This window comes from Suncus etruscus, chromosome 17 (assembly GCF_024139225.1).
Source record: "Suncus etruscus isolate mSunEtr1 chromosome 17, mSunEtr1.pri.cur, whole genome shotgun sequence".
Taxonomy (NCBI): domain Eukaryota; kingdom Metazoa; phylum Chordata; class Mammalia; order Eulipotyphla; family Soricidae; genus Suncus; species Suncus etruscus.
The window spans coordinates 33,326,406-33,398,494 of NC_064864.1; the positions used below are offsets into that span (position 1 = coordinate 33,326,406).

Genomic DNA, 72,089 nt, shown 5'->3' on the forward strand with positions numbered 1-72,089 from the left:
GTGCTTAGATTAGAAACTGCCTCTGGAAATGTGAGTCATAAAAAATTGGTAAACACAAATCATAATCCAAATGAGAGCTGGTCTTCTACTTTGCCCCATTAATCTAGTTCTCACTATTCTATACCTTCTTTTATCCATCCTGTATCTTTACTTTACTTTACCCAGTCCTGACAAATAGTAGAGTGTTAGATACCTTCATTGGAAGAAGGCATTTGAGTCTTCTGATGAATAATCTCTCTGTCCAAAACAAGAGGAAAAAGGACAGTTTCAGACTTTGTCCTGATGGAATTAAGTCCATGCTTCATTTTAGATGCATGTCAGTATGCACAAACAAGATTCTCCATTTAGAAAATGTAGTGCTAAAAGACCTTGTTTTGAAGACTAGATTACTGAAAATGGAACTTGTAAAACACAGATGGCCCCATACATAAAAGGTCTCTATTTGTGATTGTCACTGTTGTCAAAATGACTCCATGCCTTTTACTCATCTATTGCAAGATACTTTTTTGTTATACTGCTGTTAGATTCAGACTCCAGATACTTCTCTGAAATTGGGGTAGATCTTATGTACATGACACTACTTTCTTTAGTCTTCCTTTTGAAGCTCAAACCATTTCTTAGGTTTCCCTCCAAATTTATTGCCTTTGCCAGATTTGTGGCAATTCCATCATTACTTTCTTTTCTTTTTAACTTTATTGATTGATTGATTGATTGATTGGGCCACACTTAGCAGCACTCACCGGGTCCCTCTTTGGTTGCATGCAAGGCAAACGCCCTACCGCTGTACTATCTCTCCACCCCCCATCATTACTTTCAATATCTACCCCATGTCAGACAAACTTAAGGTCCAGCGATAGGATCAGGCAGCTCGCCTAGTTTACTCTTTAGCAGTGGGTCTGGATTTATACCTGGCTTTCTAGTAGATGCTTCATGAATATCTGTTGAATTAAATGTTCTCTTGTTACTAACTAGTCCCTAAGTTTACACATATATGTGTATTGCTAATAGGTAGATAAAGATAGAAACAGAGATATCTTGTAATAGAACTGTTGGTTTACAGTAAAGGATCACATTCCACTCTGAAAAGAGGAACCCAAGACTTGGGGTATGAAAACATCTTACAGAATTCCTGAGTATTGAAGTGATAGTGGGCCTACTTTGGGCAATTTGCGGCCTTAAGACCAAAGAAGCAGTGTAGGGGAAAAATAATTATCATCACAGGCACTGCTCATTCACTTTACTTTTTATTTGAAAAATTTACTTGGGAAATTCTATTAGATTCTCAGAGGCTTTCAATATCTATTAGAGAGTAAACATCCCACTGGATGGGCTCTTGCACCTGCCCCAGGCTATTTTCCATTGTGCTTCCAGTTCTAATCTCTTTAACTGATCACTGATCATTATCCTAGGAGATGATGTAAATTTTCCAGAAAATGATGCTATAGAAATTTTGCACTGGGGCCCGGAGAGATAGCACAGCGGCATTTGCCTTGCAAGCAGCCGATTCAGGACCAAAAGTGGTTGGTTCGAATCCCGGTGTCCCATAAGGTCCCCCATGCCTGCCAGGAGCTATTTCTGAGGAGACAGCCAGGAGGTAACCCCTGAGCACTGCCGGGTGTGGCCCAAAAACCAAAAAAAAAAAAAAAAAAAAAAAGAAATTTTGCACTGCCTATATTTAGTAGTTGATTTTCCTTTGGTTTACTGTGAAGTCTGGGCATATGTGCCCAGCTTCCTTTTAATGTGCACAGCTCAGAATATGAGACGTGAATGACTTCATTCATCTTGACAGAGCCAAGTAGGACCATGCTTCTTACTACTTGGAAGCATCTTTCTATGACGATTGCTTTTTGGACTCTCAAATAATGCTCAAATAGTCAAATCATCATTCCTGATGATTCTTGTTTTAATTGGGTCAGATGGTAATGGTGCCCAGTGATATAGGCAATGTGCTCCCATAACCTGTGCTCCAACACTTGAACTACCTCCTCAGCTATTTGGGGAGTCTTTTCAAAAGGTACAACTCTGAGCATAATTTTAAGTTATATGAATGTTGACAATTATACATACTCCTGAGCAACGGTCTACAATTATCAGTATTAGGGTTAAAAGAAAGGTGATCAATTAGGCAAATCCCATGAGAAACCCCTATTCAGTCAATGAGGACAGACTTCTTGTCTTTAAGAATATAATCTTTTCCACCCCTTTCTGTTGGTTAAACAATTGCCTACATAGTAGTAAGCCAGTAAATCTAGACTACAGCTGAGCTCAGGAGTTTTATTGGAGGCTGAATGACTAGTCTGAGAGAAATCTTAATATTGTGCTGGGTGGATGGAGCAACAAGTTTACTTCATTTAACTTTTCAGTGAGTATGGCAACTCTACATTTACTGTTCACCATGTGAGTTCTGTTGGATATTAAATCTTTACTAGTTATATTGACCACAAATATTTTATCTGATTCAGTTGGCTGTCTTTAAGTTTTAGCATGTTTCTTTTGTCATGTAGAAACTCTTTAATTTTCTATTGCCCCATTTGTTTATTTTTGGTTTTGTTGACTTTGCTAATGGAATCATATAATTGAAAATACCTTTGAGGTCCATATTTTGGAGAGTTATACTAATATTTTTCTCAATATACTTAATGGTTTCTGGTCTTGATTGACTTTAAACCAATTTTTATGTAAGGAGTAAAATATAAATCCAGTTTCAGTTTTTAAAAAATATAAAATAATGGTTTTTAGGAGGCAGGAAATGTGAGGGAATTGAGTAACATTTTCAGCTGCTTAAGATATAGTAGAAAAAAAGATGATTATGATTTCTGAAGAGCTTGTGAAAAAACAATTGATAATAATTAATAACTGTAATACAATATTTAGTAAATTGTAAATATACAAAATTAATACATAATAGCATTTTATTACATATTTTATCACCTGAAGATGAAAGATAAAAGGTAACTAAGTGAGGTAATAGATATATTTTTTAATATTTTATTGAAATCATGTTATTTACAAAGTTCTTCATAATTGGATTTTAGACATACAATGTTTCAGGGCCAATCCTGCCATCAATGACTACATCCCTTCACCAATGTTCTCAGAGTGCATCCAAGACCACCACTCTTGTCACATAGCCTGCCAGAGAAACAGGTCCTTTTAAGTTTTGACTTTTAATGTTTGGAAACGTTTCAAACATGGCTCTTGACAACTTGTTGTCAACTTGTTGTTGACTTTGGCTTAGATATTTAGTTTTGTTCTTTCTTAATACCACCAAAGCACCTGAGGCCTCTTGGCCTCTGTCCCCCATCCTTTCATGATACTAGAATCTTAATTTGGTTGTGGTAGTTACAATATCAAGCATTATATTGTATTAAAAAAAGTACATTTTTTAAGTTTTACCTCAATAAAGTTGAAAAGATAAAACAATTTTATTTGGAAAGTCAGGAAAAGAATAAAATTCTCAGGAATCCTTTTTAAAAAAGAAGTGTAAGACTTGCCCTTTGGAAACCACAAAGTATCATTGAAAGGAATTAAAGACAAATACATACTAGATACCCCTAATCATAAATTGGAGGAATTAATATTAAGTATACTGTCAAAACTAATACAAATATGAGCAAACAGATCCAACTTAATACAGTTAAAGTGATTATCATAATAATGTATTAGATAGATAAGCAAATTATGTAACAAAATTGCAAACACAAAATAGACCTATAGATTTGTGATCCATATGTTTTGATAAAGGCAATAAAATACAATTCTATTTAAGAATGATGACACAATTGCATATCCACGAGTAAGAAAAGAAGTAAGTTAGTGTCTATCTCACATCAAACACAAAATAATTCTTCAAATTAGATCATATTTCTAACTTTAAGCACCAAACATATAAAACTCTTAGAATTGTAAGAACACGTTTTCATAAATTTTGGCGAGGCGGCAGTTTCTAAAATTTGACTTCATTTCAAAAGAATATACAACAAAAGAAAATAAATTGGACTTCACTAAAATTTTCGGTATGTACTTAAAGAAGGGAAAAGGCAATTCAACAAAATGGTATAAAATATTTTAATAAGGATCTAGTATTTGAAAAATACAAACAAGCTTTTCAAGTCAAATTAGGAGTGGTAGATAGTCCAATGAAAATCAACTACAATTTTCAATAAAAATTTCTTGAAGAATATATACACAGTCACAATTACCTGAAAAGATGCCCAACATCATTAGTCATTAGTGAAATGAATATCAAACCATAATAAATAGATAATAACAATTGAAATGACAGACAAGTGATTGTAAGAATGCGGAGAAATAATACAGTTAATGAGACAGTTAATGAGGGTATAAATGCTATTCTCTTTGGTCAAAATTTGTCATTTTAACAAGGAGCCAAACACTGAGTTACTATTTATCCCACAATTTCACCTATAGAAATATATCTAAGAGAAAGGTATGCTCACCCTAAAACTTATATACCCTAAAACTTAAAATATGTTAGAGAGCATTACTCACAATATGAATATTGTGACATATTGTGACATGTCTATGTTCTAGAATATTATTCAACCATTTAAATAAATGGAATAAAAATACATATCCTGACTTTAATTAAACCCTAATAACATTATGCTAAATTAGAGGCCTCCAAGTTTATTTGGCCTATCACCCTCTTTTCGAAAAAAAAAAATCACTCAGCATCTACCCTAAAAATTTACTTTCTTTAAGTGAATACAAAAGGACTGCTCACAAATTATATCTAATGCTAGCATCATCCTTGTGGAGATTGTTATTGCCCACTTTAGAAAATACTGTAAAACAATAAAAATACCAGAAATTATATGATTTTGTTTATGTAAAATGTCCATAAATAAGAAATCTCTAAATATAGAAAAAAAGATTAATGATTTGCAAAGAGTATGTGGGATGGGTTGGAGAGTGACTGCTAATAGGTATCAGGTCTTTTTGATAAAAAGCAAAATATGTGTTGAACAGTACTAAAATACTTATGCACTCTCATTGGTAAATTTTGTTAGTTTATTTATATGTCTTAAAATATTTAAAATATAAAATAAATCCTTAGAACTTATGAAGAGATAGTCATATAGGATATCTCCAGTCACAAATCCTTCTGATTGGGATTTTCTATGATATTTTATAAGTTGGAAAGTGGTGACTGCACACTCCCAAGTCAGGCCTCTGAGTGTTGAATTGATGAAAGCTCCTTTCTCAGTTGGATGAGGACCAATACTGACCTTTACCCAGAGACAAGTTTTGGTGGTGTTTACACAGTGCTTTCTTTAGGGTTCTCTTAACTGTTACCCCTTTCTCCCATGTCCAAGAGGAAAAAAGCAGTCACAGGTGTAGGGCCTATTTGTAATCTAAAAAAAAAAATCCTTCCTCTTTATTCTTGAATTAGCCATTTAAAATCACAAAGGTGAAGAGAATTGGCTAGGTCATGTGTTAAGCTAGTAGAAGGCGATTTTAATGCCCCCAATCCTATGTTCTTTCTTTCAAATTGCTCAGTTCCACATTTACAAAATGCACTTGTTTTGACTGAAAAGGATAGGCAGGGCACATTTGGATGAGTCTTCCTACTCAGCAAAGAAGCAGGTCATTAAACATTTTTGTATGGTTAAGTGGGTAAGAGTGTGGCTGTAGAATGTCACAGGCTGAGAATTCCATGGAGACTCAGAGTGTTCATGTGCCTATGGAGGTAAAAGGTTCCTTTCTGGTCTGATCCACTGACACAGGTGACAAGGCTAGATTGTTTAATGAATTTCAATCCAGGTCTTTCACTTGTTTTAAAAAGAAAGTTTCTCATTCCCTGAGCTGCACAGCCACCAAGATCTCTAGAAACAGAGGTCTGATTTTACCATCCAAGAGAAAGCAGAAGTCTTCCACACACCACAAAATCAGCAAGGGGAGAGTAAATGATCATGCAAGGAATCTAGAGTTAATACCATGACAGTATACTTCAGGGGTGGAGAAACCCTATATTTCCTAGGCCAAGGGATTTCCCTCTACAATATCCCCAGTAGTTACTGTGCCTATGCAGGGGGATAAAGAAAAGGAGAAAAAAAAAGCACAAAACAATCATTTTTCCACATGCTTATTTATCGATTGATCTATTTTTTTTGACGTCTCTGTTTTGGTGTGGAGACTACGGTTGATGTCTCCAACATTACTTTATATTATTTTGTCTTGTTTTTTTCTTTCTTTTTGCACTCGAGCATGATTTGATTTCAGAACTGAGACTATTGTGTGGTGCCTGTTTTTATTGCTGTAGTGCTCACCGGTTATTTAATTTGATAATTTTTTTCCTGTATTGTTGTGGTATCTCAATTACCTTTTTCACATCCTCTCTCAAACTGAGGTTGGAAGCCTCTTCTAGAGGGACTCTGCCCATTTTCAGTGTATTTGATTTTAGACTTTTTTCCCTCTTATTTTGTACCCCAATCTATTGCTTTTCTTTCCTTTAAACAAAACCATATACCTCGATTTTTCTAGCTCTGCCTCTAAAATAGAGGGGGAATCAAGGGAGGGTTCCAGGACCAAACAGATATGTGATCACTAATAGTAATCCAGTCAAAGAGGGGTCCACCTACTCTAGCAGCCTGGGGGGTGATGGTGGGGTATATGGGTTGTAGAAAGGGAACTGGAATGGGGGGAGGACATAGTTGGTGATGGGTTTTCCCCTGATTCAATGTTAATATATACCTAAAATACTACAGTGAAAGATATATAAGCCATTATGGAAAAAATTTGTGTTTTTAATCAGAAACTTTCTCTGACTTACATGTATTATTATATCAATTATATGTTATGTTATGTCACTATATTATGTTATGTTAGTTTACCTCATTATTTTAATCAATTTTGTCTCTTGAATAAATTTTTACAATAAAAAAAATGCAAAAAAAAAAAAAAAAAAAGAAAGTTTCTCCCAGTCCTGAGAATGTTGGAGAATTTTACTTTGCTAACCTAGATCAGATAGAAATCATTTAAGCTAGTCTCTACCAAGGGCACTTTTTGTGTCTGTGTGTGTGTGCTTGTTTGTGTGTGCATGTATGTTTTGGTAAACACTTCTCAGTGCTTAGGAATTACTCACGAATTACTCCTGGTGGTGCTTGGAGGACCATATAGGATGCTGGGGATCAAACCCAGGTCAACTGAGTGCAAGACAAATGCTCTATTATAGCTCAAACCTCAACACATTCTTTTTTATTGGGGGAGAGCACATCTAATGGCATTCAGGGGTTACTTCTACTCTGTGCTCAGAAATTACTCCTGTTGACGGACCATATAGAATGCAGGGGATCAAACCCTGGTTGACTGAGTGAAAGGCAAGCACCCTACCCACTGTGCATTCTCTTCAGCCCCAAAACATTTTTATTTTTATTTCTTTTTAAAATTAATTTATTTATTAAAGCACCAATGTTACAAAATTGTTCATTGTTGGAGTTCAGTCATATAATGTACAACCATCCTTCACCAGTGCACCCTTACCACCACCAGTGTCTGCCATTTCCTCCTATCTCCCACCTCCTCAACTCTGCCTGTCTTTATTTTTTTTTTCCATATATTTAATTTTTATTGAATTTGTTAATGTTACAGAGTTCTTGCACTGTCAAACCATGCCTGAGAATTTAAAGAAAGAAATGGTACAATGGACAGCCTCATCATCCACCCATCATACAGTATATTAAAACTTGATTTCATGTGCATTTTGGTAATTTCACAATCTTTTAAAAAGTTTTAACAAGAGTTGTAATTTAAAATCTCCTGCAGGCTTTCATATTTCTAGTACACTATGCCATTAAATAAAACTTCCACATATTCATCTCAGTTCATTTCTCAGTAACATAACCTTCCCCCCCAAATTTTACTAGAAAATAAAATGGCATAATTTCTGGGGAAAATGTGGTTCAAGGTTCAAAAGATTACTTAAGATTTTTGGTTCCCAAATAAAGCCATCAGTTTAAATCAAGTCCCTTGTATTGTTTTGCTTTTTCTTTTTTCTTTCTTTTTTTCCATTAATCATCCCAACCTTTCACTGGCTGGTTCAGCTAGCTCCCCACCCAAATCATTCAGAAGACATTCTTTCTATCACCTCAAAACCAACAGAATTGCCAGAAAACAGTTGGCAGGTCCCGTCAGGAGATGCTGTGACCCTCCCAGAAGTTCCATTCCCATAGTAATACTTTAATAAAAACATAACTCCTTTAGGAAAAGGCTCATTTTAAAGGGTAATTTTACTCATTTGCTTCACTCTCATCAGTAGCTAGTCTGCAACTCCTGCATTTGGCAAAGACATTTTTAGAGAAATACAGACTCTGCATCGTGGTCGCACACCACTCTGAATATTTCTATTGCATCGAAGATACAAAACTAGGGCATTACCATCCTATCTTGAAGTTAAGAAACTTGGGTAATCATGAGCCACTTCTTTAAGACTATTCTTTTAGGATTATTTAAGCTGTAATTTTAAGTTGGATATTTTAAATTGTCATTATTAAAAACGGAAGTGTTTTTGATCACCCAATTTTCACCCCTGACTTCCCAAATGAGCAGCGTAAGACTCACCGAAAGGTGGGGTAACAACTAGACTGGGACAATCACTGCATCTATATAATGTTCAATACTTTAATGAACATTCCTATTTTAATGTTCATTAAAAAATGGGCACATGTGTATCTGGAATCTTGTCAAAGATCATGCAAGATCTGAAAAACTTAAAATGGGTTTTAGGTGAAATTCTGCTCCCATGGCTTTGAATTTATAAGGACAAGTGAGTGAATCCCTTGGCCTAAGTAGAAACCAGACTCTTCCCTACTGCAGTTTACTGCACAATTTAGACCTGATTCAAGGAGGCTTAGCAGCACCTGTCTTTAAAGCAAGCAGTTTCTCTCTCTGTCTCTCTGTTTCTCTCTCTGTCTCAGTCTCTCTCTCTCTCTCTCTCTCTCTCTCTCTCTCTCTCTCTCTCTCTCTCTCCCTCCCTCTTTTTCTTTACCTTTTTCTTTTGACACTGTGGTCTGCAATATTGCATTTGTCAATAGAGGAGTATGTTCCATGTCATTTTCTCTCCTTTCAGCTCTAAATCCTTGTAAAGAGTGATCAATTGTATCTTTGTCCTAATAAACCCTTCTTTAACTGCACTCACTGTTTTTTTTTGTGGTGATCTTTCTACCTCGGGCTGAACCTCCCGCCCCTTATTCCTATTGTCTCTGGATATTGTTATCATACTATCTCTTGTTTTTATTATATTCCACAAATGAGTGAAATTTTTGCATCTCTGGCTAAAATAATTTTCCTCTGGCTAATTTCAATCTGCATCATAATCACCATATCTATCCCTGTGTAAGAATTTCATGACTTCAATTTTCTTCTAACTGCTGCATAGAATTCCATTGTGTAGATATACTGAAGTTTCTTTAGCCACTTATTTGTTGTCAGGTGCCTGGGTTGTTTCCAGATTCTGGCATTTGTAAATAGTGCTGCGATGAACATAAAAATGCAGAAGGCATTTTTGTATTGTGTTTTGTGTTCCTAGGTTATGTTCCAAGTAGTAGTATTGCTGGATTATATGGAATCTCAATTTCTAGGTTTTGAGGGTTTTTTGTCCTTATTGTTTTCTAAAAAGGCTGGACTGGTCAATATTCCTACCAGAAGCCTCAACACTTTATTAACTAAATTTAAACACTGAAAAACACAGATGTCTCAGAGTCACATGCATATTGCAACCCTAGGCACTTTCAATGTGAACCTCATCTCTAAGACACATCTTGAGTGTTAACACACACTGTTAAAAGTGTTTGCTATTAAACAGAATCTAAAAATTCCAACACTACACTTGTAGGTTGGCTTTTCCATTCCCTTTCTACTGGATTGGGCTCCCTTCCACAGAGGCTGTGAGATTGTCTGTATCTGCACTTCAACTGCCTTTTCCACAGGATACATTAAAGGCCTGGTTCTAGCCACTTGAGCTTCTTTTGTGCACAGTGGGCCACTCAGTTTCACCATGAATGTTAAGAACTGGATGGATTTTCTGTAGACTCATGTCCTCTGTACTATCCACACCCCCCCCACAGATGTGAATTATAAGCCCTGAAGTGGACCCTGGACAGCATATGAAGAAACAGCTTTATTACTTCCACAATTGATGGTAATGAGAATGTGCTTGCTTGTATTTTCTCATTTGGTTTTAAAGAGAACTTGGTTATGGTAGTAAGAAGTCTTCTTTTATGGGATGTTTGGTGTATTTAGACATGAAACTGATTCCAGCCTCTGGTTGGCTGCTATTTATGTATTTTTGCAAGATAACTCACAGTTGTATGCAGAAAAGTAGTTTCTATTTAGACTTTGAAACATGTACTCTAAACTTGCTCTACAGAAATCTGGTGTTGGCTTACACTAGCTGAAAAGTAACATAATTGCGCTTTTTTCATATTGATTATTGAGATTTCTAATAAAGAATAAAATGTCTACCATTCCTTTCAATAATCCAAAGGACCTAGAATTACATTTTCCTTTTTTGTGGGAGAGTATATAGCTATCGGTGCTCAGGGGCAACTCCTAGTGTGTGTGTAGAGCATGGATTTCAGCTCATTTGATGCTATCGTACTGCCTCTTTACCCCCAATGGCTTATTTTATAATGACTCTGTATTGCAAACCTTTTAGCTAAAGGACATTTGATTCAAGTTTCTTTATCTAGTGTAAATTAACTATCACTTGCATATCCCCATGGCAAAAAGAAAACTGACCTTTATCTGTCCCCTTCCCTCTATTTTTAACAAACACATAACTCACCTATATTGCTATCAGACACTTAGGCACTTAGGTATAGTGGAGCCAACTGTGGGTGCTGAGTGAATAGTTGAGGCATAGCCTTTGTGGTCCTTGAATATAGCAGGCACTGCCTCCTGCACTGTAGCTTTCCCTGCTGAGGATTGCCATTATTTTCAGGATCTCCTGGTTTATGTCATCAACTAGGACTCTTGAATTAGTCCACGTGGTATGAATGCACGGAGTGCTCAAATGTTTCTGGAATGAGTTTCTCTGATGTGGCCTGGCTATTTGTACAGTGAACACAATGTGCCATTGTTTCCCTAAGTGGTTCTGTGACTCCTGCTGTTCTGCACCAGTCCCAGAGTATGTAAAGAATGTGGGTCACTGCTGGGTGCCACTCCCACCAGAGGGCCTGTACACTCACCCTCTCTCCCCGTCCAGAGTGATTTGAGTAGAGATTGGGACCCCTGTCATCCCTTAACACTGGCCTTAGAGAAATTACTTTATCTGAGTCTTCAGAGTTGAAATGTTGAGGCAAATATGGAGTGAATATGAGTCCTTTTTGATATCTAGGCCTTCTGCTAGGAGCAAAAGAAGATTAATAGCTTTCCAGGCGATCAGGTGAGGTGGAATTGATGATCTCTCCGGGAGAGTCCATTCTGCATTCAGTATGAACGACTTTGCTGACTGGAAGCAGTTTGAGGTTCTCTGGTGTCCCCATGAGGTCTCTGCCGAACCACTCAGAGTCCTCAGAGGCCCCATAACTGCAGAGATGAATATCTCTTGAAGAGCTGCTACAGAAATACTCAAGAGGACATTAGGAAATCTAGGCAGAACCATTAATCTATATAAACCCCTTTCAGAGAGTCCCTCAAGCTGGAACAAGCAGTTCAGAAGAAGCTAGCCCCTGAGAGGGAGGACAGGAAGAGTGGGGCCTGCTGGGGAGGGATGATAGGAGTGGTGTCAGAGGTGGTCTCCTCTGGCTCGCAGTTCTCATCATCCACGTCTTTGGCTAGGAAAGGGATGATCCTGACCGCACTGTCTCCAAAGTGTACCTGCTTTTTCTTGGCCAGCACTTCAACTGGCTCTAGAGACATTTCTGTCAAGGCATCTTGGTGTTGGAGGCCTCTGGGCTTGATGTTCCCCTTCAAGATGCTCTTTACATGGAAGAAGAGGGATCTGGGTCCCTCCTGGAGGGCATCATGGAAGGTATAGGTTTGCTCTGTGTCCCCAGATCCAGTGGTGCTCATAGCACTGCTAGAGGGATCTGTATACTCCTCTGGGGGTGCCAACCTGTTGGGTGCAGGTTTGTGTTTCTTCCGTTTGCTCAACAGGAAGTAGGCCAGGCCAGTGGTAATGAGCATGGAGCCTGGAAGAGATAAGGATAGTAAGGATGCTAGGTGTGTACTGGAGAGAAGCCAGAGGATATTCATGTTCATGGTCCTAAAAGGTCACTTTATTTCACTGGTATGGTTATACTCATTACCTACTTCAACACTACATACATAATTTGTCCTCTATACCCATATTAGACTCAGAGGGTAGGCATGATGCTGGTCCGAGGAACCCATTTGCCAGGCCCTATGCCTGATAGCAAATATTGATGCTGTTACTTCAGTCTCTTCTCAGCACAATAAGCCCCCCCTCTCAGATTAACTGTTGGGTCTTTTCTCTGGATCTGGAAAAGGGTAGAATTTTTACAGTTGTGGGGAGAGAGAGTGAGAGAGGGTATTAGCATAAAGGTAATAAAAAAATGAGGAAGAAGGACCATCAAGATTTAGCTTCTGTGGTTAAAAATTGCATGGAGGAGGGGGAGTGGAGAAAGATGATAAGGTCTGGGTGTCTTTGGTACCACAATTAAATATGCCTTCCAAACCACATTAAGGTACCACATGAAATGGTATCAGGTAGAGAGACACAGCTGTTTGGGAGAAAAGTGACCATCTCATACCCTCTGAAACTTGTATCAAAGTAAACTTGTATCTTCACCAGTTTCAGTAGTGCCAGAAATGTAGGGGATTCAGCCATTTCATTGGAGAGTTTGTCTGTGGTGGAGGCTGCCTTCCTCCTCTCCCTTTCAGAGCTCCTACCTGGGATAGTCACATGCCAGACCAGGACAGGATGAAGGAAGCAGGCCACTGAAAACAGCAAGTAGGCTAGGAACTTCTGGAAGCAGCCCAGCCATTGGGCCTTTTCCCTTGCTTTGTATGCCAGGGACCCTGGCTGACACCTGGTAGGGAGGGAGTGAAGTATTAGCAAGAAGCAAGATGCAACCTAGGAAAAGCCTCTGTGACAGGCTCAGTCATTGGAGACTGGCTGGGATTGTATTTTGCAGTGATTTTTGTTCTCTGCAGTAGTTTCTGGCTGAATATAGTCCCCCCCAAACACACACACACACACACACACACACACACACACACACACACACACACACACACACACACACACACTCACCCAGGACATTGCAAAGGCGACCAAATAAAGACTCATTGGAAATTTCACAGGGGAGGGAAGTGCATGGCATTGTAAACACTGAACTTCATTTTGTACAGTGCACAGAGAACCTGAATAGAGGGATGGAATCCAGGTGCTGGCAGCCCAGGTGGTTATCCAGATTTCTTTTGGAGTCTTCTAGCTTTTTTTTTTTTTTTTTTTTTTTTTTTTTAAATGGGATTATTTCTGGCTCGGAGCTCAGAATTCGCTCCTGGCAGGTTTGGGGGACCAGATGGGATGCTGGAATTTGAACCGATGTCCCTCCAGTTTTGGCCGCATGCAAAGCAAATGCCTTACTCCCTTCTGGCCCAGGAGTCTTCTAACTTAACCTAATTTGTATGGACAACTCATGGGCCTAACACTAAGTAGGTTTCTTCGGGGATATTATTGCCACCAGCTTTCAAAGGAGAAAGGTGATTGTATGTAGGCTCTTCTTCTTTATCTCAATGAGTTCTAGAGCAGAATTCTATTAACAACATCTCTCCCAGGCTAGCTTGAGGGGAGTGGGGTGGTTGGTGCAAGGGCATTGCTGACCTTCCAACATTGCTGTCACAGTTCTTTGGTGCCCTCTAGTGGTGATTGACTTTAGAGCCGCTCCTAGCCGGGCATGTTCTGTTTGTGATTTACCACTGACTCCTTCCTCCTTGCCCCAGAAAACTTAGAAAGATCCCTGGAAAGATCCCTAATATTCAGCAAAAAACTTGGACTCTTTCTGTCTTAGTGATCGTGAGAGGAAGGACAACTTTCCAGGTACCGTTGCAGTTGGATTTGGGACTTAGATTTTCTGCTAGCCATAGAAAAACCCAAACTATGTAAGTTCTAAGAACTGTGTTTCAGGAACAGTCCTTGACCTCATTGATAGCTTGGCTACAGGAAGACATGGATGTTGTGGCCTTGACTGATCCTTGGGTTTTGTCAGGGAGTGGATCGAGTTGATTTCTCTCTAGCCCTTTTCTGTTTGCTCCAATCCAGGCCATCATGGTGTCCATCACAATATTAAGAATAGTGACTCTGCAGACCAGACTTTTTAGGGGAATTTGGGTAGAGCAGGCTCTGAAGGAATGTGCTAGTTTATGCTTCTGGTAGAAGAAGGGTTAAGGGGGCCACTGTGCCCTAAACCTGAGCCCTTTCCAGAACTACACTTTCTGCACTGGGGGGGGGGGAGGGGTGGGTTGCACATACACAGCTATTCTGGGTATGGGACATTGCTATGACTGTGACCTCACAAGTGACAACTTCTGGGAGGGTCTTGGACTGAGGTTATGGAGTAAACACTCTGACGGTTACTTACTGGAAGCACAAAGCCAGCAGCTGAGCAACAAAGAAGGATCCTTCACACATGGAGACAGCGGTTCCTGTGAACCTGTGGCAGGCACAAAAGAGCAAGGCCTTTACTTGCCAATCTTTTCTCCTTCCCATGGCTATCATCTCATAGCATACCAAGCCTCCTGGGCAGTAGCTACAGCTACCACTGACCTAGATTTTGCTGATCTTATTCTATCACCCAACCTCTATTCCCCCAAAATTGCTTGATGCTAGAACCTATATTGACTGGGCCTTGGTCTTGGAAAGGATGCTACCTGGAGCCTGAAGGTAGGTATGGAGGGAGCTGAAAGTAAGTAGAGACTAACCTTACCTTAAAGACACTGGGAACAAAATTTTGTCATGTTCTGTCATCAGGATGGACACCCTCTATTTGTTTTCCAAACAGTAATGAGGGTTGTAGTCTCTATACAGCCTTTATGTCACCATCACTATATCAGTCTCTTTCTATCGTCTCGAACCCTCACTTCCTATTGAGAATCTACTGGATAGTTTCTAGATTCTAGGTTCTAGGATAGCCCAGTTCTAGCATCAATATTAGATTATAAGACAGCCCACAATTCCATATTAGAAAAATTGGGAATGAAATATAATGTCTCATTGGTGAAGAGGCATGTTAACTCATAAAATTAAATTTTCCTGCATGATTTTTAAAATCATAGATGAACTTGAATTTACTTATCTATCTGACCATGAGGTAACATAGGATTTTTTACTACCTTCTTGGAAGGACTGCCCCTTCATATTTTTCTATCTTTCTATTTTTGTTTTCTCTATGCTGTATATGTAACCAGAGCTGCCAGATTGTGAATTGTCATGGGAAATTCCCTCTCTCATTAGTCCATGTAGCCATACCCACTATTGAAAAGCTTGTTAAGTCATGCCTCAGCACACTGAATAACAGTGTTTAAGCCACACTAGAAAGGGTGGCCAAAGTCCTCTTTTTCCTTATAGCCATGGATATTAGATGTTGCCCCTGGTACTTATCAGTTTTATAACTACAAGTGAGAGATTTGACCTTTTGTGACTCAGTTTCTTCCTTAGTAGATTGAGGGCAATTATAGTGCTCCCAACATAAAATGACTGTAAGGAGATTAAATAAATTGGCTTTTATAAAGCTGTTTGAATGGACATTTTACATGCATTATATACATTTTAGGTGTGTTTCTTCGTGTTATTATTTGACATTCAATCTCTATTTTCTCCTATTCTCTTTGTGCTTACCAGTATTTACCTGGTCATAATGAGGACTGGGTCATAATGAGGAGGATTGTTTGGATGTTTGGATGGACCTTGTAATGTGAAGGCTTTGAGTAGAAGGATGGATGGGTGAGTGTTAATCCCACTGTGGATCAGAATAGAATAGAGTGGACTCTGGGTAGAGAGAATAAAATAGTTCACAGTAACTATATAAGGACATTAATCAAAATTAAAAAATATATCTTGGGCCCGGAAAGATAACACAGCGGCATTTGCCTTGCAAGCAGCCGATCCAGGACCAAAGGTGGTTGGTTTGAATCCTGGTGTCACATATGGTCCCCCGTGCCTGCCAGTAGCTATTTCTGAGCAGACAGCCAGGAGTAACCCCTGAAGCAAGGCCAAAAAATATATATCTTACAGGAATGGAAGACAGAGTGACCAGATGTGTTGTAGCCTAGGTGGAAAGCAAACCTAATGTGCTCATAGGATAACATTTTCCAATTCTTACATGAAACTGAAACTCATGGGTGAACTAGAAAAACATGTGGAATGGTGAACGCTGGTCATAAGTTTGGATTCCACAAGTACTTAAATCCAGAGACCATATCTGAGTTAATAAGATTTAGCAGGCATTCACTCTTAGCCAGTGATATTGAGGACTTTGGGCATACTGTATTTCCTGTGCTGCTAAGAATTGGCTGATAAGATGCTGGAATCATAGAGCCTGTAGGAATTCTCTTCTTCCTATAGTCACTGTATCAATAATTTTCCCTCACTGGTCCCTTGGTGAAAGAGTTTTCAGTTGACAGCGAGGAAAGACAGGCTATCAGAAATAAATAGACCTGAGCTGATCTGGGCCCTCTTGTTCATGGACTTGGTGATGTGGCTTGAGTTATTCATTCTTGAATATTCTTATCTATAAAATGAAGACACAGTAGAGCTTGAGTTCAAAGACATAATATAAATAGAAATTGGATATGTGGAAGGGCTGACCCCCCTCTATTTAAACTAAGAGGGCACAGTATTGTTTTTCTGCATAAGTGAATGAGTACACACGTGTGTATATAATGATGATGGAGTGGTGAGTGGATGGGTTGATGGGTGGATAGGTGAATTAATGAAAGAATAGCTTTCTGATTTATGGGATGATCTGACATTCCTATCCAAATCACAGAGTACCTTAGAAGAACCCCCACCCATCCCTGCCCTGAGATAGAATAGAACTAGTATGGAAAATGGGGTACCACTCTGGGTCAATTTCACCAATGGAAATAACATTTAGACATATACTCACAGCAGATAGAAAGCCAGGCTTTTGAACTGTCCTTGAAAGAATGTTTCAGCACCCACGCCGATCAACACTAGGAGGAGAGGAGAGGGGAAGTGGTCCAAGATGTTCCAGTCATAGCATTGCCCTTTAGAGGACTCCTAGTTTATACAGTAAGCTTTGTTTATTTGTCTGTTTACTTATTTGTACCATAACTGGCAATTACCAGGGTTTATTACTGGCTATCACTTAGGAATTACTCCTGGCAATGCTCAGGGGACTGTATGGGATGCTGGGAATTGAATCCAAGTCTTCCACCTACAAAGCAAGTACCTTACCACTGTACTCTCTCCATACACTCCCCCTATCCCATTTAAGCCTTTAAGATATCCAGGCCAGACTATTCTGAATTACACAATGAGTTGTGGCTTGGGGAAGGAGTAGTGCAAGAGAAAAGAAAACTTCCTGTATGGTTTCTGTTACCAGATAGGCTTTAACCAAACCCTGGAACTCAGTGCACTTTTATTTTAGACAACAGTCATTCCTTCATCTATCTCAGTGCCCTTAGAGAGACCTCCCATTGCAGCCCAACTACCTCTATGCTCAAATAGTCCTTCATATGTTATGGTTTCAACTCCTCAGTATTTTATAGGCCAAATCCATGTGTACTGTGTGCCAGCCATCAGTGCTTTACAATTATCACTTGTCTATGTCCATTTTCACTCCAGATGAGTATTTTTGCATTGCTATGAATTTATCTTCATGCTGGTTGATGAGGGAATCATACACATGTGGCTCACATTTTTGGATCCAGTGCTGGGATTCTTCTGTCAGAGGTACTGCTTAAACTCATCTTTCCTCTGTTTTTTTCTTGGCCTATAGTGTGTGTTCAGAACCTGACCTTTCATTTGGTAAGCATTTTGTCTTGGCCTTATCTTTGCAGACTTGCTGTCTCCCAGTTCAATCCTCATGGGGAATCCCTTGCTTTTAAATGACTTTATTCAACTAGTCACACCTCTGACCCATATCATCACTGATGGAAACATCCACAGAGCACTGAAGTTTCCCATAATTTCCCTTCTGGACCACATTGGCCCACTAATCAAACCTTTTTCTCAGCCTCATTAATGACATTCTGAGGACCCTCAATTTGATATTATGTCATCTCTCTGGCATAGATGACACATACTATTATTTGCTGAATTGTGGCTTCAAATAATTTCCTTTTGCAAAAGTCAGAGATAGTGGGATTGGTGTGTGGTCCTGAGCTGCTCAGGGGACTGTTTCTTCCTTGGCAGAGACCTTGGGAGAAATTTCTATTCCTTCTGTCCCAAACCATTGTCCAAACAGCAGAAATGTTACCTCTTAAGAAGCAGGGCAGACTCCTCAAACCAGTATCCCAAACCTTCTTTTATGTAAAGTTCGGGAAGTACTTCATGGAGTGCTTTGATCTCAGAAAGGGAATGAGGCACCTGCATTTCCTCAGTGCTCCAGAGCTCTGGGGTGTTCCTTTGTTTTCAGTTGTGATTCTTATCAGTGGAGGACACTAAATTTCAGTCTTCTCTCAGTGAGAGCCTTTGTGTGTCATCCAGTTCTTTCCAACTTGTGGGGCACTTAATAATCTACGCACAATGGTCACAATTCCTGATTCTTCCTAGAATATTTATGGAACAGAAATTTGTCTCCCCTAGTTTCTAAAGAGGAAAACGAGGCTCTACAGCACTGTTTAAACTTCCCAGTATACATGCTAGAAGGTTAAGGGCCCAAGGACTAAGCTTCAGACTTCTGGTCCAGATGGCGTATGGTTTCCTATCAGTGTGTATGATGTTATGTGTGTATGCATGTGTGCATATGTGATGTGATATGTGAGATATGTGTGAGTTCAGCTGAAAGACTACCATTTATTTAGTTTGCCACATGCAAACCCAGTCTTGGTCTCAGCACTTGCTCTCAGTCACCACAGCAGTCCTATGTGAAAGTATTATTGTTATTCTAGTTTATAGTCACAGAAAATTTAATCTTTTTTCTTTTTTTTTTTTTTTTTGTTGGTTTTTGGTCACACCCGGCAGCGCTCAGGGGTTACTCCTGGCTCTTCGCTCAGAAATCGTTCCTGGCAGGCTGGGGGTGGGGTGGGGCTGGGGGATATAGGAGGCCGGGATTTGAACCACCAACCTTCTGCACCCAAGGCAAACACCTTACCTCCACGCTATCTCTCTGGCCCCCAGAAATTTTAATCTTTACTGGTTAGTCAAGCATGGATGTCTGTGTCAAAGACTGGATTTCAATTTCACACTTTGATAGCTGAATTTCAATTTCACACTTTGATAGCTGACTCACTCTATATTTCTGAGGCTCAATATCCTCATTGAAGATCTTGGTGATGAAGATTTATAAACGATTATTTTTCTAAACATAACAGAGTTGCTCCATGAAACCATTACCTCATTTTGGTTTGGAACTTAATTCACATCAACTAGTCTCTACAGATTTGGATGGATTATTTGTGATGACAAGGAGATGGTAGAAAAGGGTCTTGGGAACTCATCCTCTTTCATTATGAGAGTTATTTAGCACCTTTTCCTTTAAAATTGTATTATTACTATTGTTATTATTATAATTATAGTTAAAGGTAATGTATTGGCATTTATGGCTTTAGTGAATACAGTTAACTTACCTTACCTTATTACCACCAGAGTGCCCAAAATTCATCACATGCCTCTTTGTCAACTCTCATTCATATTTTCAGAGGCATTCACAGTCTTGTCTCAGTAGGGCTTCTTAAATATACTCCACTTGTAACTCCATTTTGCTGGAGATACTTTCATGCAACTCCATGTTGGCATATGTGTGATATGAAACTGCCGACCAATTTTTTATTACTTCTGTTTCAAAAGTGAAGTCTAATTTCTCTCTCTTTGAATATGGGCTGGCCTTAGTGACTCACTTGTCTAACAGCTTGTTCTAGAAATAAAGTCTGTAAAATTGTGTGGCTAATTTATGGGGAACTTTTACTCAATCCTCAAAAGTACTTTTCTACCACATAGGAACTTGAGGTCTCCAAGTATGAGGAAGCCCAAGCCTGGGACAGAGAAGTAGGAGTTTATCTTGGACATTCAAAACTCAGAATGTATAAAGTGGAGACAGAGATAAGTGCACCTAACAGTTGTAGTTTATCATCAGACATATGACTGAAGACAAGTCATCCTGTCTATACTATTTACAATTCTTTGTGGTTTTTTTTGTTTGTTTGTTTTTGGGTCACACCTGGCAGTGCTCAGGGGTAACTCCTGGTTCTACACTTAGAAATCACGCCTGGCAGGCTCGGGGGACCATATGGGATGCCGGGATTTGAACCACCGACCTTCTGCATGCAAGGCAAACGCCTTACCTCCATACTATCTCTCCAGGTCCTATTTACAATTCTTAATATCACTAGGAGAGATTTGTTATCTTCACTGGTCCTGTTTGAAATGTTGAGCCATGCAGTTTTGAATAAAGTGTTTATAGTTCACCAAATTTTGTGTAGTTATGCAATCTCAAATAATTAAAAAATTCAGCTCATTCTACCATGAGTTTTTTGGCTCCTATATCCTGTGTCTATTGTAGTCTGTATTTGACCTTTTCCTGTGAATATGACCAAAGAATCCATGATTTGCTGGTCCTCTCACTGGGTCTTTAAGTCATAAATTTGATTCCAAGTTCCTAAGCCCTTCAGAACCTTCCTCTCTGCATATAAATATGTGCATAATTTTGGAGATGCAGTGTCAAGTACTGGAGATTGTGCTCGGGGAAATATTTTTGACATAGAAACATACTGGTGGTCTAAGAATTTAATGGTGAGCGCATAAGGTCCTGTCTCTCATTTTTTTTTAAAGTTTCATTGTACAAATATTGCTCAGGGAACATGTGAAGAAAGAAACAATAGAGATTCACATAATATAGGAGAATTTATATGGCATTTACAGGAAACACAAGTGTTGCTGAACAGTTCTGGTAACTAGGTGTGCTAGGAAGGCTCTCTAGTTTGTGACATAAAATCAGACCTCCAAAACTGATTGTACTGAGATTCTTTAGTTACTTCAATGTTTTTCCATAGGATGATCTCTAGCACTGAGCATTTCATATGCCAGGAAGTGAATATGAAGTGCCACTCTAATCTAGTTACCTCTGTAATAATCTAACAGAATTACATGACAAACTCACTATAACACAGCTCTATTGTTCTGTATGACTGCACCAAATAACCTTCAGGGTTTGTAGGTTATTATTCACAAAGATTGTAGAGAATTCTGATCTATTCATTATGTCTGATTTCTTCTAGTATTTGTCCTTCTTGTATGAACTGAAGTCAACTTCAGCACAGTATTTTTATTCTAGCTCCATGGCTAAACTGTGTGTTCTAGTTCAGGCTTAGCCTGATTCAGAGATTTTGCATTAAAATATATGGTTCAGAGTTGGGCCAGGCAGCTACCTTTGGAGCATCTCTAGTTCCATCTTCTGAGTGAGTGTGTGTAAGTTCTGATGGTGTGATATAGCAGAAAGGACATGAGGCTTTACCAGTTAAGCAAAGTCCTCCCTTATGGGGGGGGGGCACACCTGAGATACTCAGGGATTTTTCCTGCCTCTATTCATAGGGATCACTCCTGGCAGTACTGTGAGGATCATATGGGTGGTGGGGATCAAACCAAGTTCAGCCACATTCAAAGCAAGTAACTCACACTTTATTACCTCTCCAGCCTGCAAATCCTTCTCAAGCAAATAATAACTCTTTTGTCTGCTTCCTGATCTAGAAAACAGCATTAATAAAAACTTCTATGAATGTCCAGTCTTAGTAAATTATAGAGTGTGGTGCAAACATAGATGATGGCTAGTAGAAATATTAGGAGAAGAAGGATATTCTCTACAATACTCTCAAGGGAGATAAAGAATTTGTGCTAATTTTTTCTTACCATTCACACATTTTTTGTGGCTACAGAGTTCTTTTTTATGCACCTATGTTGCTCATTAGTTTTCCTGGCTCAGGTCCTTTCTGTTGGTTTAGTGGGAAATAAATAGTTCAAAATCTCATCAACTTCAATGTATTTTTTGTATATTACTCAGCACACTCAGAGGGACTCAGAGGGATTAGGCCAGTGTGCTTCTGAGAACAGGGCCTGCCAATGGTGTTGATTGTTGAGATCTCTATCCTCTGATGATTTTACCTTGGAACACATCTCAAGTAGGAGTGTCCTAGGTTTTGATTCTATCTCTGCATTGATTTTTGACATGTATCCTGAATCCAGCAAGTAAAGAGTTGGTGTCAGAAAAATACTTCACAGATAATTATTTGAGATCACATGAAATCTGAATTTTTATGACAGGAAGTAATCTTGGCTCTAGGTATCTGGGGATCCTGATGAGAATGTCATTGTCATTGCTAATGAGGACAATCTCAGATTTCACCATGTTGTACCTATCATTCCTTTTTATCCTTGAGAAATCCTACAAATTTCAGAGTCTACAAGACCTCTCCTAAAAGACCTATTAAGTTGATGTCTATACCAGTGGTGCAGAAGTGGTCACAATATATAGAAATGAAAAATCTAAAACAGCATTTCCAAGAACCTGGTAATGTTGGAAACAGTTGCTAAAATCCATTGAGATTCTAGTGTAACAGTCACAGTTTTATTTCCTCAAGAGAAGTTATTGCAGACTTGAAGCATGACAGAGGGGTTTTTTATCTGTATTGAGAGCTGTTGAGCCAGTGTATTATACAAGTCTGAATTCAGGCATGAGTAAATACCAAGAGTTTATGGTAGAAAATTCTAGATACTTATTTAGAAGGGATTTTATGGTGCAATGCAACACTTTTTAACCTAAAATACCTCACATGTTCATTTGGGGAGAAACTTTTGAAGATAAGAACACACTACTTCTGTTAGATCCTGTAAACATGCCAGGAACAAAAGTCAGAGCTGAGATGTCAAATCAAACTTTTGAAGTTTCTGTGATAATTCTTAATTACATTCTCCAAAAGTCTTTAGGCATTTTGTTGCAGAACTTACATCAAATAATATGTTCCTGTACCCCATGAATCTGGGGTCACCTATGTGACTGGCTTTGATGTCATCAGGAGTCTTGGAACCAAATATGCTAAGGAAAATAAATATGCTTAGGAAAAAATCTGCCCTTATTAATATACAACACTACTAGATTGCAGGAACAAGAGGGATACAGACAGGAACCAAGACTAGTCTAGACAAACTAACAGCTCCAAGATTTGTGCATACATAGCTAACATTAATAGAGATCTCTTGCTGACTTCTTTAAATATGAGAACAAGAATTTATTACTATATCAGCATGAATTTTGTCTTGGCCTCATCTTTGCAGACTTGCTGTCTACCTGTTTAATTCTCATGGGAACTCCCCTGCTTTTATGATTTTACTCAACCAGTCACACCTCTGCCTCATATCATCACTGACGGAAACATCCATAGAACACTGAGGTTCCTCATAGTTTCCTTCTGGACTACTAATCAGACCTTTTTTTATCAATCTCATTAATGGCATTTTAAGGACCCTTAATTTAGAATTATTTTATCTCTCTGGCATAAATGACACATACTGGTATATGGGTCTATGCTGAATTGTGGCTTGGAACCAAATATGCTAAATATACTTAAGAAATAATCTACCCTTCTAGGGGTTCTACCATATTATGGACAGACAACACTACTCAGTTGCAGCAACTAAGGGTTGACAGTTGTTATCTAGTATTATTTTGACAACAGATAACTGAAACATTCCCTTTGAAGAAGCTTTACTAAGGTATATTTGATAAAAAAAATTGTGAATTTACCAGCCTGCTCAGCATAAAGCTGGCCATCTCAGAAGGAGAGGGTGGGCCAAGCCCCCACCCTGTTGAAGCCACGCTTACTGTCTCCATCACCGAGAATCATCTTTCCCCAACAGCCTGTCTCATAACTGACCCTCTAAAATTCTCTGTAAGAACGCTGATCTGACCATACCTCAGGTACACAGGTTGTTAAACTGATATTACCAGGGATTTTTTTTTTAATGAGTATGGGCACCCTACCCTATATCTTCCTTCTTCCAGGAAAGTCTGGAAGCTGCAATCATACCCAAAAATGCAGTTGTCAAGTTCAAACCATACCTTCTTCCATGAAACCCTGTAGCTGAATAAATGCTCTAAAATTCTTAGTATCATAGCTTTACAATTCTGGGTAATTTCCATGTTTTTGATGTTGTCATTCCTAAAATAACACCACACTTTAACAGACTGCTTACTAAAACTTCTGCCATTATATTAATGACTTTATTGGTGATAAATAATTTTCACAAATGAGCTTTCTAATTTATATATTCCTTCCTTCCTTCCTTCCTTCCTTCCTTCCTTCCTTCCTTCCTTCCTTCCTTCCTTCCTTCCTTCCTTCCTTCCTTCCTTCCTTCCTTCCTTCCTTCCTTCCTTCCTTCCATTTTCTCCCATTTCACCTTTTTCCTTTCATTTTTTTTAACAACTTTGCTTTCACTTAACTGGAAACAAATGTATTATAATCAACTATGTATTTTGATAGGTATAAACATATATACAGGATACAGTTACACAATAAAGGTAGAAAACTTCTATTATAACAAGAGTTTCTTTATGTCTTTATACTCCTACACTTACACCTTTTTATTAACCTCCAAGAAATTATAGATATATTTTCAGTCGATAGAGCTTACTTTGCTTTTTTAGGAAGATTATGCATATAGAATCATATAGCATATATTTTTAACTTTACTTTCATTTAATAAAATTAGTTTGAGATTCACCCATTTTACAACATATATATCAATATTTTATGTTGTTCTATTGGTAAGCAGCATAGACTTTCTTGAGTTTATAAATAATCTATTTATAAGTGATTATGTTGCTTTATATATTATCTATTACAAATACTCTATGAACATTCATGCACAATTTTTATATGGACCACTGCACTCTTCTTGTAAATAAATATTTAGACTGTATAATAATGTGATTACAAATATAATGCATTATTATTAATATTAATAATAATGCAAAATAGTGCTAAGATGGACCTAGAGACAATATTTAGCTATACTCTGGTAGTCAGTGGCCATGCCTAAGTATTCAGGTTTACTGGTGCCATGAACTCTCATGCTAGCATAGATTGAGGGCCTCTAAGATCACTCCCAGTGATGCTGTGATACCTCCAGAGCTACATAATATTATGTTTAGTAGGGTACATGATGCTGGGGATTGAACCTGTGAAGAGTGACTGCTTACATACTAACTGGTATACTACCAACTGTCCCCTGTATTTTAAGCTTTGTATTAAAAATTGAATTTTAAATCTATTCATAGTTGTTTTATTTTTTTTTGGTTTTTCGGCCACACCCAGTGATGCTCAGGGGTTACTCCTGGCTATGCACTCAGAAATTGCTCCTGGATTGGGGATCGTATGGACTCCAGGGGATCGAACTGTGTGGTATGTCTTAGCTAGTGTGCACACAAGGCAGATGCCTTACTGCTTGTGCCACAGCTCTGGCCCCCTTAGTTGGGTTTTATCATAAAATGTTTCAAGATCAATCTTACCACCAGTGTCAACCTTGCTTGAACAGTGTTCCCAGAGTTCATCCTATGACACAATCCCCTGCCCCAGTCTGCCATAATGACAGGCACCTTTTTAAGTTTGGTTGTTAAAGTTTGGATCTCATGATTTCATTGTTGTTGACTCTGGCTTGGATATTCAGCTGTTTTACCACCAATGCACCTGAGACCCCTTGACTCCTGGCCCCTTCATTTCATATTCAATTTCTTTCCTTTTTCTTATTATATTCAGGGGCCCAAGAGTGTTCTCAATAAACCTCATTTAAACCATTGCATTTCTTCATGAAGTTATTTTAAATACCACATATAAATGACATCATCATGTATTTACCCCTCTATGGCTTACTTCATTTAACAAAATATCCAATTTCAGCAAACTGCATAATTGCATATTTCTTAAAGCTATGGAGTATTCCATTGTATATATGTACCACATTTTCATGATGCACTCTTTTGTTGTTGGACATAATTCCAACTCTTAGCTATTGTGCTGAATAGTGATGTGTATACATCTTTTTGGATGAGTATTTTTGTGTTCTGGGGATATTCAAAAGCAGAATTGCTAGATTATACAGCAGTTAGATTTTGAGTTTACTGAGAATCCACCATATTGTTTTAGATAGGAATTGGATCATGAAGCATTTCCACCAGCAGTGGATGAGAATTCCTTTTAAACTACATCCCCACCAACACTAAGGATAAATGCCACCTTCACTGGTGTAAAACTTTATATCGTTGTTGTCTAGATTTGGTTTACCTAATGATAAATGATGATGAGCACTTTTTCATGTGTTTATTGGCCATCTATTTGTATCCTTCAGAAGTGTCTTTTCATTTTCTTTCTGCATTTTTTAGCTTTGTGAGTAGTTTGTATATCTTAGATATCGATCCTTTATCTGATGTGTTGAGTGAAAACATTTTCTCCCTCTAAGTTAGCTGTCTTTTAGTTTTAGCTCATATTTCTTTTGCCATACAGAAACTTTTTAGTTTAATGTTATTGCTAAACTTTTAGTCCCATTTATTCAGATTTGACTGTATAGTCCTTACCATTAATGCAACTTATCATTGAAGATGCCTTTGAGGACAAAGTCTTTTTTCCTTTTGTTGATATGGTGTACAAAGTCTTGTAGTGTTCTGCCTATGTTTACATCAATGTACTTTATGGATTCAGCTCTAATCTCAAGATCTTTGTTCCCCTTTGAATTGACTTTTGTGTAAAATATGAGATATGGATCTAGCTTTAATTTCTTACAAGTGGTTATTCAATCGTACCAAAACTCTTTGGTGAAGAGTCTGTCTTCATTTTATTTCAGGTTCTCAGTTTCTGTTTCAAAGATCAATTGACCATATGCTTAGGGGTTTGTCACTGTATATTCTATTTTGACTCATTGGTCTGAAGGTCTGTCTTTGTTCCAATAGCATGCTATTTTGATCACTATGGCTTTGTAGTACAGCTTCATTTAAGTAAGGGGATGCCTCCAAGTTTCTTGTTTCTCAGTTTGGTTTTTGTTATTCTGGGCCCATTATGTTTGCACATAAACTTTTTTATGTAAAAAGTGTTTGTTTCACTTAAATTCATAAAAAAATACTTTCTGGAAAGTTGACAGATATAATTTCCTTTTATTAATTGTTAAACCATAAACAAAAGACCCCAAATGCTAAGATTTTTATCTGCAAAGCTTTTTTAATTGTATAGGAAGTAAAATTACTGTTACTAACTCCATGTAACTGGTAGCCATGGGTGGATGCCCTTAGTCATAATTTGCCACATTACAGAAAGAATATTACACAAAACCTAACAAAGCATATGACAATTTGATTAGGATCAAATCTCAAAGTCTATTTGTGGATTTTCAAGAGGGTAAGTCTATTCCCTGTACCATCCATTTTTACCCTTCAAATTCTGAGGCAGAGCAGGATGATTTTAGTAATGTGGTTTTGTTGGAAGTATAAAAAATGAAAAGGGGAGAAGAAACAAAAAACCTAGAATGAATTGTCTGGGTGTTATAAATATGAATTTAGAAGAAGAGGGAAAAAGTAACAAAGCAATACAAGAGAAAAAGAGAGAGAAAAAAGAAAACCAACGAAGCTGTAACAACAAAAATACAAAAAAAGCAAAGAACAAAAACCGAAACCCGCAACTATGAAAGACAAGCAAAAAAAAAAAAAAAAAAAAAAGTCAAAAGAACAAGAAAAAACCCACAAATACTCATGCACACAAAACCCCAAAAACAAACCAGCAACTACTTAAAAAGGTTTGTGTTACTTCTTCTCTCTCTCTCTCTTTTTTTTTTTTTTTGTTTCTTTTTGGACCACATCCTGCAGCGCTCAGGGATTACTCCTGTCTCTGCACTCAGAAATCGTTCCTGGCTCGGGCGACCATATGGGATACTGGAGATCAAACCTGCATCTGTCCTGGATCAGTTGCATGCAAGGCAAAATGACCTACCACTGTGCTACCACTCTGGCCCCATCTTTCCCACTTTCTTTTTCCTTTTGCTTTTCGTCCTCATCTTCATCCTTATCCTTATCCTCATCCTCATCTTCTCTGATCAACTTTTCCATCCTGGCCCAAATCTTTTTTCTCCCCATCGACTTCATCTTCATTCTCTTCCCCTTCTACATCTTCGTCTTCATCATCAAACTCTTCCTCCTCACCATTCTCATCTTCATCACTCTCATCTTCTTCCTCTTCATCCTCTTCCTCTTCATCTGTACCATCCAACTCTGTATTTGAATCAGGAGCTTCTCTATCATCTCCTTCATAACTATTCAGTTCAATTGGGGAAAGAACTTGAAGACTTTCTTGGCAGTCATTCAAGTTAGTAACTTCATTGTTAAACGGATCCAGGCTTCTCAGATACTCCAAATTTTTCTTAGAATTTGAAGTGTCCCAGCCTTTTCTGTTTTACACTAGTATAATTATTTTCCTTCCTTTTACTCTGAGCTTGTGTCTATACTGAGATTTTAAGTGTGTTTCCTGTAAGCAACAATTGGTTGGGTCAATTTGTTTCCTGATCATCCACTGGCATCCAAAGAAACTATGACAGAATGGGCTGTCATGCCATTATGTGTATAGTGTCAACGCTGTTGCAATTGTTTATTTGGTTTATATAAGTGATCTTTCAGTAGTTTATTTAGAGTTGGGTTGGTTATTCAGACCATATGGGAGATCTGGTATGATCCTCATTTTCTTTTCTTTATGCTTAAGGTGTTTCTTCTTCCACCTCTCTTTTTGATTTTCGTCAATTTTGATTACTGTATGTCTTGGTGTTGTTCTGTTTGGGTCTATTTTATTTGACACACATTTTGTCTCTGGGATTTGTGCAACTATCTCTTTCCAAAAGGTGGGGAATTTATCTACTAATATATTTCCTATAATTTGGATATTATTTCCCTTACTTTTATTCATTAAGTACCTTACATTTTCTTCCACCCTTTTGTCTCTCTTTTCTTTTTGACTCTTTATTTTTTCAATGCTGTCTTGTTAATTTTCCTTCGAGTTTGTCTCTATAGTATTCTGCCCTTGTGATTCTACTAAAATATCTTGCTAAAGTGTTCTTTAGTTCCTTCAATTCCATTTGTATAGAATCTCTCATCTTCTGAAAGAGTTCTTCTTTGAGTTGGTTGGATTGCTCATCTATTGATTGCTTAATCTTGCTGGCTACTGCTGCCTTGATTTCTGTTGCTAAAACATTAAGTGTTGATTTTAGGTCCTTATTTACCAGGCTCAGGCGTTTGAATGAGGTTGGAAGTTTTCTCCTTAGGCCTAGGTTTCCTCCTTATCTGCAACTGTAATTGACCTCTGATGTTCCCCCATTGTTCTTCACATTTCGGGGGCTAAGGTCAAGTATTAGGTTCTCTATTACTTAAAAATCTGATCTATGGGGCCAGAGCAGTGGTGCGAGCAGTAGGGTGTTTGCCTTGCAAGCACTAACCTAGGACGAACTGCAGTTTGATTCCCAGGCATCCCATAAGGTCCCCCAAGCCAGGAATGATTTCTGAGTGCATAGCCAGGAGTAGTCCCTGAGAGTCACTGGGTGTGGCCCAAAAAACAAAACAAAACAAAAAAGAATCTGATCTATTGTATTGATTATACTAAAGGAAGCTACTAATATACTAAAGGAGGTTACTAATATTTTCAGATTATTTCTCTAACCATACAGGGTTATTTCAGTATGCTAAAAATATAAAAAAACAGACAGAAAAACCTAACAACCTGACAACTAATTACTTGCTTTTGTCTACTGAATTTTGAGGATGTATATTGTCTGAGAGAAAGAAATGTTATGGTTCACCTGCCTGGAAATAAAAGATATAAATTGAAATGGTCAGATGAATGTGTTAGTGTCTGCACTGATTTAGGATGAGACAGACTTCAGGAAGGGTGATTGTCTTGGCCTAGGGCTTGGGGAAAAGTATCTGGGGGTTGCTTTGGGGACTTGGGAGGATACAGATTCACCTCCACCTTTATGCTTTGTAATTTTTCTTTGTTTGAGGATTATATCTTACCGTGCAGAATCAGGGGTTACTCCTGATTCTGTTCTTAGAAATCACTCCTTGTGGGTTTGGGGAACTATATGGGATACTAGAGATCAACCTTGGTCAGTTGCATACAGGGCAAAATTTCTACCTCCTGTACTATTGTGTCATATCCTAAGCTTTTTATTTTTATTTATTTATTTATTTATTTATTTATTTATTTATTTATTTATTTATTTATTTTTGGTTTTTGGGCCACACTGGTGATGATCAGGGGTCCTGGCTATGTGCTCAGAAAATGCTCCTGGCTCGAGGTACAATATAAGATGCCAGGAATTGAATCGAGGTTCGTCCTGGGTCAGCTGCATGCAAGGCAAAGACCCTACTGCTGTGCTATCGCTTGGGCCCTTAAGCTTTTTTTTTTTTTTTTTTTGATTTTTGGGCCACACCCGGTAACGCTCAGGGGTTACTCCTGGCTATGTGCTCAGAAGTTGCTCCTGGCTTGGGGGACCATATGGGACACCGGGGGATCGAACCGCGGTCTGTCCAAGGCTAGCGCAGGCAAGGCAGGCACCTTACCTTTAGCGCCACCGCCCGGCCCCGGCCCTTAAGCTTTTTATTTTTAAGAAAATGTCAAAACATTTCAAAACTGAATATAATATTTAATTATTTTATTAAATCACTGTGAGGTACAGAATTAAAATATTGTTGATAGTCGAGTTTAAGTCATAGAATGTTCCAACACCAATCTCTTCTTTTAATCATTATATGTATACAAGTTCTTACACTCCAATACTTGATTTAGGTATATGTAATTTTAGATATTCTGATAGGCATTTAGGCACCATAGTTTTTATTTGCATTTCTCTATATTAAAGACTAATGAGGTGGGACATTTTATTTACTATTTTCTTTTTCTTATTTTATTGAAACCATTGTGATTTACGAAGTCCTTCATAGTTGGGTTTGAGAAATACAATGAGTCAGGGCCAATCCTGCCACCAGTGTTAACCTCACTCCACCAAAGCTCCCAGAGTATATCCCATACTACCATCTTTTGCCCCCCACCCCCACTCCCAAGCCTGCCAATATAACAGGTCCATTTAAAGTTTAAATTTAGATTGTTAAGAGTTTGGGTCTCTTGAGTCCACTGTTGTTGACTGTGGCTTGGATATTAAGTTCTGCAGAGATTGAAAGAAATTGTGGGGTAGTAAGACAAGGAATGATTGGTTGTAACAGAGAGAATGGGCCATGTTGGTTTAGAGCTGTGGTAAAGTTATATAGCCAGGAGATGAATTGATAGTACAGAGGGTAGGGTGTTTGACTTGCATGTGGCCATCCTGGATTCTATCCTGGGCATCTCATATGGTCCCTGAGCTGTCCAGGAGTGATTCCTGAATGTAGAGCCAGGAAATAATCCTGAGAACTTTTGAGTGTGGCTCAGAAATTAAAAAAAAAAAAAAAAAAGCTACATAGCCAAACCACAAAACCAGAGTCAACAACACTGAAAACATTCGATCCAACTTACAATCATGAAACTTGAAAAAAGTGCCTGTTAAGGTAGCAGATTGATAAATGGTTGTGAGAGAAGTTGGGGACACTGGTGTAGGAACTGCTTTGGAACACTTCATGTCTAAAACTCAATTACAAATAACTTTGTAACATAGTGCTTTAATTAAAAATTAAAAAATGTAAAAATACTTTTAACATAACATTTAAATGATGGAGGCATGTAAACGTTCAATTTTTATTACTCATATTTAGCATTTTGTCTAAAACAGCTCTGTTTAAGCCATTATTGAGGATTTACCTGCTAATATAAAAGTTTTACATACTTTTTAAATATTTAAAAGTTTTGAGTTTTAAAATTAAGTTTATAATTAATTGTGAGTATCTGTTAATATATAACAAGGTAGAAATGAAAATTATGTATTTTACTATAAATGGATATTTAATAATTAAGTGACATTTGACAAAAAATTTATCTTTGTAGAACAAAGACACTATGTTTCCTTTGTTTTTTGATGAAAGCAGTTAGTTGTTTGTTTCCATATTTTTTGGTCTGTTTCTGGAATACTTTATCTTTCAATATCATAATTGTCTTTGTCAAAATATACTGTTTGGATTTCTGTGATTTGATTATTTTTTTGTTTAGTTTTGGTGTTGGACCATACCTGGAGGTTCTCAGGGATTACTAGTGGCTCTGAGTTAATGGTCAACTCCCAGTGGTGATTGAGATTGAATATTTGGTATTGAACATGGAATTGAACATGGAACAGGCTTGTGCATGACAAAGGCCTAACTTGCTGTATTATCACTCTACCCCTATAATTAGACTTTTATAGTTAAACTTAAAATGAAATAGCATTAATTATTTAACTTTATTCTCTGCCTATAATGTATTTTGGCTAGATTTGAAACTTTATTTCTTACGCTAATTTTAGAAATAACCTTTCGTTTGTAGAAAAACTTTGCTAAGATTTTGACTAGAATTGCATTCAAACTATAAATTTTAAAGAGAATTAATATTTTAAAATGATCGAATCTTTTGACTGTGAATAAGAAAGATATTTATCTTCATTAATTTATGTCTTAAATTTTTATTTTACCTTAAGCAGTATTTTCCGGTAGCAAGTATATAGGCTATTTTTCCAGTTTGTCAAATTTATGCCAAATATTTAATATTTTTTCCATGTGTCATTTACTAGCACACAGACATATAGTTGGTTACTAATATTGGTTTTGTTTTCTTCAGTTTTGCTAAATACTTTATCACTTTTACAATTTTCTAGTATATTGTATCATGTATTTTATCCATGATCATGGCATCCTTTTCAAGGTTTTATTTCTCTTTGCAAATACATTTCATTATATTTTTCTCTTGTCTTCTACTAGTTAAGATATTTAAGTACACAGTTGATCAAAAATGGTGAGAGATATGTTTAGTCTTTTGCTTTTAAGTATCTATATTTTTATGTAGATGCCCTTTTTTAGGCTGAAAAAGATTCTATTATTGTTTTGATGTTATTCTTTCTTATAAGAGAATATTTACCTGTGTCAAGTGTTTCCCAATATCTGTTGAAGTCATAACATGACTTCCTTATTTGTTAAGACTCATGAGGAAATCTCAGAAGGGCTTCCTCTTCTCAACATCAGTCACCTGTATTTGAATTCATTTTTTTTATAATAAACCTTTTCATATTGTTGTACAGAACTGAGGACAATTAGTCAGCTTATGAACATTAAAAGAAAGTTCCTTTCTTTGATTTTATCTTTACATGCAGGGTGAAACACAAATAGGTTAATGAACTGGTTTTGATGACTCAAGTTCAAAATGTGAAGGAAAAAAGTGTCAGAATCTTCATAGATTATTTTCTCCCTCCCTCCCACGCTTAAGGGTACTTTGCTGCCTTGTAATTTAATCCCGATCTTCCTTCTTTCTCTGATTTGTAAGAAGACACAGTTCCTGCACATTCCTCTAACATGATGCTGTATTGTGAGAATCTATATTCCAAGTAGTTTGATGTTTTAGTGAAGACTAATGACATTGGTGGTGGGAATGTTGCACCGGTGAAGGGAGTGTTCTTTACATAACTGAAACTCAACTACAATCATATTTGTAATCAAGCAGTTGAAATAAAGATATTAATATAAAAATAAATAAATATAAAGGTAAATAAAATGCTTTTAAATCAATAAAAAAAGAAAAGCAGAACAAAACTCCCTCCTAAAAAGACCAGTGACGGTCCCATAAAGTCAACTCTCACCAACCCCTGAAAAGAGCCTCAATGGGTAACCATGTAGGAGAGGTGACACCGAGATGAGGGAGATGTGTGCTTATCAGAATTGCACAGCTAGCCTCCAGAAAGCAGAGCCCACATACTGCTTTCACACTAAACCACTAAGCACTGCATGTACACAAACATCACCTGATGATCTTATGACCAAGAAGGAAGTTCACTGCCCTTTATTTAAATTGCCTGCTCGTGGGTAATTCTTTGAACCTAACTGACTGAGCACATGTTTAAGTATCCTGTCCCTACAACAATAACTGAGTAGTCTCCCCAAAATTGTTCTCAGAAGGTTTGATTCTCTCACTCTGTGCACCCCTTATCTGTCTTCCTGCCCCACTTGAGCCAGTGTCTTCTTGGGCTTTGTCCTGAACTCAACCAGGCCTCAAGAACACTGGGAACAGACTAATAACTTAGAGGGTAGATACAAGTATTGTCCTTATTTTATAGATGAGAAAACTGACTTTACAGTAGTTTGGAAGAATGACAAACATATGATAACATACCAGTAGGTGGAAGAGAAGGCAGCAAGACACATACAACCTCTCAAACACAGTGCTGCAGTGCTGCAGTATTTGGCACTGGGTGTGTGTTTATTTACTATCTTGTATTTTTGAACAGACAACAGGCTTTATTGGGCAGATACTGTAACAACCTAATCTATGTTGTCTTTATTGCACCAAATGAAAACTAAGCAATTGTTTAACAAACAAATGAATCCTAAGTAAAGTTCCAGATTTCATTTTCTAAATCAAAGTATGAGGACAAACTCACACACACAAAAATAAATTCAAAAAAAAAAAAACTTTAAGCCAAATTATATTAACTTTCGGTGATAGGAGTGTGGGATGGATTTGGAATTTGCATTTGCTCACAAAGACAATCAATAAAGAAAGGAAAATAATTTGCTTTCATGTGGAGGATTTTAAAATAATGTGGTACTGTTTATGCAATAAACTCACCTATGAATGTGTTGGCGTGCATAAAGCTTGAATGATAGGGAGTGGTCATCATGAAGAAGGGTAGAAATCAGTATGGGGCCCTTGAAATGTTTTTTTTTTTTCCAGCAGCATTAGTTGTGTGGGTTTTTCCTCTTATGGGTTGAATGGAATTAAGGTCAAACTGCATACTCTTTAAAAAGTAATGAGAACATTTGAGCTAAAATGCTCTTTTGGTCTTTGTCTATATAAATAAATCAAGTATACATTTGGAAAGGAGTGTGGCAAAGAATAGGGTTGTGGGGAAAGTGGAAGGTTGGCCCTTTATGTAGAGAAGACATTAATGGGTTAAAAATTTGAAACATTTCCTGGCACCATAAAAAGATCTCAGAGTTCGATAATGAACATGACGGTAGCCTGTAGTTGATCCCATGACAGTATGCTTCAAAGGTTGAGATACCCTGTATCTCTTAGGCCTTTCTAATTTCCCCAATTAATGTGCCTATGCAAAAAATAAACAAAAAACCAACTTGCCACACCAGTCCCTCTTATTTTATTTTAATTTTTTTCTTTCTTCTTTTAAATTTAAACTCATAGCTTCTACACAAGGGCTCATTCCCATTGTTTTGTTGTTGTTGTTATTGTTTGTTTTTGGGGGTCTCATCTGGAGGCACTTGGGTGTTATTCCTGGCTCTGTGTTCAGAAATTGCTCCTAGCAGGCACAGGGGACCATATGGGATGCTGTTCTGGATCAGCTGCATGCAAGGCAAATGCCTTACTGCAGTGCTCTCTCTCTCTCTCTCTCTCTCTCTCTCTCTGGCCCTTTTTCCCCAAAATAACCATAAAATATAAATCAGCTTATTCTGCCTCATAAATTGAGAAAAAATAGTAGATGATACCAGGGGCAAGCAATCTCATAAACATTGAGTGGAAATAAAAAATGATCAGTCGTAAATACCCAACCCAAAGTCAAGAACAATAGAATCAAAATACCTAATCTACAACAAGCTATACACAAAAGGGACTTATTACACTAGCAGTCCAGGAGGCTAAGGGTGGAGACAGAGGAAGTATGCTGGGGACAGGGGAGGAGGGAGTTCAACATGTACCTTAAATATAATTGTGAAAGACTTGTAATCACATTGGTCACAATAGAAATTATATATAAAAATAAAATAAAAACCTAAACCCCCCCCCCAAAAAAAGCCTCTGAATCATTTCAGATTAAACCCCAAATGATTGATTGATTGTGAGAAAGAACATGTTATTTGGCCAAACAGGACTTGTTCAAAATGGCTTTGTCACAATTCAAGTTCATTTTCTTGTTGGCTCTTTTATACCATTCACTTTGTAATTGTTTATCAAAAGTTCCTAAAAGTCAGAGAGAAATCACTGACCTGTGACGGGCATGTTGGAGCTCAACACAACTGGCTGTATGAAGTCTAACAAACTATCTAAACATTTTGAGTATTATTTTTTTTTTTGAGTAGTAAAATAGAATTAGGCACCAAATCAACACTCGCTGACATTAGTACTAGGGCTGTAGTAAGATGAGTTGATAGCACATTGCCAGTCATGTGCCTCTGAACTCCAACAGAACATCATACTGTGTAAGTTCCCTCTGGAAATACATGCAAACTTGTCCTTCCAGGTGAGTTCCTGGAGTAGGTTTTTCTAAAGATTGCCATGATGATATACATGATAATCATGTGTGACAATCATTCAGAGAAAGAGAATAAGTAATTGGATCAAATAAGTTGCTTACATTTAGGATATGGTTTGTCATTTGTGTTTGAGCTTCAGTGAACTGTATGCATCTCACCATGATCCCACCTATTTAGACCTATCAGTATTGACTGATGTTTGAGGCATAACATAGACTGAAGGAATGACCCTATTATACCCTCTTGTTTTGCCCTGGAATGGCTGAGGCATAGAAAACATACCCTTTAGCTGAATCAGATTAAGAACACAAAAGCAGAGTCTCAGGAGGATGTTGTCATCAATTAGAATATGTCATTTTAACTTGCTTTTTGTGGGACTTTGAGCAAAGAAATTTACCTCACCAAGTCTCAGTTTTCTGGCATACAGTGAGGCTTAGGGTGAACATGATGGTGCTTCAAAGATATCTATAAGGGTGTTATTTTTAGAATATGTAGCACAGAGCTTGATTCACATTAGGTACTATTTACTATTCATTATCAGATATTACACCAGAGCAGAGGCTGAGAGTGGAAAAAGACTTCATGAGTTGCAGTGAGAAGACTTTGGTTGCAGCCCCTTTACACTGAGGACATTTGAAAAGCTTCCCCAAAGCAGCGGGATACATCTTCTTAGCATTTCCCTTTCTGGGAGCTTTCAGGCACATCTCTATGCAAAGATACAGATGGGAATACCAGGCTTTCCTGGCAATGGTCATGTTTCAGGTCAACGTGTCTCTCTTCTCTCCACACTATCACCCAGAATCTAGAAAACTGTCAAGTCCCTCATCAACACCTTCCTGGTAGCTTGGGGCAGTGGTTGAGTAGTAGGGGAGGAAATGATAGCAATTCCCTCAGACATAAATATATGCAGTAGTTCAAGGAAAAGTAAATCTTGCTTTCTAAGAAAAAGGCTAGGGATCAATTCCATTTTGTAGAGGAGGGTATCTGGCAACTGGATAAAGCTTTAATGTTCCATCCAGTGTTCTCACCATTCATTGTTGCTCTGTCCCATTGCCCAGACTCATACAACAATTGCTATTGCAATGCAGACTAAATCCTATGACCACCAAAAAGGTGTAAATATGCCATGAGCAGGTTGCATGGGCATAAGGAAGTATTTTTCTACCTCTACTGATTTCTCTCATGAATAGTCATTCCCTGAATGTCCTACAAAGACAGAGACAGTGCAGGGAGTGGCATGAAGGAAGTCAAACTAACACTTTTTAGCCAATGGATGGTCTGGGAAATTCTTTACTTTTTCTCAGTCTTTACTTGTCTATCTGTAAAATGGACCAATAGGGTATTTTGTGGGCTCAAAATCTGTGTCTAAAAAGAAGATACCAGGAAATAAAAGCTGATGTTAAAACAAAATGCTGTACTGAGGCCAAGCCAGTGTAGGTTTTGTCATGTCAGGAGTTGTCCCATTAAATCAATAGTAACTAGAAACATAGCCTGAACTCATGAAGAGCAATGGTACATGTGAATAGCAGTCTGCTAGCATGATAGGATTCATTCACAACTTCATCTACTGAGCAAAGAGAATAGCTGCTGCTTGCTATAGACAAAGTCACTTATTATTTTGGTAGTGTTCTCTGTGACTTGGGGCCTTAAACTCCTTGACAATTGCATTGTGTTTCTGTGTCACTATTTGCTAAGACTGCTGCATGAGGATCTGCCAGGTTGCTACAGCTAGCACTCAGAGTGACCTTGTGTCACACACTTTTCCTAAGACTTGAAAAATGCACATTCTTTTCCACAGGGGACCAGAGACCACCTTTGGTTTCAGCGTTTCTACAGATCGACAGCTTTTGTCTTAAGTCTTCCTTTCCAGCAACTATGTCCCTGTAAAACAAGGCCTTTACTTAAAAACACAAGTTTAAAAAGAGAGGCTTCAGAGAATAAAAAATGTTCAATTTATACACTCTGGAAATAGACCACAAGTTCAATGATGCTGGAAGAAACTTGAGATTTTTTTCCCCGAGTACTAAAGCCCTTTCTCTTGCTTCCTACTTGTTCCCAGAAATCCAGAGAGCTCAAACAAGATTAATGGAAAGACTGGCAACTTTTTGCCTATGTGCAACCTGAATTCTAATAAAACCAAATGGGTGTCTATCTTGAGTATTGCTAGCAACCCTCTGCATAGAGATAAGGGTTAAGGGAGTGGTGTGTGAGTGCATATGTATGGAAAAAGCATGTGTTAGTGTGCATGTGCACAAGAGTGTGTGTCTTCAGACATTTTTACTGGCTGAGATAAATCAGACTTTTAAACTCTTAGTGAACTAGAGAGATAAGATAGTTTAAACAGGTTCCTATCAGGAGTTGCAGGTCTGGGTAGAATATGGTCGTTAGAATCAAAACCACGATATCTGAAAGCTGAAAGGGTCCTGTTTTCTATATTTGGAAACTAAGTCCAAAGTAGGGCATGACAAGATCAATGATGGAACATTGATCTTGAACTCCTGGCATTATCACCCTTTCCCCATGATGGGATGTTCAAGTGGTTGGTTTTATACATGATAAGGTAGTTCTGACAAGCTAAATTTGGTCTGTGAATTGGTCTTTATTCCAGGCTCTTAAACAGAGCAATTCTAGATCCCTTTTGATACTTGTTTGACACAATTCTCAGAGCAGGGTGATCTTTGTCTAGAATTCTTCTCTTTTCTAAAGTCAAAAGACCATCCTGGAAATCACTTTACTTTACAGTGTGATCTTGAGCAAGATCGCCATCACAATTAGGATTTGACTTAGGGGTTCTATCTTGTAAGAGGAAAGCTTCTCCACATCTTTCTGTGCTCATTCAGAAACTAGTTGAGTGAAGGGTCTACTGGACAGCCTAGTAGTAGTTTTGGCTGACAGCCTGGAGATGATGTAGATTTCTCCAGCTCTAAAATATGTAACAGACTTCTCTTTAAAAATTTATGTCTTCAGTTTCCCTTAGCAATGTCCATTACAACAAATTTTAACCTTCTGGTGCATATGGTTATCTCTCCTAATTAGAATAGAAAATATAGACCTATAGGGGCCAGGGGACTCTCCCAATATTGACAAGGGACAAGGCTGGAGTAGGAACTAGTACTATCTGAGTCCAAGCTTGGGGGAGTGTATTTACCATTTGATAAAATTCACATGTAATTTTTTTTGTCTGATGGCATGAAAGACATTAGTAATACACTGTCTTATCATCCTCAAGGGATTGTCTAAAAGGGCTAAAAGCTTAGAATAAATTCTTGTTATCACTTTTCTCACATAGATCTTGGTTATATTAGGGCCTTCCCGAGAAAATTGGAATCTGATCTGGAAAGGTAAGCAGGCAGAATTCAGCTGTGCCCATCTCCTCTGATGATCTGTCTATTCTTAACAATTTATGTTGATCTGAGGTCATGTGAGTGTGAGGAACCGTCTACAGGGTTCCCAAATTCTTGTCTCTGATGCCTTAAGAAAAACCTGGATAATAATCCAGTCTTATCTGCAGCTCAGCTTGCTTCATGTACTGACAATTCTGTCTCTGAAAAAGGATGTGACTTGAGTAAAAAGAACGATGAGTTCTATTAACCTTTTCTGTAATTGTGGAGGGAGGCATCTGCTTCTTCCATTTATGAGGCCTTAACACTTCCTATAGTTCCATTATCCACCTCACAGCAGACTTCAGGAAGTGAGACAGACCCTCTTCACAGATGGGATCTTCATATCCTTTCCTGGTCACATATATGAATAGATTGGTGCCAAAGTAGAAACTCAACACCAAGCACAATGTCTCTCACTCTAGGATCACCCCCACTATACCTCATGAGAATGTTCCTCAGTAAGAAGGAAAATAAAGAGCAGATATGGCCAGATTTGCCCACCACCCGTGGCCTGCTGCCACCCCCCACCAACCATCACTCTTGCTATGTTTAGTATGTGGGAGACAGTATGGAATATGCTATCTTACCTGCAGCAGTGCATATGCCCAGGAGCCGGCAGGTATACTCCAGTCCAGTCCAGAACATCTGCAGATTCATAATGCCAGGGCCAGAACAAGGTCTCAGGAGGCAACAGAGTCTTCTGCTCCAAAAGCTCCCAGATGCCGTGTGCACAGGAGGCTGCAGCTGCCAACTCCTGATTCCTCTTCCCTAGGGCTCTGAATTCTTAAATCAGACCTGGCCAATACATCCTGGTCAAGGTGTGAATAGGTATTACTCTTACTTTCCCTGCTCAGCTGCCCATGCCCTTGTGTGGCATTCAGCTTAATCATTACCTTGGAAGAATGCCCCCGCTGCTCTGCAACCCAGGCCAGCCTAGAGCTGCTGCTTGCTGAGATCAGAATGATCAGGGCTGGGTTGGACACAGCCTGGAGCTGGCAATTAACCATTTCTGGTTGGGAGGAGGGAGGTATTCAGCTTGCCCATGGCCCTTCCTTTAGTTCCATGAATGTCACACCTGGCCCCAGACCTGCAGTGCCCAGAGATAAAAGTTTTCTGGACCATGTTTGTGTGCCTGGGGCAAAGGGATATAACTTTCAATCACTAAAGAAATAACATTAGAAGTTAATTTTCTGCTTTTTTTCTTTTGCATCAAGGTGGATTGGAAAGCTTTTAGTCTGTGGTGTATTTGGACTAAGACAGATATACTTAGCTCAGGACCATGCCACACACACACACACAGACCACTTTTTAATCTTTCAACTGCATCCCTGACATTTGATGTGGGTAATTACTATGACTTCTTAAAAGGGGAGTTTCTATAGCAATAATTAACTGGGTGACCTTGAACAAAGTATTTATGAGCTTTAGTAACTTTTACAGAAAACATACAGGGTTGATTGTTCTTTAAGCCTACTCTGAGAGCTGTACTAAGCCCAGTTTCTAGAACTAAACAGTTAAGGAGTTTACTAATTCCCAATTTACTAACTTATAGAAGAGATTGGATGGCTTCATGTTTTTGTTTTTCTTTTCCAAAATCTTTTACTTTTATACTTAGAATAAACAACCCAATACATTATGAATAAATATCCAAATTAAATTCTGGGAATAATAGAAAATTCAGTCAAATTTACTTTATTTGTAAATATTTACTTTCTTTGTTGAGAATGCATGTACTTCATATTAAATAGATACTTTGCTACTTATTGATCTAAATTATTAGTCATTTATTAATAAAAATTTATTGTTATTTATTTTATTATTTAATAGTTTCATAGATTCTTCTTTCTAAATTACCTTAGTGCTCATGTGAGCTTTAAGATCACTTTTAAAAGTGACATTTAATGCACCAGCAATATAATACAGCACCATTTCTTTTTTGCAAAGGCATACTAAAAAAGGGGAAATTTTACATATAGAAACAAGCTCTTATCTACTAGGGATAAGAACTCATACATTTTACAATACAGGGAGCCTCCCAACTTGAACATATGTCATATGGTCCTAACTTAGACTCCATGAGATTGGACAGCGACTGTTCAACCTCGAACCCTAGATCTCAGACATAGATCTGCCACAGTTCTCTGTAACAGCTCCAGGAACCAAACTCCCTCTGGGAAATTCTTAATACTGTTCGGACACTTTTGATGTTATATCCTGACAATGAGGATTGTCTAAGAGTAGGTTGTCTTACCTCAATACTTAACAATAAGATAAAATCAGAAGACATGACATCCTTTGATCTGTGCAAAAGCCAAGATCGCTAACTACAGAAGACTGACTGTGACAACCATGACTGAATGGAACTTATCCTGGGACCAATAAAAAGATCCTAGTTTAGGCTTGGCCTATGACCTATACAACAACCAAGATCTCTAATCCTAAATGTAGCCTGGCTGAGACAACTGCAACTGAGCAGAACTTCTGGAAACATAATGAAAGACTCTATCCTAGGCTTCATACCAAGATCGGTGCAAAAACCAAGACCGATTAAAATTACAGTGTTAGAATAGAACTTCTAGAAACATAAAGAAAGATTTCACTCTAGTCGCCATCTAATGACCTGTGCAAATACCATGATCTCTAGTTACTGAGGCCTGATTTTATCATCCAGGACTGAGCAGAAAGTTTCCAGACAGCACAAAAGGACCTAGGAAAGAGAAAAAGAGCATGTATGGAGCCTATAGTTATTTCCATGATAGTATGCTTCAAGGGCTGAGAAACTCTTTATCTCTTAGACCAAGGAAATTTTCTTTTTAATTTCCCCAATATTTACTGTGCCTATGCAAAAAAAGAACACATTAATTTTTGTTATTGTTGTTGTTGTTTTTCTTTTGTGTGTGTGCTTTGTTTCGTTTTTATTTCAAGACTGTGGATATTGTTTGGTTGTTGTCTTTATTGCTGTGGTGCTTTTCAGGTTCTTTGGTTGATATTTTTTGTATACTTTTTATGTTTTTCTTCTTTTTCCCCTTTTTATTAAATTAATACTTACAGCCTCTAGAAGGACTCCTCCCATTTCTTTCTTGTTTGATTTTTATCCTCTTTTCTTTCTTTTTTCTTCCTCTCCAAACAGAACTACATAACTTGATCCATCTTGTTCTGCCTCACAAATTGAGGGGGGAAACAATGAAGGGTACCAAGACCAAACAGGTATATGAACACTGAGTAGAAATAAAAGATTATCATACTTAAATACCAAACCCAAAGTCAACGATAGAAGAATCGAAACCCAATCTACAACAAACTAGACACTTATACTAGCAGGGCGGGTCAAAGGAGGGGGATATGGGATGCATGCTGGAACAGGGGTGGAGAGAGGACAGCATTGGTGGTGGGAATGCCCCTGATTCAATGTTGCTATATGCCTAAAATATTACTATGAAAGACTTGTAATTTACTTAGGTCAAAATAAAAAGTATTTAATTTAAAAAGTGACATTTAAATTTGACATTTATTTATTGGGGGTAAATAATTGAGTTCACTACCAGATTTCAGATGTCTGGGAGTCTCTTCATAATTTCAATCAACTCAGTTTTTGATATCATTGTTAACTGGTTTCTGGAACACCAAGAGGTCTAAGGAATGTGTCCACTTACCAGATTTTTCCTTTCTGCAAGGAGCTCCATGGATATTATCCCAAAATGTTTTACTGTATTTCTTTTTTTATTATTGTAAGAATTTATTCAAGAGACAAAATTGATTAACATAATGAGGTAAACTAACATAACATAATATAGTGACATAACATAACATATAATATAATTGATATAATAATAATACATGTAAGTCAAAGAAAGTTTCTGATTAAAAACACAATTTTTTTCCATAATGGCTTACATATCTTTCACTGTAGTATTTTAGGTATATATTAACATTGAATCAGGGGAATACCCATCACCAACTACATCCTCCCCCCATTCCAGTTCCCTTTCTACAGCCCATATATCCCACCATCACCCCCTCCCCCCAGGCTGCTAGAGTAGGTGGACCCCTCTTTGACTGGCTTACTATTAGTGATCACATATCTGTTTGGTCCTGGAACCCTCCCTTGTTTCCCCCTGTATTTAAGAGGCAAAGCTAGAAAAATCGAGGTATGTGGTTTTGTTTGAAGGAAAGAAGAGCAATAGTTTGGGATACAAAATAAGAGGAAAAAAACAAGTCAAAAGTCAAATACGCACATGGATGTACACAGAATCTATTATGCTGAGTGAAATAAGTCAGAGAGAGAGAGAGAGAGAGAGAGAGAGAGAGAGAGAGAGAGAGAGAGAAACGCAGAATGGTCTCACTCATCTATGGGTTTTAAGAAAAATGAAAGACATTCTTGCAATAATAATTTTCAGACACAAAAGAGAAAAGAGCTGGAAGTTCCAGCTTACCTCAGGAAGCTCACCACAAAGAGTGATGAGTTTAGTTAGAGAAATAACTACATTTTGAACTGTCCTAATAATGAGAATGTATGAGGGAAATGGAGAGCCTGTTTAGAGTACAGGCGGGGGTTGGGTGGGGAGGAGGGAGACTTGGGACATTGGTGATGGGAATGTTGCACTGGTGATGGGTGGTGTTCTTTACATGACTGAAACCCAAACACAATCATGTATGTAATCAAGGTGTTTAAATAAAAAAAAAAAGTCAAATACACTGAAAATGAGCAGAGGCCCTCTAGAGGCTTCCAAACACAGTTTGAGAGAGGACGTGAAAAAGGTATTTGAGATACCACAACAATGCAGAAAAACATATCGAATTAAATAACCGGTGAGCATTACAGCAATAAAGACAGGCACCACACAATAGTCTCAGTTCTGAAATCAAATCATGCTCGAGTGAAAAAAGAAAGAGAAAGACAAGACAAAATAATATAAAATAATATTGGAGATATCAACTGTAGTCTCCACACCAAAACAAAGATGTCAAAAAAAAATCGATCAATCGATAAATAAACATGTGGAAAAATGATTGTTTTGTGCTTTTTTTTTTCTCCTTTTCTTTATCCCCCTGCATAGGCACAGTAATTACTGGGGATATTGTAGAGGGAATTCCCTTGACCTAGGAGATAAGGGTTTCTCCACCCCTGAAGTATACTGTTATGGAATTAACTTTAGACTCCTTGCATGATCATTTACTCTCCCCTTGCTGCTTTAGTGGTGTGTGGAAGACTTCTGCTTTGTCTTGGATGGTAAAATAAGACCTCTGTTTCTAGAGATCTTGGTGGCTGTGCAGCTCAGGGAATGGAGTTTATGAAGTCTTTCTTTGTGGTTCTAGCAGTTATGCTTCTTCTGTGTCGTTTTAATCCATCTTCTGTAGTTGGTGTTCTTGGTCGTTATGTTGCTCCTAGAATGGAGGCTGGAATAAAGTCTTTCGTTATGTTTCCGGAAGACCCGTTCAGTTGCGGTTGTCTCAGTCAGACTTTTGGAATTGGAGCTCGTTTGTTGAAAAGATCGTATACCAAAAGCTAGGCTAGAGCTTTTTGTTGCTGTTGTTGTTGTTGTTGTTGGTCCCTGGGTGCAGTGCGTACTGTCCAGTCTTGGTTGCAACAACCAGTCGTCTGTATATAGTGATCTTGGCTTTTGCACAGATCAAAGGGTGACATGTTTTCTGATTTTGTCTTATCGATAGCTGATGAGGAAGGACAACTTGCTCTGAGATCAAGTTGTTCCCATTTCCTCATTGTCAGGTTATCAATTTAGAACTGGCTTATGTTGGTGTCAGAACAGCATTGTAAATGCTCTGGAGGGGATTTGGTTCCTGGAGCTGTTGTGGAGAACTCTTAGTTACCAACTCTGTACTGCCCTGCTTTTGACACCTGCTTATTCCTACTTCTGTTTAATAGTTTCAGGCTTTGGGGGGCACACATTGAGTTGCAAATATGGGTTCTCTGCGGTGAGGAGCTAGTTGTCCCTTGGATTCATACCTGCTTATTCCTACTTCTGTTTAATAGTTTCAGGCTTTGGGGGGCACACATTGAGTTGCAAATATGGGTTTTCTGCGGTGAGGAGCTAGTTGTCCCTTGGATTCATACTGTTTAGGAACCTATTGTCAGCTCTTGAAAAGGACTCCTGGCCCTAGAAAACCCTTAGCTTCTTCCATTGCTTGTTTTGTTTGGTATCAGATACCTGCCTGCACAAAAGACATGAAGTTTCTTTCTCCTGTAGGTTCTTTTAATTGCCTTTCCTTCTTAGTGACTTTGTTTTGAGAAGGAGTACATAAACCAAGTCTATTTAAATAGCTTGAATGGAGCATATGCTGATATATATGTATACAGATTTCCATATATATGAACTATATATATGGAATATATATTCCATATATATATTTATATATATAAAAGTGAAGGGATTTTTATAAAGGTTGCTTTTATAAAGGTCCTCAGAAGGGATGCTATCTTTTTCTTTAGACATGACTGTGTATGAATGAACAGCTATGTTGTGATGAAGGGTTTCAAGCAAAGGGCACCAAGCACTTGAGATCTGCCCCGTGTGACAGTGAATCACAACTGGCACTAAGTGACCTAGAGAAGTGCTAAATGCACCTACCTTGTAACATTAAGATGGTTAATTTAGGGTTAATCTGAGAGCTAAAATTTTTTTATGATATGGTGGGAATTGTCTGAATTTAGTTCTCTAGTTCTTTTATATTTTTTATCTAGGAAAGCTCTGATGTACATTAGATTTAGGATGGTATGAGGAGGATTGTTTTTATTTTTTTTTTAAATCTCTAAAGTTAATGTTGCCTTACTGGGTGTGCTCTTTCTGAGAGATGTTCTGAGAGGTGTTAGGTTAATGAAAAAGGGCATGGCATGTTTCTACAGCAAACTATGGAGGAACCTCTTAAAGAAACTGCAGAGACAAGTCTGGCAGAATTTATGCCTCCTCTTGCTATTATTAAGCCATTTGTGGAGTCCCATGGGGAAAGGATAAATCTGACTGGCAGGCAAGTTCTTTCGGTGTCTCGGAATTCAGAGAAAGGATTGCCAGTAACCAAGGGCAGAGACCTGAAAATAGAAGCTCACTGAGAGAAGATCCTAAATATTCAGGTCTGATTTTGAGTCACTAATGGACCCAAAGGAAATGGTAATTTCCTGAGGAAATTTATGCAGTGGCCAGAGAGCATATAAAGGCTGAGACCAGAGAGGATGGAAAGACGAGAGGACAGAGCTAAGAGTAGCTGTCAGGAAAACAGGGATCTGCATAGAGAATGGGAAAAAGTACTTGAGATCACAAAAAGGGAATCTCAGATTACAGTTACAGAGAAAACAGATCTTTAGGGAGCCTGCTGTTTAGGGCAGTAGTGAGGCCTGGATCTTCAGCATAGAAGACAATTTTCAATTGAGTGGACATTATAGGGAAAACAGTTTTCTCCAAGGAGGGGAAGATGTTCTATCCATCCTTCTTTCACTTATAAGATGCATCCTTTTTGGGGTTTCTGAGATCCTTTGAGACCTATGACATTGTGGGAAGTTCTCAGACACAACTAGAAGATTCAACCTAAAGATCTAGATGGCTCTGATAGCAAGAACCCACTGTGTTCTGAAATTTTTGTCTGACATACATTTTCTCAGAGTACAGAGATTGAATATCTGTCCATGTTTACAGCATTTAAAAGGTTACATTCTTTTTGAATGATACAAATTTAATTTCATACTTAATACTATTAAATTGTGAAATTATAAGGGGTAATACAATTTTTAAATGTACAAAATTGGTATAAACCTTTTATTCAGGACCAAGAATTCTTAGGTTACCTGGATTTTTGGTCTGCATGAATAATTTATTTTCTTTTTTCTTCTTTTACTATCTTAATTTAAACACCTTGATTACAAATATGACTGTAGTTGGGTTTCAGTCATGTAAAGAACACCCCCCTTCAACAAAAAACACTCAAATGGTGAATATTAATGATTCATTATAGATAGGTTCTTTCTTTGCTAAAAGGAAGAGATAGCTTCATCAATTAGAACCTCAGGAAAGGTCAGAAAAAAATAGAATTCTTCATTTCTTACTCTTTCAGAAAACCTACCCACTGTGGTGTATCACTGTGGAGACACTCAGAAGAGGAAGCTTCAATTTCCCATTCTCTGTCAATTTTTTTTTTAATGATAATGTCTCTGAATGTCTTCATTATTCAGATTAACTAAATGGAGATGTGTGAGGCAAGGGAAGTTAAGCAAAAAGACAGAGGAAGGGTATGTGAGAAAAAACTTCAGCACAAAGTAGAAAAGAGAAGGCTCAGCAAAGAGCTGCAGCCAATTCAGAATACACAAAAAAGCTTAACATATAATTTCTGTCGTAAAAGATATAGATAATATGAAATAAGCACAATAGAAATACAATTAGAGAACAAGAACTTGTTAAAAGTAAAACCAAACAAACACACAAAATAATATTTAGAGCTAAAATTAAATCAAACAAAAAAGCAAACAAAAAAATAAAAAAGAAAAGAAAAAAGTTAAGGGCCATTTATTGATCTATAAGAGTTCCAGAAAGAATATATGTAAGATGTGGAGAGTTTTTCAGAACTGAAGAAAGTTAGTCTCAAAAAAGATTATGTTTGAAAGTATAGAATGTGCGGTAGAAAGCAAAAGTCAAAAATTAATGATACACCAAACACTACAAGAATGAATGTATTGGAGCTGGAACTATAACACAGTGGATAGGGCATTTGCCCTGCATGTGGCAGATGTGGGTCAATCCCTGGCATCATATATGGTCTCCTGAGCCAGCCAGGAGTGATTTCTGAGCACAGAGCCAGTAAATCCTGAGCACCATCAGGTGTGGTGCCTCTCAAAAAACTATTCCCCCCAAAAGAATGAACATATTGCAAAAAATAAAAATTCACTAAAATACTTGTAAATGTTTGTCTTTAGGTAGTAAACTTGGTAAAAAAAAAAGAGGCAGAATGTTGTTATTAATGTTTTACTTTACTGTTTAATACTGCTTAAATCTGACATTTAAAGTTTAGTTACATTTAAAATAAATTATTTTAGTCATTACATAGTTGTAATTACACGTATTACATAGTTTACATAGTTTTACATAGTAATACATAGTTGCTCATAATACATTTGTTCCAAGATCAATCCCACTGTTACTGTTATAGGTCCAGAGTAGTAGGAGAGGCTGCAAAAGGCAGCAGGAGCTAGGAGTCTGGTAAACAGTTTTTCCAGCAATTCAGCAGCAATCATTTAGCAGGAACAAATCTGCCAGGGGTGGCAGTGGCCGAGTCTCCTACATGCCTCAGCACTTCAGCTCAGGGATTTATACACCCTTCAGCTAACTCCCAAATGGCAGTTACAAGGGGTGATTCTCTGGTAAATGACATTTTTCACCCTTAAAGGGACGTACCTGCTTATGGCTTAGCAGGGGTCATAAGTGTCTCTATTTCTTTATCTCCCACCACCAACATAAAATTCTCTTCACCATTGCCCCCAGTTTCTCATCCGTTCCCAAACTCCAAATTCTCTTTAACACCATGCACAAAGTGAGATATCATCTTACACCAGTGAGGATGGTATGTAAAAATAATGGGAACAAATTCTGTTGGTGGGAATGTGGTGAGAAAGGAAATCTCGTCCTTTGCTGGTGGGAATGCTGCCTGTTGTATTAATATAAAATATAGAGGCCTAGTGTTGGGGTGAGGCTTTTCTTGGCATGGTACCTGTAGTCCCTTGGCTGGCGGGTCTGAAGGTTGCAAGATAACGGTGGAGAGATTCATAAGCAGTCAGTTGAAATTTCAGTAGACAGTCAGATTTATTTCACGGCCCTAACCTCCATTTTTCTCATGTGACTTCTATGCTAAGTTTTTCAAGCAGTCTCTTTCAAATTCCCTCCTTGCCGTGCAGTTATCTTCCTCCTCCCCGCCCAGGTAACACCTTTATTCTCAAATGCAGAATCTCTCCCAGCTGTGGGTGGATCTGGCCATCCAGGTGATATTAGCATATGAAATTGGGGGAGGAATAACAGCTGCCTTGGTCCAACCTCTATGGAAAACAGAGTTCTCCATAAACTCAAAATTGAGCTTCCATATGACCCAGCAATCTGTTTTTTGGGTATATATAAGCATTAATACAAAAAAAATGTATGCACACCAATACAATAGCTAATATTTGGAATCAACCTAGATATCCAACAACAGACAAGTGGATCATAAAGACATGGTACATATATACATATATACAATGGATACTACGTAGTTATAAGGAATGATGCAATCATGCAATTTGCAGCAACATGGATGAACTGGAAGATATATTAAACACATTAAGCCATAGTAAAGATAAATACAGAATGGCATCACTTATATGTGGTATTTAGATTAACTGCATGAAGTTATGATCAAAATGAGAGTTGTCTCAAACACTCTTGGCACCAGAGTATATAGCAAGAAGAAAAAAAGCAACTGAATGGATGAGAAGTAACACACATATGAAACCCAACTACATCATGTATGTAATCATGGTGCTTAAATAAAAAAAATTAAAAATTAAAAAAATCAAATATAAAAGGAGCTGAGTGATCTCAGGTGTGTAGGTCAACATTAAATGAACAGAACTAAATATCCAAGCCAACGGCAACAACAATGGAATCAAGAGACCCAAACTAACAATATAAACTTTAAATGGGCTTAATGTTATACCAGCAGGCTGGGCGGGGGGCACAAAGGGTGGTGGTTCAGATAAACTCAGGGAACATAGTGGAAGGAGGTTGACACTGGTGGTGGGATTGGCCCTAATTTATTATATGACTGAAATATAACTATGAAGAACTTTATGAGAAGCTACTGCACCTCAAAGGAAATGGTGACTGAATAGAGACTGTTCAAGGAATGGAAAAACTATTCACCCCATATCTACCTGATAATGGGTAAATATCTAAAATATATAGGGAAAACATCTAACTCCAACCCAAAATTGGAAGAAGAGACGAACATATTGTTCCTCAAATAGAAAATACAGATGATCAAAAGGCACTTGAAAAATTGCTCTAAATTGGGGCTGGAGCAGTGGTGCAGTGGTAGGGCTTTTACCTTGCATGTGGCTGACCCAGGACAGACTGCAGTTTGATCCCCCAGCATCCCATATGTTCCTCCAGCCAGGAGTAATTTCTGAGCGCATAGCCAGAATTAACCCCTGAGCATCAAAGAATGTGTCTCCAAAACCAAAAAAAAAAAAAAAAGAAAAATTGCTCCAAATCATTAATCATCAAGGATATGCAAATCAAAACAAGGAGATATACATCTCACACCACAGAGTTTGGCACACATTACAAAGAACAAGAATAATCTATGTTTGTGTCAATGATGGGGAAAAGGTCTCTCATTCACTGTTGGTTGGAATGCTTATTCTTTTTGGAAAACTATACTGGATCTTTCTCAAAAAGCTAGAAATTGATCTAGCTTATCACTCTGAGGGATAAACCCTAGGAGCCCCAAAACACCATTCAGAAAACCCCTTCCTATTTTCATCATTTCCTATTTTCATCATAGCACTATTTACAAAAGCCAGAATCTGGAACAAATCAAGTGTCTGAGAACTGATGAGTGACTAAAGAAACAGTGGTATATCGCTACAATGAAATACTACTCAGCTGTTAAAAAATTGAGGGGCCAAAGTGGTAGTACAGAGGTAGGGAGTTGCCTTGCACATGACTGACCCAGGAAAGACCTGGGTTTGATCCCTAGTATACCATATGGTCTCCCAAGCCAGGAGTGATTTCTGAGCACAGAGCCAGGAATAACCCCCGAGTGACACTGAGTGTGGCCCCAAAACATAAACAAACAAAAAAAGAAAAAATTTGAAGTCATGAAAATTGCTTGTATATGGATGAATATGGAGATGATTTTGCTGAATGAAATGAGTCAGGAGTGGCATGACTAATCTCACTCATTTGTGGGGTATGAAAATAACTAGGGAGTATGCATGCATTTTAGTAATAATTATTAACAATAATTAATATTCATACTAATCATCACTAAATATAATTATCAAAAATATTGTCTCTGGTAATAATAACGAGAAACAATAGAGATGAGGGCCAGGAGGACCATTCCATGTTAGAAAGTTGAAACAAAGAGTGGTGAGTGCAGTTAGGGTAAAGAAGAGTCCACTGTGACAATGATAGTTAGAACTGTTCACTCTGGATAAGAACTGATTAGGGGATAAATGATGAAAATAATACTCCTTCCTTAACAGTAGTGTAAACCACCGTGTCCAGATAGAAAAGTAAGAAGAGACTAAAAGAGAATGAGAGAGAGACAGAGAGAGACATAGAGGCAGAAGTAAAATGCTTGCCCAAGAGGCAGGTGAGTGGTAGGTGGGTGATAGGGAAACTGGGACATAGTGGTGGGAAATTTGCACTGGTGAAGGGAGGTGTAAATTGTATGATTGAAAGTCAATCATGAACATGTTTTTAACCATAGTATTAAGTAAAATACTTTCATAAAATAGAGACCATATCACTATATCACAATATCACCCTTAATTATATAGGACCTGTGTTTTAATTTGGTATTTCTTTATTCTAGATTGAAAATATGCAAAATAACACATATGCATTCTTTATATATTGGCCTCTTAAAATTTAATATTAATATATTTTGGTTTTTAAAATAGTATCTCATTCCTTGAGTTCATATTTTTCTTTCTTTCCTCTCTTCTCTTTTCTTTTTCTGCATTTGTTTAAATTTTAATCAAAGTGGATTACAAATCTTTCACAGTAATATTTTAGGTATATAGTGATATTGAATAGGGGCGTTCCCATGATTAATGCTGTCCTTCCTCCACCCCTGTTTTCAGCATGCATCCCATATCCCCCTCTTTAACCCCCCAGGCTGCTAGTATAAGTGATCCTCTCTGTGTCTAGTTGTAAACTGGGTATCAATTCTGATGTTGTTGGCTTTGGATTTAGTGCCTAAGTTTGATCGCTCTTGGGGCCGGGCGGTGGCGCTAGAGGTAAAGTGCCTGCCTTGCCTGCGCTAGCCTTGGACGGACTGCGGTTCGATCCCCGGCATCCCATATGGTCCCCCAAGCCAGGAGCGACTTCTGAGCACATAGCCAGGAGTAACCCCTGAGCGTCACCGGGTGTGGCCCAAAAACCAAAAAAAAAAAAAAAAAAGTTTGATCGCTCTTTTTATTTCTACTTAATGTTCATATGACTGTTTGGTCTTGGTATCCTCCATTATTTCCCCCTCCATTTGTGAGGCGAAACAAGATGGTTCAAGTTGTGTGGTTCTGTTTGAAGGAAAGAGAAAAATTTAAATAATAATAAAATAAAATGGGGCAAAAATCAAACAAGCAAAAATGGGAGGAGTCTTTCTAGAGGCTATATCTATCAGTTTAAGAGCAGAAAGGGAAAAGGAAGAAAAACATAACATAGTACAAAAAAAAATAAAAGATAAAAAAATTTGCTTTTTTTTTTTTTACATTCATTGTCCCTCTGCCCACACCAGTTGTTATGGTAAATGCTTATAAAAGAAATTGCTGAATCACAATTTTATCTTTGTAGACATTTAAAAAAGCTACATGAATGTAAAGTTACTTTTGTAGCTTTATATTTGTCAACATTAAAAAACAATTTACATTAATTGGTTTCTGGTATTCCCTTCTATAAACTGTGCAAGAGGGATTTGCTGATTCTGTCTTGAGAAACACTGGTTGAGGGCAAGATAGAATCAAAGTATAAAGAGCTTAATTAACACTTGTTTGGCACCTTTCACATTACCATTATGAATAGACAATTTTGAGGATGTCTTTACAGAAAGTTTACAGAACACAAATCTATGTTTATAAAGAGTGATTGCCTTGCTCACTGAGTCTACTAACTCTAATGTTCTCTCCAAGAACTTGAGACACACTATGCATCAAGTTTCTCAAGACCGACTTTCAAAAAAATTAATTTCTGGAATATGTCAAGAGCAAAGGAGGGGAAGCAAGAAACATAAATTGCTGGCTATGAATTGAACGAGGTGACAAGAAAAATTCTGTAATAGTTTTTAATGGAAATGCAAATGTCTTCAAAGAAGACAAAATGACAATTGTGTGATATTTAGGGACATTTGATAAGTTTTGTGATGTTTTGTGCACTTTAAAATACAAACAACAGGGATGAGAGCTTCCAACATTTGTCTCTGGTGACTATAGTCACAATAGAATGTGAGGGAAATTTAGGAAAACTGGTGAGTAAAAAATGGCTGACAAGAACTTATGGACATCTAAGAGAGAAAAACAAGAAGAGGTGGAAAAAAAAGTAGAGAAAATTTATGGGCACTAAGGCATCTAAAGTACTAGAGCATAGAATATGAAGCAAAATTATTTAGCTAATGTAGGAAAAACCCATTGTTCTTCAAAACCACATAAGCCTTAAGTGGAATTTTGCTTGTGTAAACCTGCTTGCTTGCTTGCTTGTTTGCTTCAACATTTGAAGACATAAAAACAAGAACAAAAGTTCAGGGACCAAGAGTTTCCAGGGCTACCTGACCTCCTCGTCCATGTGAATGAACACCTTTCTCTTTGACCCATTTTGGCTGTAATCTCAAGCCTGACTTTCCCTAGCAAAAATATCCACTTATATTATTTGGAGCATTTTATAATCTTGACATTTTATTTTTATCTAAGTTCTCAGGACTTTCTTGCTCATTTTAAGTGGATGAAACTGGAGTTTACCACAATTTTGAATTTAAAAATGTGTTTTCTGGGGGAAAATAATCTTCTGGGAGTGGTTTATGGATTGAGGGATTGAGGTTTAAGGTTGAGGGATTGAATGCCTCAGATGTGGATAGAAAGAGATGCTTTAAGGAACTGTATCTAGATGTGAATGTTTTCTAAAAATGCAAGAACAATGCTGTTCTTAGTTCCCACAGAGCTGCTAGGAGACTGAGTAAGAGATGTGAAAGTCACCAGGTATTGGAGAATGTAAGTAGCTAAGAATATTGAGTGTTAAGTTGGCATGCTCTCCATGCCAATGTACCCCCTTCATAGATGAGGGTGTTCAGACTCACAGTGATGAGAAAAGTCATCAGAGTCAGCTAGATATAGAAGCATATGAATGTAGAGTTCTCTGCTTTCAGAGCACATGGGCTATATTACAATTGCCTTTACAGGTTCTCTTAGTATAGATTATGATCAGGGGCTAATAGACTGGCAGAGGCAAAGAGCTTGGCTTCTTAGACAAAGGGGATATGCTTTGGGAAGAGGTGTCTCTTCAGCAAAGCTATTCTAAAATTCTTTTCTGGTGCACCTGAGTTTTTTCTGGGTCATACTATCTCTGTAGCTAAATGAGTGGGAGGAGATAGGTATTCCTTACCTTCTCCAAGTTGGCCTGACACTATGACTGGGCCACTATCTTCCAGGCTTCCAGTGTATTTCCACCCAGGGCCTACAAGCCTGTGTCCTATGACCTGGCTATTTTTCAAGGTAGCTTAGTCACAAGGGGCTATTTTGTTTTCTGCTAATGCTCTTAACTCCAACCTTGCTGTATGGTATCTAAGGTGGTTTTAAATAAAAGATCTCAACCTGCTTGCCTAAATTTCATACTTTCCTTTATACCACCCAGAGATCCTATAACCTTTATGAAAGTCAAAGGACTCTGTTACTTTGAATTCTGTTTTTTTCCTAATTCAGATTCAGTGGCTTTCTGTGTTTTCTTTAAGTTGCAGATGTAGCTCAGGGGTAAAGCCCCTGGGATTAATAGTTCTAGCACCGAAATTAAAGAAAAGGTCAGAGAATTGAATATAAATGAGAATTTCGATGAATTAAAAATGTCAAGTTCAGATAAATATGAGTTTTCAATCAGATGGTTTTTAGCTTGATTTAGTAACACACATAAACATTTCAATGTGATCTTTGATGTAGTCAGATAGAATTTTAATTTCTCAGATATAATATTTTATTTTATTTTTTTTTTTTTTTTTTTTTTTTTTGGTTTTTGGGCCACACCCGGTGACGCTCAGGGGTTACTCCTGGCTATGCGCTCAGAAGTCGCTCCTGGCTTGGGGGACCATATGGGACGCCGGGGGATCGAACCGCGGTCCGTCTCCTAGGCTAGCGCAGGTAAGGCAGGCACCTTACCTCGAGCGCCACCGCCCGGCCCCACAGATATAATATTTTAGAACAGAGGTCCTCAAACTTTTTAAACAAGGGACCAGTTTACTGTCCCTCTGACTATTGGAGGGATGGACTATTGTTTTATAAAACTTATGAATAAATTTCTATGCACACTGCACAATAATTATTTTGAAGTGAAAATCAAAATGAAAACATATACAATATTTAAAATGAAGAACAAGTAAAGTTAAATCAACAAACTTACCAGTATTTCAATGGAAATAAGAGCTGTAATTTGAAGACTCCTGCCTGAGACTGAGAGGAGTTGAGAGACAGAGAGGGGGGAGTCAGAGTTGAAAAGTGAGGCACATAACTCACACATACACATGGTGATTTCAGGATAAATCTCCTTTCTCTCCTCCTCCTTTTCCTTCTCCTCCTCCTCCTCCTCCTCTGGAAATAAATTATTTATTTAAGCACTAGGATTATAGAAATGTTCATAGTTGTGTTTCAGTCATTGAATGTACACCACCCTTCACCAGTGCACCCTTCCAGCGATTATTGTTTCTCCATTTTCCTCTTTCCCCAACCCACTGCCTGTCTTTAGAATAGACATTCCAGCTCTATCTCTCACTATCATTGCCATGGTAGTTGTCAGTGTAGTTGGGGCTTTAACTATGCTACTGGCTTCAAAACAGAATAGACAGTGGTGGCAAAAAACACCCAGTGAGCAGGACAAATGTCTTTGGGGGGCTACATGTAGCCCTCAGACTGTAGTTTGAGGGCCCCTTGTTTATGGCTTTGTGGGATTTTGATGAATTTCTAATATGCTTGGTACTCAAATTAGTAACATAATTTTTAGCGTTTATTTCCTTATAGAAATGTCAACTTGTGGGGCCAGAGCAATAACACAGTGGTAGGGCTTTTGCCTTGCAAGCGGCCAACACCTGGACGAACTCTGGTTCAATTCCTGGCATCCCATATGGTCCCCTGAGCTTGCCAAAAGCGACTTCTGAAAGCAGATCCAGGAATAACCGCTGAGTACTGCCAGGTGTGACCCCCCCCAAAATAAAATAAATGTCAACTTCCTGTGTGCCCTTCAATGTAAGAATTAAAACTGAACTCAGTGATATAGAGCATCATTATTACTCACACAGATGAGGACACATATCATATCAACAGGTCATATCAAAGCTCTGGAAAAAAAAGTGTGCAGAAGAGGATGGAGAGTGACACCTTTGGTCACTCCCTAGGGGTGAAAATAAAACAGACACTTTTCTACTTGGAACATATATGTGGCACCTTGCAGAAATGAGGGGCATAGGATTATTTATTCACCAGCCCATTCTGGAATAGTTTCTCCATAGACTGGGAGGCCACTGTATTTTAGATTATAATCAGATTAGATATACATCATGAGGAGTAAAACCTGCCCAGTTAAGACCCTTGCTCTTGCTCCTTAATGTCTTAACTTTAAAAGAATGACACAAACCCTCTATAAATGGTTGGCACCACCCACCTAGCACCACCATGGTAAGCTCCAACAATGCATCATTCACACAGAAATGATTTTAGGTGTTTTTGTAATGTCCTTGTCTTGGTTTCCACACCCCACTTTGTTCTTTCTCTTCTTGGCTCATCTTCAAGAACCAAGACTTTTCTCTGTCAGCTGCAATTTTTCACCCCATCATGAACCCCAGTCTTCCTTTATTCTATCCCCTTCCTGTAAGTATAACACCCTTATAAATACAGTCTCCTGAAATTGTGCTCACTCAGAACCTTTAAGAAATGGTAACTTGTTGGCAAAATGTACTGAAATGGATAGAATGGTGCCAGGAGCTGACACTGACCTGTAGGTAATGAGAACAACTTAATTTGCTAAAGAACAAATGATGGGAACAATGCTGTAAAAAGCCCAGTTAGAGGGCCCGGAGAGATAGCACAGCGGCGTTTGCCTTGCAAGCAGCCGATCCAGGACCAAAGGTGGTTGGTTCAAATCCCGGTGTCCCATATGGTCCCACCGTGCCTGCCAGGAGTGCCTGCTATTTCTGAGCAAACAGCCAGGAGTGACCCCTGAGCAATGCCGGGTGTGGCCCAAAAACTGAAGAAAAATAAAAGCCCAGTTAGAGGGACCCAGACATAGGTAGAGTCGAATCTTATCTTCAAAACTGATTGAAAAACTTCTCTCTGAAATGTCAGTTGCTTTCTCTCCCAGACAGTTTACCTTCGATGCAGCTAATCTGGTGATGACTTTTATTTTCTTCTAATAGCTTAGGAACATAAGGCATGCCAAATGATCTCAGTGTAATTTATTTATGAATAGATATTTATGGATCACCTCTGGGTGCCAGAGAAGCAGGGATTATGAGACAGAAACATTCTCTCATAACAAGGTAGAACTTTATTTAGTCAACTGAACTATATATGTGAGCATATTTCTATACAAACAAATAAACATATGTCTGGATATAATGATGTTATCACATCAACATTACCTCTGAAGAAACTGTAGTCAGAGTTCATCCTTCCTCACATGGGTAGGAGGATACTGTGTCTTCCATTAATAACATATCTTATTAAATGTTATCTTTAAATATGTACCTCAATATTTTTAAGTGGGAAGAATTTTGAACTGCACCCAGTAGTTCTCAGTGATTCCTCTTAGCTCAATGCTGGAGATAAGTCTTAGTAGTTTTCAGGATATTATGATGCTGCAAATTAAATATGAATTTCCTGCATGCAAAATTTATGCTTAGCCCATTGAGCTATTTGTCCAATTCCACAACACAGAATACTAATATTATATCAGAGTTCAGTGTTCAGTATTTAGCACATGTGAGGGTAGGAGTAAAAAATTTATTTTTGAATAGTGAAAAAGAATTTAAGTAATGGCAGAATTTTCTTTTTTTTGCATTTTTTCTTTTTTAATTTTTTTTTATTTAAACAACTTTATTACATACATGATTGTGTTTGGGTTTTAACATTTGCATCACCAATGTCCAAATCTCCCTCCACCCCACCCAACCCCCACCTGTACTCTAGACAGGCTTTCTAGTTCCCTCGTACATTCTCCTAATTAGGATAGTTCAAAACGTAGTTATTTCTCTAACTAAACTCATCCCTGTTTGTGGTGATCTTTATGAGGTGAGCTGTAAATTCTAGCTCTTTTCTCCTTTGTGTCTGAAAGTTATTATTGCAAGAATGTCTTTCATTTTTCTTAAAACCCATAAATGAGTGAGACCATTCTGCGTCTTTCTCTCTCTCTCTGACTTATTTCACTCAGCATAATAGATTCCATGTACATCCATGTATAGGAAAATTTCATGACTTCATCTCTCCTGACAGCTGCATAATATTCCATTGTGTATATGTACCACAGTTTCTTTAGCCATTCATCTGTTGAAGGGTATCTTGGCTGTTTCCAGAGTTTTGCTATGGTAAATAGTGCTGCAATGAATGTAAGTGTAAGGAAGGGATTTTTGTATTGTATTTTTGTGTCCCTAGCGTATATTCCTAGGAGTAGTATAGCTGGGTCATATGGGAGCTCGATTTCAGTTTTTGGAGGAATCTCCATATCGCTTTCCATAAAGGTTGAACTAGACGGCATTCATTCCCACCAGCAGTGGATAAGAGTTCCTTTCTCTCCACATCCTCGCCAACACTGCTTGTTCTCATTCTTTGTGATGTGTACCAATCTCTGGGGTGTGAGGTGGTACCTCATAGTTGTTTTGATTTGCATCTCCCTGATGATTAGTGATGTGGAGCATTTTTTCATGTGTCTTTTGGCCATTTGTATTTCTTCTTTGTCAAAGTGTCTGTCCATTTCTTCTTCCCATTTTTTTTTTGGATGGGATTAGATGTTTTTTTCTTGTAAAGTTCTGTCATTGCATTGTATATTTTGGAGATTAGCCCCTTATCTGATGGGTATTGGGTGAATAGTTTCTCCCACTCATTGGGGGTCTCTTGTATCCTGGGTGCTATTTTTTTGAGGTGCAGAAGCTTCTCAGTTTAATATATTTCGATCTGTTAATCTCTGCCTTCACTTGCTTGGAGTATGCAGTTTCCTCTTTGAAGATGCCTTTAGTCTCAATGTCCTGGAGTGTTTTACCTATGTGTTGTTCTATATATCTTATGGTTTCAGGTCCGATATTGAGGTCTTTCATCCATTTGGATTTAACCTTCATACAAGATGTTAGCTGGGGGGTCTAAGTTCATTTTTTTGCAAGTGGCTAGCCAGTTGTGCCAACATCACTTGTTGAAGAGGCTTTCTTTGCTCCATTTAGGATTTCTTGCTCCTTTATCAAAAATTAGGTGATTGTATGTCTGGGGAACATTCTCTGAGTATTCAAGCCTATTCTACTGATCTGAGGGCCTGTCTTTATTCCAATACCATGCTGTTTTTGATAACTATTGCTTTGTAGTACAGTTTAAAGTTGGGGAAAGTAATTCCTCCCATATTCTTTTTCCCAATGATTGCTTTAGCTATTCTAGGGTGTTTATTGTTCCAAATGAATTTCAAAAGTGCCTGATCCACTTCTTTGAAGAATGTCATGGGTATCTTTAGAGGGATCACATTACATCTGTACAATGCTTTGGGGAGTATTGCCATTTTAATGATGTTAATCCTGCTAATCCATGAGCAGGGTATGTGCTTCCATTTCTGCGTGTCCTCTCTTACTTCTTGGAGCAGAGTTTTATAGTTTTCTTTGTATAGATCCTTCACATATTTAGTCAAGTTGATTCTAAGATATTTGAGTTTGTGTGGCACTATTGTGAATGGGGTTGTTTTCTTAATGTCCATTTCTTCCTTATTACTATTGGTGTATAGAAAAGGCATTGATTTTTTGTGTGTTAATTTTGTAGCCTGCCACCATGCCATATGAGTCTATTGTTTCTAGAAGCTTTTTTGTAGAGACTTTAGGGTTTTCTAGGTAGAGTATCATGTCATCTGAAAACAGTGAGAGCTTGACTTCTTTCTTTCCTATCTGGATTCCCTTGATATATTTTTCTTGCCTAATTGCGATGGCAAGTACTTCCAGTGCTATGTTGAATAGGAGTGTTGAGAGAGGACAGCCTTGCCTTGTGCCAGAATTTAGACAAAAGTCTTTCAGTTTTTCTCCATTGAAGACAATATTTGCCTCTGGCATGTGGTAGATGGCCTTAACTATATTTAGAAAGGTTTTTTCCATTCCCATCTTGCTGAGAGTTTTGATCAAGAATGGGTGTTGAACCTTATCAAATGCTTTCTCTGCGTCTATTGATATGATCGTGTGGTTTTTATTTTTCTTGTTGTTGATGTTGTGTATTATGTTGATAGATTTACAGATGTTAAACCAGCCTTGCATTCCTGGGATGAAACCTACTTGATCGTAGTGGATGGTCTTAATGAGGCATTGAATCCTATTTGCCAGGATTTTGTTGAGGATCTTTGCATCTGTATTCATCAGCGATATTGGTCTGTAATTTTCTTTCTTGGTAGCATCTCTGACTGGTTTAGGTATCAAGGTGATGTTGGTTTCATAAAAGCTATTTGGAAGTGTTCTTGTTTTTTTGATTTCATGAAAGAGTCTTGCCAGAATTGGTAGAAGTTCCTCCTGAAAGGTTTTAAATAATTCATTAGTAAATCCATCTGGGCCTGGACTTTTGTTTTTTGGCAGATATTTGATTACTGTCTTAATTTCCTCAGTAGTGATGGGTGTGTTTAGATATGCTACATCTTCTTCATTCAACTGTGAACGATTATAAGAGTCCAAACATATATCCATTTCTTCCAGGTTTTTATTTTTAGTGGCATAGAGTTTCTCAAAGTAGTTTCTGATTACCCTTTGTATCTCCACTATATCAGTAGTGATCTCTCCTTTTTTTCATTCCTAATACGAGTTATCAAATTTCTCTCTCTCTTTCTTTGTTAATTTTGCCAGTGGTCTATCAATCTTGTTTATTTTTTCAAAGAACCAACTTCTGTTTTTGTTGATTCTTCCTGGAGATTTTTTCCCTGGGTCTCTGGGACTCCAATGATTCTTAAGTTGTTTCTGTTGAGCTTATCATAGACTTCTATTTTCATCTATTCCCATTCTTTGAGTAATTTTTCCATTGTTTGATCATTTGCTTTAAGGCTTTTTTCCAATCTCTTCTGCTGTATGGAGTTGTTATTCATCTCATCTTCCAGTGTACTAATTCTATCCTCAGCTGCTGTTAACCTGTGGGAAATCCCAACCATGTTTTTCTTCAATTCATCTACTGAGTTTTTCAGACCTGTTATTTGACCTGAAATTTCAGTTTGGAGTTTTCTGATTTCTATCTTCATAGTCTCTTCATTCTTATTAGTGTTCTCTTCTATATTTTCTTTGAGTTCTTTGAACATCTTCCATACTGCGACTCTAAACTTCTTATCTGAGAGACTGACTAGTTGCTTGGTCATGTTCAAGTCATCAGTGTTGCCATCATCATTCTCTATGTCTGGCGCTGGCCTGTGTTATTTCCCCATTGTCACACTTGTATTATAGGTTTTTCTATGTGTTGTGGTTGTATTCATTGGCTAAATGATATGCATGGCTGGGAAGCGAAGCACAGTGGCCATGCTCCTCTGGCTCCACCCTTTGTGGGCTTGTAAACTCACCTCCAGGGAAAGCTCCAGGGAAGGCAAGCCATCTGCAGATGAGCTAACACAGGATGAAATCAGGCCGAAAATGTTGCACAGCACAGAAGACAGGCAGATAGTGGTGCTGGCATCTGAGTTCCAGCAGAGTTCCTCAATTCTGTCTCTCACTCTGAAGCAGGCAGGATCACCTGCAGGAACGCTGATAAAATCCAGTCTCAGGTAGCTGGAAACTGCATGGCCCAAGATGGCTTCTGCGCCCTTCTGACTCCTAGCAGAAAGCAGCAGGAATCAGTGTGTGTACATCCCGAACCACCTCTGAAGCAGGCCACATTTTTTTCTTAATATTTCATTTAAAGCTCCAAATCTGGGGACTGGACATTTGATGGTGCAGATCTATTTTTCCTAGTACGTATTATTCCAGAAGAGCAGCAGAAAGGCAGTTTACATAAATCCCTGGCAGTGACCCGGGGCTCCACATGCTCAGAGTGGCCGATCGTCCCTCCAGACCCCCACCCCCATGCCCACAGGGACCCTGGCCCGCACCGCCGACAGACCGCCCTTCTCAAGGGACTCAATGGCAGAATTTTCAATAAAAATTAGAAGCCATTCTATTATTGAAATTTCTTTATTATATAATGCCTTAGCCTTTACTCTGAAACATACTTACTCAAACTCAGTAATACAACCAAAAACAAGCTCAGCCTGCCTTTTTTGTTTCATTTCATTTTATTTTATTATATTTATTGTGTATGTGTAATCACTTACAAATACTCAAAAGCTGCATTCAGTTCTATTTACCTCCCCCCCCCACACAAGACAAGTGCCTTATACCGTGTACTATTTCTCTGGCTCTCAACCTGATTTCCTTCATATTAAAGTCTAGTCTTAGTTCTGGGACAAATGAAAAGCTGTGCAATTTCCATTTCCAAAGTATTTCAGAATAGCAAAAACCTTTGTTTAGGTAAATTTTGTGGATGTTTTCTTGTCCTGACTTCATACTCAACCCATCTTTATGGTCACAGCCCTGTTTCTAGTTTCCCCCAAAGGTTCAGTCCAGCTCCCTTTCACTACCACTTCTTATCTCATATCCCATATCTCACTATCACATTTTCCTGGCAAAACATCACCACTCGAGAGCCTGTCTTCACTCAGTCTTCCAACGTAAAGTGGAGGGAAGATTTTAATAATTTTCACCATGCTCTTTTTAATATAAAACACTTAATTCTCATTCAAGTTTGATCTAAAGCCTCCTGTGAACTGTATCTCTTGTGGTATTTTTTTATTAAAGATATGAGATGTTGAACCTTAATAGCCTCTTGCAGAAAGTCCCAGTGGAGTCCAACCAGATAAAATTTCAGTCTTATATTATTTTGTTTGTTACTGGGGAAGTAACAAAGTTTCAGAGAGGTGATATGATATGTTTAAAAGACAGAGTCAGTTCTTAAAACCACAAATTTCTGGCCCTAGATTAGGGCTACCAATGCTCAGAAAGCAGGGATTGAGTAGCAGTATTAATTTTTGGGTTTGCAGGGAGGACAAAAGGGAATATCAAGGTTTCATAGCTGGGAATCAAATGAGTGCAACTTTGTTTTTGCTATATATAAGCTGCTGGTATTTCCAGCTGTATTGTGGCTGTGGTATACTTGGGACCAGGTTCAATGTGGGAGTGAAGGTTTGTCTTTAAGACTCAGAGGAATACCTGCTTTGTGAGTGCTTCAGAGGAACAATGCTACTAGCCCCACAAAGACTGCTGGTTCCCAGTATTCAAAGCTGATTTATTGGATGGAATGTAAACCATTCCCTGATTTGGGCCCTGCCAAGCCTTGGCAGAATAAAAGGTGACATTCAGTTCCAGATTAATACAAGTTTGCTTAATTTAGCTGAAGATAGATTTTAATTAATTCATTTTCAGATAATCTAAAACAGCTTAATGACATGTTTTAGATTTCTGCATTTAAGATGCAAGAGCATGACTAGTATTATTTTTAGAATGGGCATCCATAATGATTATAACTATTGTGGGCACTTTGGTGGTTATGTTACCTGTTTGTGGTGACATTACATGTTACCTAAGCTATAAATTAAAAAAAATAGTGTCTTTTCCTATTTTTCTTTAAAGGTCTTTGTTTTTGAGCTTAACACTTTATCCTAAGACTTTGACCTGGAATTTAGGGACTCATAGAACTTCACCACATGACAGGATTGCAAGAACCCTCTGTGCTTTCTGAATCCTCTCTGTGAACTTTTCTCTGAGTACTTGTCCACTTATCCCCTCAGCTCCCAATTCTCAGGGTGAGCTTCCTACCTTACAGAGCAGCCTGTCTCCCTCTGATAGCACAGACTAAAAGACTTATGGAGTTGAATCAAGCTATGTAAAATTCATATGTAAGTAAATAGATAAGGGAGGAACTGGATACAACTTCTTCCCTTTATGGATGTGGAAACTGATGTCTAAGAGGGGTAAGTGTAAGGAATCAGATCTTGGCTTTCATTAAATCAGTTCTACAAACACTGTAACCTTTCCTAATCATGTATCCCATTTCATAGTGTCCCTTATACTCACTTTAGTCATATTCATTGTTAGCAGTAGTGTTGTGATTTATTATTTTGGAATAAATTTTAAAAATCAATAATTTAATTAAATTATTAATAAATTAGATGCATGTGAGTAATCACATAGATTTTTAATATAGTCTTATAGAAACTAAGGGAAGGTGAATATTTTTTATGAAGATTTAAAAGAGTACATTGAAACTTGTTGGAAAATGTTTGGATTATTATAATCAGCAACATTCATTTCTTTGATGAGTGTTCATGATGTCACTTAGAGCAATGTACAGTACAGTTTATCAGTATGTTCCCTTGACCAGTACCATCAATATCACTAGCATCTTGTTCCAAAAGCACCACACTAAATCAGAAGCTTGGTATAATGTGGTCCTTCAACCATGATTTTACAACCCACCTCATACTTAATACACATACTGAAATTTGAAATCCACACTGTAAAGAAAAGACACAAGTTTGTACATTTTGTGCAGTTGTATAAGTGTATTATTTCTTACCTATAATGGAGTGGTAGTACATTTAATGTGTCACTTTGCAGATCCATGGTACTCAAATGATTGATCAAATACTATCAAGCTGTTAATAAGAAAGAATCTAAAATATTTAAATAAGTAGAATTCGGGTAATGTAGATTGCTCTTCATAATGTGAGAAGGTTTCATCAAATTAGTTGAACAGAAAATATTGGAGGCAGAAAGAATTCCATCTGTAGACTTTTTAGAACACAAAATCACCACATAAACTCCAGTCAGAATTTCAAATTTAGGGCCGGAGCAGTGGAGCAAGGGATAAGGAGTCTGCCATTGGGACTAGTCTAGGATAAATAAAAATATATTGCAATCAGCTCATGCATACTATGAAGGTCACTACAAAAAGTGGTGAGTGCAGTTAGAGAAATAACTAAACCAATAACTACCATGACATTATTATATTATATGTTATATAATATATATATTACTTGAAGCACTGAGAAGAAAAAGACATTTTTAGACCATAAAATATACATGTATGGACATGAAACTATCATGCTTTTTGAGATGTCAGAGGGAGAGAGACACACAGAGGAGTCTCACTCATCTATGGGTTTTAAGAAAAATAAAAGATATCCTTGCAATAATGTTAGAGACAATAGAGATAAGAACCGGAAGGACCGGCTTACAATATGAAGTTCACCACAAAGAGTGATGAGTGCAGTTAGAGAAATAACTACACTAACAACTACCATGACAATGTTAACTTATGGTAATAAGATGAAGCACTGAGAAGAAAAGGACATTGTTAGATCATAAAATATACAAAGGTTGAATAAGGAGAAATTAGAAAAGCTTGACAGTCTAATCACAGGTGAGGAAATTGAAACAATTGTTTAAAATCTTAAGAAATGAACGATATAAAGCTCACCACAAAGAGTGGTGAGAGCAGTTTGAGAAATAACCACACTAACAACTATCATGACAATGTTAATTAGTGAGAAGTAGAATGCCTGTCTGGAATACTTGCAGGGGGGGGGGAGAGGGAGATGTGTGGCATTGGTGGTGGGAATGTTGCACTGGTGACAGGTCTGTGTGTTCTTTTTATGACTGAAATTCAACTATAATAATGTTTGTGATTGTTATCCAGCCCCCATTCTTTCTGTGTAAACTTACCTACAAGAAAGACCTGCCCATTTCTGAGCGGGGTCTTTGAGGGGTTATAGAAGGTTTGGCTGGAAGGCCAGGAGGGGAATTAGGAGAGATTTGGAGGAGGGGTTTGGAGAGGGATTGAGGAAGGAAGATGGATGGAGAGGAGATGGCTGAGGGAGAAGGTAGTGTACAGGGCTGATGATGGATCCAGCTTAAATGGTTATGATAGGCCACACATGTTGGCCAGGGCTGAATAAAGATGATATCTCCTGAAGAAACCTGTCTGTGGATGATTTCCTTGCCCCTACCTGAAATTGCAGACCTCCAGCTGACGGGGATTGGAAACACATGGTCCTGGGCTGGAGGAGAAAGGCCTTTCATTCCTTCATCACCATCCACCACCATCCACCACCATCCAAGTCCATCCAAGGGGCTTATATTCTACAATAATCATGTTGCTTAAATAAAGACATTATTAAAAATAAAAAGAAAAAATAAAGCAGAGAAAAAGAAAAAAGAAAAAAAAGCTGGGGTTGGAGTGAAAGTATAACAGGTAGGGCACCTATCTAACCCTCTCATGACTATTTTTTTTTTAATTTATACTATTGTGACTTACAAAGATATTCATAATTGCATTTTAGACATACAAAATTTCAGGACCAATCCCACCACCAGTTTCCTTTCTTTCCTTTTTTTCCTTTTCTATGGGTCACACCGGCAGCGCTCAGGGGTTACTCCTGGCTCTATGTTCAGAAATCGCTCCTGGCAGGCTCTGGGGAGCATATGGGACTCTGGAATTCAAACCACTGTCCTTCTGCATGCAAGGCAAGAGCCTTACCGCTTGCTATCTCTTTTATACCTTTTCTTTTATATCTATCTATATCTTTAATATCTTTTCTTTAACAACAGCAATGCAGTGGAGACCCCGTAGCCTTTCTCTTCCTTCATTTCAGAACTCTATTTCTCCTCCCCCACTCAATTTCTTTCTTTCTCTTCACTATAGTTAAGTCATTGCATTTCATTATATAGTTACTTTAAATACCACAGATAAGTGATATCATACTGTTTTTATCCTTTTTCTGGCTTGCTTCATTTAACATAATACCTTCCAATTCCATCCATGTTGCAGCAAATTGCATGATAACATCATTCCTCACAAATACTTAGTATTTTATTGTGTATATGTACTATATCTTCATGATAAGTTATTGGACATAGGTTAATTCCAACTCTTAGCTATTGAACTAAGTGCTGTGATGAATAATGTAAACATACAACCTTTTGAATGTGTATTGTTTTTATTTTTATTTTTTGTTTGTTTGTTCTGGGGTTAGATACCCAAAACCGTTATTGCTGTGTCATATGGCAGTTTGATTCTAAATTTATTGAGAGTCTGCCATACTATTTTCCATATGGGTTGGATCAGACAGGACTCCCATGAGCAGTGTATGAGAGTTTCTTTTACACTACAACATGGTCAACACTAATTGTTTCCAATATTTTTTGATATATGCCATTCTCACTGGTGTAAGATTGTATTTCATTGTTGTCTTGGGTTATATTTCCCTAGTGATAAGTAATGATGAATATTTTTTCATGTGCCAGTTGGCCATCTGTTGGTCTTCCATAGAGAAGTTTTATTCATTTCTTCTCCCCATTATTAATGGAGTTTTTACATTTCATGGCGTTAACCTGTGGAAGTAGCTTATATATCTTAGATATAAACCCTTTATATAATGTGTTGGTAAAAATATTTTCTCCCACTTGGTCAACTGTCATTTAGTTTTATCCATGTTTCTTTTGCCATACAGAAACTTTTTAATTTGATGTAGCCTCATTTATTCAGATTTGATTTTATAGCCTTTGCCATTGGCATCCTGTTGTTGAAGGCAAAGTAGGCATACTTCCTGTGGACATAGTGCTTGGTATCGAGCAACAGGGGCTGTGTACAGGGCGCATAGAGCTAGAAGCCAATTAGAAAATTTCCTGAAGAAACAAAGCTTCAACTTTCAGGTAGAAAGAAGCAGTTCCTGAAATGGAGGGGTAGGTACATGTAGGTATGTGTGGGTGTTTTTTCATGCATAAGAAAAGATAGTTGCCAACTATGTCAAATACTAGAAATTTTAAAGACTAATTTTCTCTGCCTTTTTCCTGCTGAGCCAGCCTCGCTTATCTTTTAACCCCTGATTTCCATTTCTCCACATTGTAAGAAGCAACCTACAGCCTTACCAAAGGAGAAATTTTGCAGAACACCCCCATGTTTAAAGAAATCAAGATGGCTGCTCTGATAACCTAAAAAGTAGGAAATAGCTAGGTATCCTCTCAAATAAGAAGTTTAGATTAAAATTATGGAAGATTTTCAGGGAGCTCTAAAAAGCATTGATAGACTTGACTGGAGCACAGTTAAGCATCAAGAGTATTTGAAGATTAAATTAGAAATTTTCACACTGAAATAACAGGTCTGAAAAACTGAGCTTATGCAATTCTTGCCAGCATGGGGTTTGGGGAGACCCCATGCTAGAGGCTTTCTCCCTAGCTGTAGAGTGCTGGGAGGCTTGGCAGGCTCCACAGCTGTCCCCGTCTTTATCCCCTGACTCCAGGCCTTCCCTGGGTGCCATCTCAGATCGCCAGAAGTGGGTTCAGGTGGACTCTTAGGGGTCCTCAGGCTTCCCCCTCCCTTCGTATTCCAGGGGGGACGTGCATGGGAGGAGGGCAGCCTGATATCTGGCTTCCAGTTTCCTCTTTGATTCTAGAGGCCAGCTCTTGCCAGGTATGGGGTTTGGGGAGGCCCCATGCTGAAGGCCTTCTTCCTGGCCTGGGGAGTGCTGGGAGGCTTAGCAGGCCCCCAGCCGTCCCCCTCTTTTTCCCCCTGGACTCCAGGCCCTCCCTGGGTGCCAGCTCAGATGGCCAGAAGTGGGTTCAGGTGGATCCTTAGGGGTCCTCAGGCTTCCCCCCTCCCTCTGTACTCCAGGGGGGAGGTGGATGGGGAGGAGTTTGGGCAGATATCTGGCTTCTGGTTTTCTCTTTGATTCTGGAAACCAGTTCTTGCCAGGTGTGGGGTTTGGGGAAGCCCTATGCTAGAGGCCCTCTCCCTAGCCTGGGGAGTAATGGGAGGCTTGTCAGGTCCCCAGCCATCCCCCCTCTTTTTCCCCTGACTCTAGGCCTTCCCTAGGTGCCAGCTCAGATGGCCAGAAGTGGGTTCAGGTGGACTCTTAGGGGTCCTCAGGCTTCCCCCCTCCCTTTTTATTCCAGGGGGGAGGTGTATGGGGAGGAGGGCAGCCAGATATCTGGCTTCCGGATTCCTCTTTGATTCTGGAGGCCAGCTCACGCCAGGTATGGGGTTTGGGGAGGCCCCATGCTGGAGGCCTTCTCCCTAGTTGGGGAGTAATGGGAGGCTTGGCAGGCCCCTAGCCGTCCTCCTCTTTTTTCCCTGGACTCCAGACACTCCATGGGTGCCAGCTCAGATGGCCAGAAGTGGGTTCAGGTGGATTCTTAGGGGTCTTCGGGCTTCCCTCCTCCTTCCGTACTCTAGGGGGGAGGTGCATGGGGAGGAGGTTGGACAAATATCTGGCTTCTGATTTCCCCTTTGATTCTGGAGGCCAGCTCTTCCCAGGTATGGGATTTGGGGAGTCCCCATGCTGGAGGCCTTCTCCCTAGCCTGGGGAGTACTAGGATGCTTGGCAGGCCCCCATCCGTCTCTCTCTTTTTCCCTTGACTCTAGGCCTTCCCTGGGCGCCAGTCCAGGTGGGCTCTATAGGGGTCATCAGGCTTTCCCCCTACCTCTCCCTACAGTAATGGGAATGCGCTTTGGGAGGAAGGTGAGTCATTCTAGCACTGGTTTATGTTGGAACAGTCACTGGAAATATTTTCTCCTTGGTCTCCTATTGACAGTATTGTATGCATATAGCTTGTATATGCATAATATCCAACTTGTATTGTGACCTTGATACTGCCCCACAAAGCTCATATCTAATCTTTTACTGCCTCAGTCCCAACCCTTATTTCCTCCCATCTTCCCATATAGGTGCAACTCATGACATGAAGCTCAACACATAGAGTGCTGAGTGCAGTTAGAGAATAACTACACTGAAAACTATCATAACAATGTGAATGAATGAGGTAAATAGAAAGCCTGTCTTGAGTACAGGTGTGGGTGGGGTGGGGAGGAGGGAGATCTGGGAAATTGGTGGTGGGAATCTTGTACTGGTGAAGGGGGGTGTTCTTTATATGACTGTTATCATACAATTACAATCATATTTGTAATCACAGTGTTTTAAATAAAGATAATTAAAAAATCTTATAATTTAAAAAGATAAATAAAACATGTTAAACTGAAAAAAAGAGACTACTTTTCTATTTATCTATTGCCATTTTAATGACTGTAATATTGCTACTGAAGAAGTAAGTTAAGAAATTAAGCCCTGGTATTTTACGGTTTTCCTTGCATGTATTAATCAGGAAATTACTATATCACAATGACTTTATTAAAGCTGTTGCACACATGTGTGACAGATAACAATAAATAAAATGAAATAGAAAACTTGCAAAGGATCCAGATGACTTGTTCTCAATGAGCTAAAACAATCTCCTGGGATGCCAGTTATTTGGCCTGACTCTTGTTTTCCAGTCTTTTGTTTTCTCATTCAAAAGCCCAATTTCAGGGACAATTCTAATGGACACGCATTAAACTTGGTATGTGCCTAGCAGCATTAATTGAAATCTCAGTATGTATAGTTCATGCATGAAAAGGGTACAGTAGACAAATGAGTTTGGCCTCTACACTAGGCCCATCATGTGCCATGTCTGGAAACTTTCTATAGTATCTTTAATGTTATGTCCCTCTGGTATCAGAGACGATGGCTTCTACCAAGGGCTCAGGAGAGTTGGAAAAGGTAGAAGCCTTTATCCCCAATCCAATGCGTGGGATTCTGTAATGCCTGCAAACCTTACAAGAATCACGCCCATAGGATTCCCTGAATGTAGTGAAACAGGCAGACAGGCACATAGGCAGATAGGTAAGGGAAAGTACAGCCACTGCAATAAAATCTTGAATGTAATAAGATCAAGAGACAGAATTTGGAGTAGTTTGGAGTAGTTGCTTCATCATTGATAAAAATCTCACTCAGCACCAAAACAGACCCAGAGAGCCCAAGACCCCCTACCAGGAGAAACCCTGGCAGGAACAAAAGCCAGGAAGCCCTAGCAGGAACAAAGGCCAGGGAGGGAATATCAAGGAAAGCCATCAATTTCCCCCTGGCAATCA

General features: G+C 38.3%; 1 protein-coding gene across 1 annotated transcript; it reads right to left on the reverse strand.

The window, feature by feature from the left end:
* Positions 1-10,688: 10,688 nt before the first annotated feature.
* Positions 10,689-40,872, reverse strand: TMEM72 (transmembrane protein 72). Its single transcript, XM_049790724.1, has 5 exons — positions 40,534-40,872; positions 17,097-17,163; positions 14,571-14,642; positions 12,877-13,016; positions 10,689-12,155 (listed from the first exon to the last, which is right to left on the reverse strand). The coding sequence occupies exons 1-5, from the start codon at positions 40,601-40,603 to the stop codon at positions 11,677-11,679; spliced, it is 828 nt and encodes a 275-aa protein (XP_049646681.1). The 5' UTR covers positions 40,604-40,872; the 3' UTR covers positions 10,689-11,676.
* Between the last annotated feature and the right edge of the window lie 31,217 nt (positions 40,873-72,089).

What these genes read in the sequence shown, in the direction of transcription:
- TMEM72 (XM_049790724.1), bottom strand. Translation starts at nt 40,603, where the DNA reads ATGAATCTGCAGATGTTCTGGACTGGACTGGAGTATACCTGCCGGCTC. An exon ending in CTGCTGGCTTTGTGCTTCCA is followed by an intron (nt 13,017 to 14,570) that starts GTAAGTAACCGT and finishes CCTCCCTACCAG; the next exon opens with GTGTCAGCCAGGGTCCCTGG. An exon ending in CTGGCATGTGACTATCCCAG is followed by an intron (nt 12,156 to 12,876) that starts GTAGGAGCTCTG and finishes TATCTCTTCCAG; the next exon opens with GCTCCATGCTCATTACCACT.